The sequence below is a fragment of the Carcharhinus amblyrhynchos genome, chromosome 3 (assembly GCF_965287045.1).
Source record: "Carcharhinus amblyrhynchos chromosome 3, sCarAmb.v2.hapA, whole genome shotgun sequence".
Lineage (NCBI taxonomy): Eukaryota > Metazoa > Chordata > Chondrichthyes > Carcharhiniformes > Carcharhinidae > Carcharhinus > Carcharhinus amblyrhynchos.
Window position 1 is genome coordinate 21,143,200 of NC_137326.1, and position 69,400 is coordinate 21,212,599.

At 41.9% G+C, this 69,400-nt stretch overlaps 1 protein-coding gene across 1 annotated transcript; it reads left to right on the forward strand.

The window, feature by feature from the left end:
- The first annotated feature begins 10,778 nt into the window (after positions 1-10,778).
- slc6a1b (solute carrier family 6 member 1b) lies at positions 10,779-57,495 on the forward strand. Its single transcript, XM_080181937.1, has 15 exons — positions 10,779-11,219; positions 12,226-12,690; positions 13,087-13,218; positions 14,283-14,383; positions 14,709-14,818; positions 14,937-15,069; positions 16,247-16,381; positions 16,480-16,583; positions 19,856-19,980; positions 23,456-23,568; positions 28,686-28,817; positions 33,380-33,482; positions 50,888-50,988; positions 52,753-52,920; positions 55,296-57,495. Exons 2-15 carry the CDS (start codon positions 12,459-12,461, stop codon positions 55,398-55,400), a joined length of 1,794 nt encoding a protein of 597 aa, XP_080038063.1. The 5' UTR covers positions 10,779-11,219; positions 12,226-12,458; the 3' UTR covers positions 55,401-57,495.
- The last annotated feature ends 11,905 nt before the right edge of the window (positions 57,496-69,400 follow it).

Genomic DNA, 69,400 nt, shown 5'->3' on the forward strand with positions numbered 1-69,400 from the left:
AGAGCAGACCAATAGATAACGACTCAATAAACCCATTAAATGGGGGCTAACAAAGTGTGGATGGCTGGATTAAATGATCAAGCACTGGAGGTTACTGACAATGAAGTTAAGGAAACTTCCTGTACAGAACTGAAAGGCATTGTCTCCAAACGTAACTGGTTAATGAAGCATAGGACCAGACTGCAGTCAGATTTAATACTGTTTACTGGGCTCATCAGACTGAATGCAAAATTGGGAGGAGATGGCTGATCTGAAGAGAGCTTCTAAACTAAGTCATGGAATCATAGAATCCCTACAGTGCAGAAGGGGGCCATTCGGCCCATCATATCTGTCCCGACTTTCTAAAGAGCATTGTACCAAGGCCCTATTCCCATAAACATGCTAATCTTTCTCACCTACACGTCTTTGGACACTAAGGGAAAATTTAGCATGGCCAGTCAACCTAACCTGCACATCTTTGGACTGTGGGAGGAAACCGGAGTACCCAGACGAAACCCCACACAGACACATGGAAAATGTGCAAACTTTCACACAGACAGTCACCCAAGGCCGGAATAGAACATGGGTTCCTGGGTGCTGTGAGACAGCAGTGCTAACCATTGTGCCACCATGCTACCCATGCAGCTTCTCTAGCAGTAGTTGTTGCAATTATGCATGCCACAAAATCTATTCTCATAACATGTAAATAATTTTTAATAAGGAATATTTAGGTAAATATTCCTAAAAATTGATCCTATGCGATGCTGCATTGAGAAGAATAATGCATGAATGTTGAATGTGCATCACATTCAAACATAAGGTAGATAATTCACTAACTTTACATCAAAGGATTCTAAAAGGAGCTAGGATAAAAACAGTAAGAAGTCTCACAATATCAGGTTATAGTCCAATAGGTTTATTTGGAATCATGTGTTTTTGGAGTGGAGGTAAATTCACAAGCACAGCATTTTTTACGGGCAAAGACACAATTGTAAGTTAATTACAGATTGGAATGCAAGTATTTGCAGGTAATCAAATCTTTACAGGTAGAACCAGTGTGAGTGGAGAGAGGAATAATCACAGGTTAAAGAGGTGTGAATTGTCTCAAGCCAAGACAGTTAGCAGAATTTTGCAAACCCAGACAGTATGGTAGGGGTTACATGTAGTGTGCCACGAACCCAAGATCACAGTTGAGGCCGCCCTCATGCGTGCCCTGGAAGCTGGGTAGTTTGTTGCAAATAATGGTCTGTCAATGGATGGAAACAGTGAAGGTTTTGGCTCCAATTTCCCCTGGTGCTGTGCAAGAGGAAAGTGGTGCCAGAAACAGTAGTCATGAATGAATCAGTTACATGTGAGGTTTAGAGGTTGGTGACTGGATGTATCTGGGCTGGTGCTGGAGCAGGTGAAATGCCATGTTGGACTTGGTGAAGATGGGGCATATGTAATTAAAAATAAAGAGTCATACTTCATTTGCATGTCTGGCTTCTTCCTCTGAGATATTCCTTAGAATTACAGGAAACAAAGCTTTGTTTAGCTGAGTAAATAATAATATGACTCCCAGAAGCAATAGGTAATGAAAACACAGCCATTACTATAATTTCATAATCGATATGAATATTGCTAAAATGTGGTATATGAGTTTTAATACTGGTGTGATGTTAGGTATGTAGGCCTTGCATGCTAAAGAATGCTGGACTGTATCAAACAGCATGTTCTTTTGGTTGTTCACAACAGGCAAAGTACTGACTGCACCCAGCCAGCCCATGTTTGCAAAACTCAAACACAGGGCGGGATTTTACAGTCTCACTCGAGCAAGATGGAAAATCTCACCTAAGTTCAATGGACATTTCCATTGTCTGCCTCTCACCCGCTCCAATTCCGGTGGGTGGGACGATAGAATTCCAGCAACAGTGTCTAACATTAGATGTGATTCTGTGATTGGACAAACATTCCTGAGTGTGCTGAGAATTACACTGACAATCAATTGAAGGTTATCAGTCAGGCTCACAGTGTGTACTAGAAGCTAGAAATATTGATACACGAGGCCCTGTTCTTTGCAGACAGAAAAAGCTTACAGACACATTGCGCAAGTTTCAACTAAACAAAATAGATGACAATCATCCTCTGCTTCATTTTCCAGGACCATCAGAGTCAATCTCCCTGGTTTGAATTTAAACAATGCTTGGCAATTAGCTGTCAGTCATCAGTTAACTGGTGCATTCTCCATGGTGATGCCTCTGTCAGAGTTCGCTTGCTAACCAGTCAGCTTTTTCTTCCTACAAAGTATAAATTGCTACTCCCTTTACATTTGGTTCTGAAAATTGTCCTGATGAGTGCGAACGAAAAGCTTCAACAACATGTTTCCTTTCAGCAGTACTTCTGTTCTGTACAAGTGAGTGACTAATTCACATGAAACTGAAAAGACCTGTGATCTGCCTTTACCAATTTCATCCCCCGATGACTCAACTCCTACTTCACTATCACCTACCACCTTCTCATTATGTCTGCTTACAAACTGCAAGCCTTCCTTTTTGTGTGTTTTCAACAGTGCCCAAGGTTATTTTTCTCCTACCGAATCTGTTCTTTGGTGCTGTTTGTATGCTATTGTTTTCCTTTGCAAAGACAGAATGCAATGTTCAAGAAATTTAGTCGCCAGTCACATTTTCTTTCACCAAGATATCTGTATCTCATGATTACATTATTTCTGGGGAAAGCTTAATTTCAACAAATCTTTCACAATCTCATCTTGGTAGAGTTATGGACAGGAGAGAGACAGGCGAACTATATTTATTTCCTCTCACCACCTGTCTGTCAGCAGAAGGTGGTCTAAATTATTTTCTAAAGTATACAACAGTGTGTTTTCCCAAGCCATCAGTGTGTGAGATCCAATTTACTAATAACCCGCAGCAAACATGTGTTATGATTAACTTAAAGGTTAGTTTATTCCGCATTCAAAACCCGGAATGGAGGAGTGTTCATAATTTCCGATTCCAAGACACACAAATACACAGAAAGGGGAATAGAGAAACTATGGATAACAATTAGTTCACATGATTTCCAGTGTTCAAGAATTCAAACCCATTATGGAATTCTTTCACAAGGAACTCGAGATCATCTGGCTAAAGGAGTTCTCTACACAATTGGTGCTGGTACCACTGATGCAGTAGGTACACAGAGACTAAGTCAGTTCTGCAAAGATAGAAAATCTCCTAGGAGAGACAGGCTGCGTGGAGCAGGTTATTGTTCTACCTGACATTTTGCTTTTGGAGGTGGAGGATGGCAGTTTCAGCAGTTGGATGTTGAACAGCTGGCTGCCTATGAAGCTAAAGATTTAATGTTAAAACTGTCCAAAAGGCCAGAGGCTTGGACATGTGACATGGCCCATTAATGATTAATTGTACGTTAACCATCAGTTTCTGTGCTTATGGCCTGAATCTCCTTGGGTCCTCAGGAGAGGGATGAGGTGCTTATTAGCATGTCTTCTGGTATAATGAGTGTGGATCTCGCTCTCTCTTTTCAGATAGTTCAGCCATCCTTTTTCGGTTTAGCAGAAGATCCATTTTAAAATTAGCAATAAGAATGAAGTTTTGAATCTACATGTTGGATTTGAAGTGTTAAAGTTTATTGCTTCGTTCCACAAGTAGACTTACATTGGCATTGCAATGAAGTTACTGTGAAAATTCCCTAGACACACTGCAGTGTCTGTTCAGATCCACTGAGGGAGAATTTAGCATGGCCAATTCACCTAACCAGCATGGTTTTCAGATTTTCTTTTCATATCATAGGACAATCTGAATTCAGATCATACTGTGAGGTTAACTAGGTTCCAGTAATGGTTTTCTTGGCTACTGGAGGGAAATAGGGTTGAATTTGTGCTACCACATGGTGGGTAGGTAGTGGAACTGGGAGAGCAGAGGAATAAGTTACTCTGCTGCACTTTTATAAGGGTGGGCAGGTGGTTGGTGGTGAATGTGTCTGAACCAAACTGTGATCCACAAGTCCTGCCAATCTACTAACTTTCAATGCCCAAGTAATTACTTATACTTCTTAATCTTTGGTCTGTCCCATTTGATTTACATGGTTCTGGAGATTTGGAAAGGCTATCCTCACAACATCCCAAATCCCAGGGTCAGGGTTATTAATATTGTTGGAGTGCAAGATCAGTAGCATCCACTCCAATCCATTGCTGGATGATGAAACAGCCACTCAGCTGTAAGTCACCCAGGATAAGCCCTGCGCCAAAATATTCTGTCAGCTTTCTGACTCTCAGATCCAAAGGAAGTGTGGAGTAATCCAACTAAAGACAATCAACAACTTATCTTTGAGAATCTTCTTGGGTCATACCAGGGATTTCAACAAAACATTTGCCAACTAGTAAGATTTCCATTTGGGTCTTGTAAGGACAAAGTGGACTGGATTCCGAGTGTAGTTTGGGAGCTACCCCTAAGATGCTGTTGAAGAGAAGATTAAATACTTCCTCAGACCCACCCTCCCACCCTCACTTTCCCTTCTCCAATGCTGATTTAAATTGAGGGCAAAACCAGATGCTACTAAGTCTGTTCACATCACTTGTTCTCCACCATGGTGCCATATCTGGATTTTGGGACTTGGATGTTCTTCCCACAGCTCTGTGGCTTACCCTTCTGGTCCAGCAATATAAAAACAGAGGGTTGGATACCTCTTCCTAACCATTAATTTAAGATGGACCATTGTTAATGATGAAAAGTGAAGCCATATTTTTCCTCAAGAGCATGTATTATATAGAATGAGATGTAGCTTTGTTTGCACAGAAATGCCACATGAAAGCAAACACAATGCAAGCAAATGGACATCCTCAGATTGCAATGGAGGGGAGCAACATTCTCACATTGCAGTGGCGGGGGGGGGGGGGGGAGTAATTACATTCTTACATTGCAGTGGAATGGGTAATTACACCCTCACATTGCAGTAGGAAATGGGGTAATTACACCCTCACATTACAATGGGGGGGTAACTATATTCTCATGTTGCAGTGGGGGATAACTACATTCTCACATTGCAATGGGCAGCTGCAAGTCTATAACATGTTTGCAGAATTATACCATCTTATTTACTTGCATGATCTTTTTAAAGTTGCTACAGCGACACTTGCTCGTTTGTGCCACTTACCTCTCGCTTGTCTTCCCCCCTCCTCCTTGCTAGTGCTTCAAATTCAGCTCATGCGTGCGTCTGAAATCTTCAGCCTGGGTTTGGATCGCCCTCCTGGGTGGAATTTGAATGCCACATCAATGCCCCGTCTGATTGGGTCTTCTTTTCCCCGGAAGGGGAATGGTTATTGTTCGTGTGGCAGTTGGCTGCACAATTCTAACTGCAAAAGCGCAATCTTGGATGTGGATCTATTCAGCAAACTCCTACTCTGAATCAACTCTTCTAATGAGATGCCAAGTGATTTTACCGCGTCGAAATCACTGTTCCAGCTCATGTTATTCAACCCTCCCCGCACCAAGGCACAGTCTGTAGATCAGTAAGCAGCTACCCGATGACAACATTAAAATATCATTTCATCCCAGTTACTGGAATCAAATTAAGATCTGGATTGTGTAAAGCTTCTTCCAACGCTTGACACTTCAGAAATTGCTAACTAGATAGAATCAATTCTATCCTCATCCAATCTCAACTTAATGACTACTAAAATGCCCCGGCTCTGTCAAACTGTGCCATAATAGTGTCATCCTGGATGTTCCATCATGTAACCATTCTTCTGCCCAGGCGGATACCATTTGTGCGCGTTTGGGAAGAAATTAAAATTGCTGTCAGGTGGTTTTCGTTGCGAAAACTGTTTGATGCTCAACATTTTACGTTTAAAGCGTTTTGTTTTTATATTCAGACTTCAATAACATTACAGTAAGTTATTTTCTGGCCAACAACAAACGCCGCACGCCTGTTCCATAAAATAAACCAACCATAATCCACAAAAAAACTCTAAGTAGGAAATGGGTTGATTTTCTAATTAATTGATTGTCAATTAATTTGGAAGAGAAAGCGATTCAGCAGCGTTAGGCAGCTTATTTTTTTTTTAGGAACATTTATTTCTAACCTCTCTGTGAATATTGAATGACGGTTGGTTAGAAAATATAGCAAATCATCCATTTAGATTTTTTTTAAAGTTCCAGTCATCCGATGTTGAACCAAACACCGTGGCGAGGATGTTTGAGTTCATTTGTTTGAAACAGAAGCAGAAATTGAAAGCAAACATAGTTGAAGCATAACATCCAGCCGGTAACTCTTGTAAGAGTGTAGTGGAATGATGACTGGGGGGCATGTCACACATTAATTCAATCTGACAGAGTTCATAAAGATGACGTGCTCTTTGCATTCCCACCAAGGAAGATAGAGCAATAATATTGTGTGTATATGTATTATATATGTGAGTTGTGTACACGTATTGCGTATGTGTTGGGTATATATGTGTTGTGTGTGTGTTTCTGTATGTCATGTATGTGTGTATTATGTATGGATGTGTTATATTTGTTGTGTGTTGTGTTTCTGTATATTTGTTGTGTATCTGTATGTGTATTTGTGTATCTGTGTGTTATGTATGTGTTTTTTGTGTTGTATATTTTGTGTATGTGTGTTATGTATTTGTGTATGCGTGCTGTGTACGTGTGTATGTGTGCTGTGTGCCTGTGTATTGTGTATATGTGTGCTGTGCACGTATGTATTGCATGTATGTGTGCTATGAACGTGTGTATTGTGTGTATGTGTGCTGTCTACGTGTGTACTGTGTATATGTGGACTGTGCATGTCTGTATTATGTATATGTGCATGTTGTGTATCTGTGTGTTATGCATGTGTGTCTGTATGTTATCTGTGTGCGTTGGATATGTGTTGTGTTTGTGTGTTGCGTATGTGCATGTTGAATGTGTGCTGTGTATGTGAGCTGTATATGTTGTGTATGTGTGTTGTATACGTGTGAGCTGTGTACTATGTATGTTTGCGGTAATTTCTCAACTTCAATGATTAAAGTGTGTGTCGTATCCACGTCATTTCATTAAATGGTCCGTTTACATCTTTGATCACCCGAACATAGCTTGCTCTCAACCATTCGGGCCACTTCATTCAAAAATTCTATGTCTGTGGTTGAAATAGAGAAGATTTGAACAGTTTTTAAACGCGCGTTGATACGAATGCTATTTAGCACCGTGGTTCTGAAGGGCTTCAGTGCACAGAACCATTTCCACACGAATCACCACAAGAGTCAGCCAGGCAAAAGACTGCAGGTTCTGGAAACCTGTGATAGAAACAGAAAATGCTGGAAATGCTTCGCAGAATTGGGATTCGGGACTGGTGTCCCTGGGCTGAAACATTCATTCTGTTTCTATCTCCACACACGCCGCCAGACTGGCTGGGCATTTGCCGAGTTTACATTTTTTTTAAACTACACTTAGCTGATAGCATGTTGAACAGCTAAATTGCTTTTAATAACGAATTGTGGAGATACATCCAAGATGAAGGAAAACCGGAAATATTATAAAATGCGCGTTAGTTTCGTCACAAAGTATCAGACAGAATATCTGAAAGTGGGCAAGTCTCCTTATTCTTCCTCCTAAGGAATGGGATATCAGAATGATGTCCAAAATCTTATCGACTGGTTTTGTGATAGTCGTGGTGATACCAGCAGAATTTACAGAGCTACGGGTGCAAAATGTTAGCTATCCGTTATACAACGGATAGGCACAGTGGCACAGTAGTGAGCACAACTGCCTTAGAGTGCCAGGGACCTGGGGTTCGATTCCCGGCTTGGGTCACTGCCTGTTCAGAGTCTGCACGTTCTCCCCATGTCTGCATGGGTTTCCTCTAGGTGCTCTAGCTTCTTCCCACAGTCTGAAAGAGGTGGTGGTTAGATGTTTGGCCATGCTAAACTCTCCCTCAGTTTATCCGAACGGGCGCTGGAGTGTGGCGATTTGGGGATTTTCACAGTAGCTTCATTGCAATGTTAATGCAAGCCTACTTGTGACTAATAAATTAACTTTTACAAAAAAGTAGCTCAATTGAAATGTCACTTTGGACAGTTCTGACTGAACGGGATGTATTATTTGTATAGTACGATCAGCAGAATATACTTTTTAAACTTAGGGTTTGAAAACTGCAAGACCAATTTTCAACACATCTGGGACCAGAACTGGCATTGAGGGATTGATAATATGTCTATTGGTGCATTTTGGACTTTTATTATTAATTATTTATTAGTGTCACAAGTGGGCTTACATTAACACTGCAATGAAGTTACTGTGAAAATCCCCTAGTCGCCACATCCAGTGCCTGTTCGGGTACCCTGAGAGAGAATTTAACATGGCCAATGTACCTAACCAACACATCTTTCAGACTGTGAGAGGAAACCAGAGCACCTGGAAGAAATCCATGCAGAGAACGTGCAAATGTCACACAGACAGTGACCCAAGTGGGAATCGAACCCAGGCCCCTGGCGCCGTGAGGCAGCAGTGCTAACCCCACTGAATCCACTTTAAAAAGTAAAAGCACGTTCCTCAGACCTCATGGAAAAGTTACAACACAGGAGGAGGCCATTTGACCCACCTTGTCCATGCCAGCCCGATGATACCCAGTTGCTCTTTCTAATCCCACTTTCCAAGTGATTATCTCTCCCACAGCAATGGCAGGATAACACACATGGCCCCCGCTGCTCTAAATGACCACGCCGATCATTGAAAGGTATGTCTCACAGGGGTCTAATGAGTGCTAACAGGGGGTCATTGAGGTATTAATGATCAGCACAGTGAAGTCGGTGAAGTATTTCCACGCAGTGCGCTGTAAAATGGGATATGGTGCTGAATGTTGCACCCATTGCTCGGAGTTTAAGCGGGCCGTTAGGAACCGTCACGTTTGCTCTAGTTGCTTGTCAAGGCATCTTCAAATCAACTCAGTCGGATTTCGACATTCAAATCACCGCGTGTCTGTTGCATCTCCAGTGATCTCAAGTCTTGGGGGTGGGGCGCACAATTGAACCACAAGACATCCGACACTTCGCACTGTTTACAGCATTTAGCTCCAAACTGTGCCGGTGCCCGGCTGTAATCACACTTAAGGAGGTTCAGTTCAGCCCTGCTCCTTCATAATTGAGGCTGCATCACAAGGAATGTGGAGAGAATTTCTACATATTGGCTCTGCCTGCACATGCCAGAGGCCATCTCCCAGTCCATACTGAAACCCGGAACCCCCTCCACGGCTGTTGGAATTCTTGCTGCCGGCTTTATTGCATAACCGTGGCGTTGAAATCACAAGACCAGCATTAACAGTGCATGAGGCTACTGGCTGGAGCCTCTAACCCCTCCCAGTTATAAACACCACATTTATTCTGAAGAGGCCATATCATTTTCACTGGCTTGTGTTTGTTTACTGAAGAACGTGGGCAGGAGGGAAATACTGTAGTTGATTATTCCATAACAAATATTTATCAGAATAGTAACACTGAACACTTTATTGCATCTATTGTCACATTTAAACAAGCCGTTTCCATGCCTTAATTTCTATCCGACATTTATGAATCTTAAATGATATATGCGGCCAGTTGTCACATGTCATTCAACTGATTTTTGCATTGAAGTAGAATATATTTAAATAAAATTAAATATGATGTTCCTTCTGTCGCATGCCTAAGGATTTCAAAACGTTTATTGAGGCGAATCCTCACTTTCCCTCCCTTGTCCTCACAGAACCAGTTGTACTCCAGACTTGTCACCGAGAGAATGCCCGATCTTCAATCTAGCTTTATTTGGGCGAGTGATTATCCTTGTAAAAGTTGGTGTTACCGAGCCAAAGGGCAATGTGTTTAGTGGAATCCAGAGTGAATGTGTTACCAAGATCCATATTAATGATCAGAGAGGCACAGGGTTGAAAATGCATAGTAATGTGTCCGTGTCTTCTGAGAAGCTGATCCACTCATGTTAAAACTCGAAAGCCAAGCTCTGTGATCCGGAGTTTTGGGCCATGGAGATTTTTCTCTGTCTCTGTCTCTGTCTCTCTCTCTCTCTCCGGCGTGTGGAAGTTAAGAAGATTATAAAGACTGTTTTCAGTTTTATCTCTTACCTCCAGAGTGTGTATTATTGACTGTGCTTCTTATCAAACCCTGCCAGCATCCCAGTTGAGATTGGGGGTTGCGGCGAAGTGAGTTTTTCATGCCGGAATTGTTCTGAAAATTGGGCGCTACCTTTACAACGGGAAGATTTGATGTTTGCAATATATGTGTGCTTGTGTCTGTTATTTAACTTTCTTATAACGAGTGAAACATTGCCTACCCTGACTTCAGGATAAAATGTCACATCCGTGCATCCAACTTGAGCTTGGTCAACCTTTCTAGGCCATTTGTGAAGTCCCCCCTTTTCGTAATTAACATCGCTTATTTTAACTTCTAATACTGGAAATCTCTCGCAGTAAACACGACACTGTCCATTCCGCGCCCCCACCCACCCCGCCACCCGTGATTTTACTCTAGAATTGGCAGAACGATACAAATGAAGTGGTGGAAATTTCAGTATAATTGTGTGTTTTGAACAACTGTAGATAACATGCATCCGCTGTTTATGGCGACACTAACGAAAAGTAAGCTCTAGCTGATATGCCTTGAGACCATTTTCACCAGCGCTCCCTGTATGGCGTGTCCAGGATTTAATCAGCAAAATAGTGTGTCACCACTCCCCCCCCCTCCATTAAAAATGCTAATACTTTCCACTTGGGATTGTCGCCCAGTCCACCGAATGGGACATATTTGGCCTCCCGCGTGGTGTCAACTTGTTGAAAGTGGGCAGCAAGCATCAGTAACAAAACCCGGAGTGTGTAGGGGCCGGGAGCGTAAGACAAAAAAAAGGGAAGGGGCAAGCAGAGAGACGCCCACTGCTATCTCAGTGGATGTGACTTTGAGATGACATTGACGCTATGTAGATGAGAGGAGCAGGCTGGGCGCCGCACGCTACGTTGTGGCTGGAAGGTAATTCGGGAGGTTGCACGCCTCGTCCCTGCTGCTCCCTGCCCCTTTCTGCTTCTCTCCGCTCGGCGAAGCGGAGAGAGATTCGCCCCGCACACACACACACCGGAGCCACACTGTGGACGGGATACAGTGCCCAATGCTCTGAGCTGGGGACCTCGCAGATACCAACAACGACAACAAATCAAGGTTTTAGCACTCGACCAGAGAAAGGGACCAACTTGGAACAGTAAATACGGGGCTCGCTGTGCGCTTTGGAACAGTAAGTGGACGCTTGGAACCTTGTAAGGTTTCCAGAGAGTGAACTGTTTTTACTTATTTATGTGTGTGTGAGGGGGAAATAAAACAAGTAACAGGAAGCTGATTTGAAGCGAGAATTGGTAGCTATCTGCAGCGGTTCTAACCCCAGCGATAGTTTCATTGTACACTGATTTCACTGAAGGATAAAGATAAAACTTTGAATGTTGGGTATGTGAGGGAATGTGCTGGTGAGAGGGAGTTTTGATGGCAATGGTTAAAAGTCCCAATCACTCAAGATGCCAGACCATTTCATTCTCCGGGAATTCAGCGGCGGCGGGAGGAGTGCTGGCGATCTTTTTACAGTGATCAATTGAACGCGACAAGGGATATTTTTATCCACATTAGGAATGGGCGGACTGACGGGCAAATCTCGGAGCTCGGGGCATCTTGTTCATGCAGTTCTGACTAGAGCCCCTGCTTAAATGTGATTGCTATCACTTCGTGACAATGTCCAAAAGAGATTGCACATGAGTTTAAGGAGCAGACAGGTCTATTTTGCATACAGCTCGCACCCGTGCCTGCATAAGGAGCCAGGCTTTGCAGCGCTTTGTCATATATTTTAATTGGCGTACCGTAGATTGAGGGGGAATAGACAACTGTGCGAGATTTACACGTTATCTTCAATAAAAGGTTAAACCTCTTTTATTTATTTCAGAACAAAGGTTTCTTATATAGAACGGGAAGAAAGTGAATAGTTTAGAATGGTGTCAGTCTCAGAGGATTGTAGTCAAAATCGAATTGGCTGTTTTTAAAGCAAACTCTAGCATAACAGGGGATTTTCACAGTAACTTCAATGCAACGTCAATGCAAGCCTACTTGTGACACTGATAAATAAATGAAAATGAAATGAATAACAGGGATACGTCCGAATTGCATCGATATTAAAAACACGTGCTGTTTCTATCGTTACCAACCTAGCTGATATCATTACCAACCTAGTAGCCTTGCGTCTCCTTGTCTCATTCCAGAGTCTGTCTCTCTCTGTTCCCTCCACACTCACACTCACACTCACGACAACCCCTCTGGCGAAATCTGCCTGGTCGCCTCTCTGCGAAGTCCGCCCGCGGCTTGCGAAGACGTCTCCTTATTTTATTTCTCACCTGGGCTGGGGACAGACAGAGCCGCGAAGCTGCTTTCCACGTGGTCCGGTGCTGAAAATTTCCGACCTACTCCCAGACGCTCGGCGCCCAAGTCGAAAGGCATGGCGAGCAACGGCGCGAAGACCCCGGACGGGCAAATCTCCACCGAGCTCCACGAAGCCCCCTCCAACGACAAGCCCAAGACCCTGGTGGTGAAGGTGCAGAAGACCAGGGCCATCCCCGAGCGGGAGAAGTGGGGGGGCAAGTTTGACTTCTTGCTCTCCTGCATCGGATATGCAATCGGTCTGGGAAATGTCTGGAGGTTTCCTTACCTTTGTGGCAAGAACGGCGGAGGTAAATACAGTAAATAAATACTTATTTTTCATTTCGCCATTCGAAATAAATAAAAGAAACGAATATCCCATCTTTTCCTGGATGTAAATGTTTAAAAACTCGAATCAAATATCAACTGTCCCCTAAAACTCTGTACAGATGTAGTGAGATTGAATCCTACCAGCTATTTAATTACTGCAAATAATGCATTTATATGAAATTGGAACAGTGAAATCCAGGTGTTTATCCACCTAGACTAATATTTTCTAATGTTAAGTTCCATAAAATGAGCGTGACGGTTCAAATATTAGACCACGCCATGGACATGTTTATTGCTATTTATTAAGTGGCTTGATTCGAAAGAGGTTATCCATCTTCCCCACCAGTTTCTGACATGCCGCTCATTGTTCTCCAAAGGGGCTTTTCTCATTCCCTATTTCTTGACGCTGATCTTTGCTGGGATGCCAATCTTCCTCTTGGAATGCTCGCTGGGTCAGTACACATCTGTCGGGGGACTCGGCATCTGGAGACTGGCGCCAATGTTCAAAGGTAAAAAAAAACAGCAGCCGCCGGGGGGTTGAGCGGGGAGAACAGGTACGCTGTAAATTGCCCCGAGGCTAGAACCGGGGGAATAAAACGAACAACGCGATCTCTGGGAAACACACGGTTATTTCCTACTGATATGGGGGAAACAATGTAGCGGCGTTCCAAAGATTTCCGTTTCTGTTTATCTAGCCAGTGAAATGGATTTATTCTGAAGGATCGGTTCTGAAATCGGCGCACCAAGTGTCAATGTGGCATCTCTGTGGTACATCAGTCCCGAGTTAACCATTGCTAATGTTGGAGGCAATGTAGTTTGATTTTTTTCAAAGGTGACACCCTCCAGTAGGTTTCATGGAAGGTGTCTCAGGTAATATTAACACTATCCTAGAATCCCTGCAATGCAGAAGGAGGTCATTCAGCCCATCGCGTCTGTACTGACTCTCCCACACAGCATTTCATCCAGGCCCTATCCCTGGAACCCCACATACTCACACATCTTTGAATTGATTTATTATTGTCACATGTATTAGTACACAGTGAAAAGTATTGTTTCTTGCCCGCTAAACAGAGAGAGCATACCGTTCATAGAGAAGGAAAGGAGAGAGAGTGCAGAATTCACTCATAGCTAGGGTGTAGAGAAAGATCGACTTAGTGCGAGGGGGGTCCATTCAAAAGTCAGATGGCAGCAGGAAAGAAGCTGTTCTTGAGTCGGTCGGTACTAGACCTCGGACTTTTGTACCTTTTTCCGGACGGAAGAAGGTGGAAGAGAGAATGTCCGGGGTGTGTGGGGGGTCCTTGATAACACTGGCTGCTTTGCCGAGGCAGCGGGAAGTGTAGACAGAGTCAATAGATGAATTGAACCCTGGTCCCCGGCATTGAGAGGCAGCAGTGCTAACCGCGGTGCCAACGCGCCTCTTCTCTAACTTTAATTCCATTAAATAACGCCGCAGCAATCTTTCCTAGCCGCTGTTTTATAAACTTGCTTCATGCTGCGGAATGAACCTGTTGCATGGAAGTGTTGCTCTGTTTCACATTTCGGGATTCTCGATGTGTCTGTGCTCTGTTTTCAGGCGTGGGTCTGGCGGCTGTGGTCCTCTCTTTCTGGCTAAATATCTACTACGTCGTCATAATTGCTTGGGCCATTTATTACTTATACAATTCTTTCACATCAGTAAGTTACTTCTGCTTACTTTTTTTGGTGGGGGGAGGCGGGGGAACGCGAGGTTACATTCTCTTGGCTCTCCTCACAAGAAGCTTACCTGGGTGCCACATTCTCTCTCTGGGTCAGAGCTGCTGAGGCAATGAAACGCTCCGCCACCGTAAATCAGTGAGGTTTCTTCTCTAGTGAGTGACACACGGCCGCTTTGGATTAAACTGTCAAATAAAAGCTACAAACAGTAGGGGTTAGGTTGGTGGCCGCGTGAAATTTGAGTGGCTGATTGTTGGGAAGGAAAAGAAGCAAAGCAATAATTATAACTGTGACATTTTGTAAACAGGAACTTCCCTGGCAAAGTTGTGGTAACCCCTGGAATACCGACAGCTGTTCCTCAAACTACAGCGCAACCAATGCAACTAACCTCACCAGCCCAATTGTGGAATTCTGGGAGTAAGATGGCTTTTGGATTGTTGTCTTTTATTGCGGTGTTTGCTTTAACTATATATATAAAATAATACTAGGTCAAGACTGAAGCATGTTACTGAGAAACTCGTAACTATCTTCACAGACGCAACATGCACCAGTTGACGGATGGACTGGATCAGCCTGGACATATTCGACCTCCCCTTGCAATAACATTGGCCATCGCCTGGGTTCTTGTGTATTTCTGCATTTGGAAAGGTGTCAGCTGGACGGGAAAGGTAAAATGATTCTTCGCTTATAAAGAATCAGCATGGTCCATCCAGCCGCATGACATTCACTGAAACAACACAAGGTTAGGTTCACAGCTGAGACACCGAATGGTTGTACCTTCATTACTTCCACTATGCCCTTGGCCATCGGTTCGGTTCTGAAATATTTACATATCTGATACCGAAAGAGCCCATTGGACGTTTCGTGCTAGTACTGTTTTTTTCACGAGAGCAAATCGACATTGCATTCTCGTCACTACTCTGTTAGTTTAAAGGACTTGTTTGAGTTAAAAGATGGACCTAACCATCTCCAACTGGAATAATTCTTTTACGCAACGGATAAAGGGGAATTCGGGTCAATCCAAAGTAGCTCTCTCTCTTAAGAGGACATGGACTACCATGTGTTGGTCCATGGTTGTACTTGGCAAGTCTTGCAGTGACTTGCTGTTGCTTTCTGCAGGTCCCGACCGACCAGGAGACTCTCCCTTTCTAACCTGCTCCGCTCATTGGGAAGATTTGCAGTTTGAGAGTTAACCTGCTTAGCCAGATTATCAACGCAATTCTCATTCCATCAATGCCTCGAGGGGGGACTCGAGACTAAAGGTTCTGGCTTAGAGGTGGGGCCAAGATGTCCCTTCCAAAGTGCACGGTGATAAATAATGAATAATTAGGTTTGGGGCTTCCAAAACTACGGACACACGTTTCCACAGCCTGGCACTAGCATTATCCATGACCCTCTTTCCACCGTCGTGGGTTTTAATGGATGCAAATTGCGTCTTTATTTCATTCCAACTTCTCCCTTCTTGCAAGATCTAAGATTCATCTTCCCAATGAAATTACTAAAGGTCCCGCTTGAATTAGCAGTGGAAGGAACCTAATAAAGACTTCACCAGACAATTAAAACTTTGAAGTAATTATATGCTGCTCAGAACATCACATCAAAGATTTGAACATCTGACAAGCAGGGCTAATACTTAATTAGCATATTTTGTTGCAAGAACCTTTTAGGAGAAAAAACGTATTAAAAATCGAATCCTGATCTAGGTAATACTTTTAAAAATGACTGCTATTTTCTCAATGTTTTATGAAGTTTATTTATTAGTGTAACCAGTAGGCTTACGTTAACACTGCAGTGAAGTTACTGTGAAAATTCTCTGGACACTAAACGCTCGGTGTCTTTCCACAGGTAGTTTATTTCTCTGCCATCTACCCCTATGTCATGCTTCTTATTTTGTTCTTCCGTGGAGTGACCCTGCCCGGGGCTCGCGAAGGGATCCTGTTTTACATTACTCCCGATTTCAGCCGCCTTTCTGACTCTGAGGTATGTTTCAACAGCACACTTTTAACTTTGGCCTTTATCTAAGGGGGTACTGAAGCCACTTGAATGACTGTCTACCATCCCCACCATTTCTCTCACAGGTGTGGCTGGATGCAGCAACCCAGATCTTTTTCTCCTACGGCTTGGGTCTTGGCTCATTGGTGGCGCTTGGAAGCTACAACACCTTTCACAACAACATTTACAGGTAACACATCCCTCTAGCTCTCAGTGTGAGAAGTTGCAGATTACATTGGCGGCATTCTTCCCATTAAAAAAATGATACAGAGCCAGGCAGCATAGAAAGGAAGTCAGTCTGCCCATTTTGTCTCCGTGCTAGCCTTTTGAAAGAGCCATTCAACCGGTTCCATCCTCCCCTCCCCCCCCCCCCCCCTCCCCACCCCCCACACAACTTCCTCCCGCCTTTACTCTCTCCCCATTGCTGGGCAAGGTGCAAAGTACGTTATCAATTGCCTGTAGGTGATTAAGGCAACATTGGGAGCCAAATCGTCAGATACCATGGATATGCCTCACTAACTTTACTTTCTCTTTATTTTTTGTCGCCATCCGAATTTGTCATTCCAATGACCATTCTGCCATCGTCTCTCATCACCACCTCCCCGCCTCACATTATCCCCTCCCAGTTACAGTGCTTTTTTTAACCCAAAATCTCTGCTAACTTGCTTATCTTTGGGAATCAGTAATCTCCATTAATTATTGGCTGAATTCCTTCAGTCGTGTGCAGAAGAAATTGATAGCACTGAATGAAGCTATTCGGCCCATTGTGTGAGTGCCAGCCAACAGCTAGCTGAAGTCCACTTTCCGGCTCTCTGTCTGTAGCTTGGTTGGTTAAGGTGCTTCAAGTGCACATCCAAGTACTTTTTAAACGTTAGAAGGGTTTTGTTTTGCCTCTACCACTCTTCCAGATAGAGTTCCAGATCCCCACCACCCTCTGGGTATAAATAGCCCATCAACTCCTCTCAAAAAGTTGTCCCATTTCATTACATCTAGCTGGACTCAGGGAGCTGGTGGAATAGTGGCCATTGTCACTGGTCTAATAACCCAGGCTAATGCTCCGATGCCTTGGGTTCAAATCTCACCATGGCAACTGGTGAAACTTAAATTTATGGGTGGCACAGTGATTAGCACTGCTGCCTCACAGTGCCGGGGATCCGGGTTCGACTCCGGTCTTGGGTTACTTGTGGAGTTTGTGTATTGTCCCAGTGTCTGCATGGGACACGTCTCCTCCTATTGCTCCAGTTTCCTCCCACAGTCCAAAGATGTGCATATTCAATGGATTAGCCATGAGTTACGGGAATAGGGCTGGGGTGTGGACCTGGGTGGGTTGCTCTTTCAAAGAGTCAGTGCAGTCTTGATAGGCTGAATGGCCTCCTTCTGCACTGTAGTGATTCTATGGTTTGATGGAATTTGACCATACTGGCCTGATTAAAAGTTGTTGAGCATATCTTTGTTTTAAATTGAGAAAATCTGACCTTTAAAATCAAAATTTAAAATGCATTGATGCCTTATTCAACAACAGAGTTGTAAAAAGGATAGCTTATTATAATTGTCACTTTAAATTTGAGTCAGTCATTTGGGCTTGGTTTTCACTCCTGTGCCACCAGTTGCCACATGTGGCTATACCCTCACTTTCCCCAAGCTGTTCCATTAACTCAAATGGAGACACCACAGAAGACAGTCAGTGTTGGTGGTTTGCAATCATGTAAAGCTATCCACTTCACAATAAGATCAAGCTAGACCATGAATGAATGGCAGCAGAGAAGGCAGAAAACTGACCTGCTTCTCCAGCCTGTGTCAATGCCTTACCAACCACTTGAATGTGCACATGGGTCACTTGATGTTGAGACTCATACACTCCCCCTTTGACGCATTGAGGAATTGTTTTTCTCCACTCCTATTCCCAAGTTGGGCCACTGTCTGTGTGGAGTTTGCACATTCTCCCCGTGTCTGTGTGGGTTTCTTCTGGGTGCTCAGGTTTCCTCCCACAGTCCAAAGATGTGCAGATTAGGTGGATTAGCCATGCTAAATTGCCCCTTAGGGCCCAGTTTTACCATTTTCATTGTGAGCGCTGAATCTGGGCAATTCAGATCCGACTTGGAAATCTGTTTTCAGGCACTCCCATACACACTCAGCCTGAAAACAAAGTTGCGGGTCTGAATCGCGCTGTGGGTGGGGCTTATCACGCCCGAAATGACTGGAGCTCTGCATGTGCGCGCTCAGAAAAAAATTTGAAAAAGCACGCCCATGTCACATTGCTCCCGGGCCGCAGAAAGTGGATAAAGCGGCCCAGGAGTCAGGGCCCCTACAGACATCACTCCCACCCCCACAACATAACTTTCCCCCTTATCCACCTACCCATCCCACTACCCAGACCTATTGCGACTGTCTGCCCCTTCCCCACCCCCCACCACTGATCACCCGCAGAGTTGCAGCGAAACCCCCCTGCCCACCTCCCCCACCAGAGATCCATTTGGCCTCTCCCCCTGCCACCAATGAGCGATTGTGCCTCCTTTCCCATCCCACCAGAGATACATCTTACCTGCCTCCCTCTTTGCCCCCCCTCCCAAACCAGAGAATGATCTGGCCTCACTCCCCCCCCCTCCCCCGCAGTGAATGATTTGGCTTCCACCCCCTACCCCCCTCACCAGAGAATGATCTGACCCTCCTCCTCCCCCCCCCCTCTCCACAATCAGACAACAATCTGCCCTCATCCCTCCCCCACAACTAGACAATGATTGGGTCTCCCTCCCCCACCCCCCACAAAACCAGACAACAATCTGCCCTCCTCCCTCCCTCACCAGACAATGATCGGGCCCGCCTCCCCCTCTCCCCCCACCACCAATCTGTGTCAGAGAGCCGTTGGAAGCTTAGAGCTTACCATTCAGCAGCTGGAACGCCCTAAATAGACTATTATTTTGCACGTCCAATTCGGCCGGATACTGGATTGGTGGACGCAGTGGTAAAGGGGGGAACACTGATAAAGTTGGGCGGGCAGTTCATTAATTCAATTTAAATGCATGCAAATTCGGACAGAAGCATGTCCGAATTTCCATTCCCGGGCCTCGGTAAGGTGGGCATCTGCCCTGATGCGGGTGCGGATCACGTTAATGGCCTCACACCCAACTTTAGCACATTTTCGCGCCCAAAAACAGGTGCGACGCAATGGTAAAATCAGGCCCTTAGTGTCAGGGGGACTAGCTAGGATAAATGCATGGGTTTATGAGGATAGGGCTTGGGTAGGATTGTGGTCAGTGCAGTCTCGATGGGCTGAGTAGCCTTCTTTTGCACTGTAGGATTCTATGATTCTATTAGCTAAACATTAGGTCAACAATTCTCCAAATCATTAGCAGGAATGCAAGTTCCACTACTCGCATGTTGGTGCAACAGTGATGTTGCCCCCAGAATAATTCTGTAACATTATACGCACTGGAAACAATTCTTTTCTCTCCCTTATCTCAGGGACTCGATTGTTGTCTGCTGTATAAATTCCACCACCAGTATGTTTGCTGGTTTTGTCATTTTCTCCATTGTGGGCTTCATGGCACATGTGACAAAAAGGTCGATAGAAGATGTGGCTGCTTCAGGTATGTTAAACCCAGGCTTATGCCATTTTACACATCTCATTTTATACATCTAATGTATAGCTTTACACAGACCTTGATCTTATAGTAGCAGGGAATATCTTTTGCACCATTTGTGAATGATGCTAGTGAATTTTTGATGTTGTATACAAGGCACTATTATATTTTATCAATAACCAGTCCCCTAAAAGAGATTTTAGATGGTTTCATATTTGAACTTCAACAAGAAAATGTTCTGCTTCTGTCCAAATTTGGAATACCTTTTGCACCTCTGTACCAAATGTGCTACCTTCTCTCATCTTCCAAATACTCAGGGATAGCAGAAGTATTTGTTTCTGTAATCCTTTCTCAATGAGTTTCACTCCCAACACGAACTACTCTGAAAGCCTCAAATAAAAAAACATGCTAAACTGGCAGCATCCATGGAGAGAGAAACAGAGTTACTGGGCAGAATTTTACCGGCATGTCCACCCAAAGTTCGTATGATTCCACCTGAGGCCAACAGAGAATGCCATTCTCTGAGCTTCGCCCACCTCCCGAATGGGGGCGAGCGTGCCGGTAAAATTCCAGCCAATGTTTCAAGGCTGCATGATTCTTATTCAGGGCTAAAGAGAGGGAGAAATGTGATTCATTTTATGTTGTTCAAGAGGGACTGTTGCAGGTGGACCAAAATAGAAGGTCAGGGACAGATTGGACAATAATGCCATTGGCACAAATCAAAAGGAGTGTTAATGGTAGTGTTAAAGTGCCGTCTCTCCTATACTGGGGAGACTAAATACAGACTGGCTGACCATTTTGCGAAACACCTTCATTCAGTCCACAAGCATGACTCCCAACCGTCCCATCACTTGCCACTTTAACTCACCACTTTGCTCCCATGCTCACACATCTTTGACCTCCTGCAATGTTCCAGTGAAGCCCCAAGCAAACTGGAGGAACAGGCATGTTATAGGCTTTGGAATTAACACTGAGTTCAACAACTTCAGGCCATGAACTTTCTCCTTTATCTCGAGCCCCTCTTTCAAAGCCAATTTTCTTATCCCAACAATTTTCTGGACACTAGAGACCTTTTCAACAAAAAACTAGAAATGATCTGTCTACCTGTGTCTCAGAACACATGCTGTCCAACCTCCATCACCATTGAGAATGCCACAATGAAGCACTTTTTTCTCTGGGGTAGATCATTATCCCATAATGGAATGATTGAATTGGAAATTTGCAGCCACATCTAGGCGACAAGTCTATAGAAATGGCAAACATGATATTAGATTGAAAAATGAAAATGAAAATCTATCAGGCTGCCTTGTATAAAGTTGCTGCACTTGAATAGCGCAACTCTTGTATAGTTATAACTATCACAATGAACTGTGGGGAAGTGTTGTGTGCAATATAGTCCTTCTTCATACTAAATGACATGCTGAGATTCAATCCTGACATCTTCATCAGGGCAGCAACAACCAACATTGGCCACATGTTGCTCTAAGTGAGATGAGATATGAAAATGCCCTACGGCAGACTTTTTAAAGTGAATTGAATACAATGAAATACTCTTTTGGTGACCAAACTAGAAGATCAAGCAAGGACAGGAGAACAAAATTGAAAATACTAACAATTATCCTTATGGAACTACCTAAAAACGATAGATGATAGGCTTGAAACTAATACCCTTGCAATCATCATCATCATTATAAATAGATTGCTAATATTATACGCTTACTAAATATAACAAGATGAATGCATACTTCATGCATATTGAGTTCAGACAGGTTTTAATGTCATAGTTCATACATATGAACATATGAGTTAGGAGCAGGTGTCGAGGAAAACTTCTAGCTCAGAATAACTCAGGCAGAGACGTTCAGAGTCAAGCTTCGAGAGAGTTTATTGTCGTGATACCACGGAAAGTCCACCTCAGTCAGTACCAAGAGAACTCTGATTTTTAAAACAAACCCGCGCTATTCTTATACAGTGAAACAAACAACTCTTCATGCAGGTTACAATACTCCCTATTATCCTTATTATCTCTACTACCCCTTTAATCATTGTCCCATTAATTAGATCTATGGGTCTAGGACTTATCTATAGTGTCCTTGGTCTAAATCATCCTACAGTCCCTGTCCCTAGTGATTTACCATAGCTAGATAGAGAAGAAGAATGGTGGTTTATTTTTCTATCTTCCTTAGAGTCAGATGGCCCGTTATCTGGTCTTTGGACCTTGAGTGTCTGCTAAGCTCCTGTTTTTCTAACTTTGCCTGCTTCAGCTAGTTTCTTGATTTTCAGCATAATTGTGAGTATATAGTGAATCATTAACCCTTTAAGCTACTGCTGCAGCCTTAGCCTCTACTATAGTAGGTCCGTTTAAAACAGACTTAATTTTCTATAAAACCTAATTGCTTATATGAATCTAATTTCTTCTACAGCAGGCATAGGCCACTCAGCCCCTCAAGCCTGCTCCGCCATTCAATAACATCGTGGCTGACCTGATTGTAACTCTAACCCTACATTTCTGCCTAACCCCTTTAGCCATTCACCCTCTTGTGAATCCAGAATCTATCTAGCTCAGCCTTAAAAATATTCAAAGACTCTCCTTCCACTGATTTTTGAGGAAGAGATCCCAGAGACACATGACCCTCTGAAAGAAAACATTTCTCCTTGTTTCAGTTTTAAATGGGCGACCCCTTATTTTTAAATAATGAGCCCTAGTTGTGGATCCAGATTCTCCAACAAGAGGAAACCCCCTCTCCATACCCACTCTGTCAATACTCCTCAGGATCAAGTTGCCCCTTATTCTTCTAAACTCTACTGGATACTAAACTAACCTCTCCAAACTTTCTTTGTAAGACAACCCACCTGTTTCTGGTATTAGTCTGGTAAACTTTCTCTGAACTGCTTCCAACATATTTACATCTTTCCTTAAATCAGGAGACCACAACTATACACAATACCCCAGATATGGTCTCACCAATGCCCTGTAAGACTGAAATATAACCTCCCTACATTTGTAACCAATTCCCCTCACAATAAATGATAACATTCTTGTATCTTTCCTAATTACTTGCTGAACCTGAATACTAGCCTTTTGTGATTCATGCACTAGGACACGCAGATCCCTCTTTCCTTAAATAAGGAGACCACGACTGTACACAATACTCCAGACATGGTTTCACCAATCTGAACCTTCTCTGTTTCATGTGCCCAGAAGATAACCAAAAGCCAAGGAGGAGTAATATGGGATGTAATATTTGATAGCTTTTCAGGTTGTTCAGTACTACTTTCCTGGACATGAACATTGCAACACTTTAACCATGATCTGTGAATGGATCATCTCCTCTCAATCAATGCTTTATAGTGCTTTAGTTCATTTTAATAATGCATTTTCTCACTGAAAATTAGCTTAACTAAATTACAGTAAATTTGATATTTTCATGTTTTCTCTTGAAAATAGAACAGGTAATGTTTGATGTTTTTGTTTCTCAAGGTCCTGGTCTGGCATTTTTGGCTTACCCTGAGGCAGTGACACAGTTACCAATATCTCCGTTATGGTCCATTCTTTTCTTTTCAATGTTACTCATGCTTGGAATTGACAGCCAGGTAAGCTTCAACTTTCGCCCTTTATGTTTTATTTTATCTGATGCGTCAGTAATAAAAGTTGCCAGTTGTTCACGTGTGAATCAAGTTCATTTTCAGGTGGCTCTGGGAGGTTTTTTTTCTGATTAATCAGTCCATTAAAATTATAAAAGAAAAAATAGTGCGACAAGAATATCTGTGCATATTTGAATGAAATTCTCAACAGTTGTTACTAATAACAATTAAAATGTGTTCAATGCGTTAAACATTTAAACATTATGCTATTTGAACAAAATTGAATTGTTAGATTTACAGAGTAAGAAGCATCTCACATTACAATTAGGCAAAGACAAGTTGGTTATAGTTTGTACCACATTAAAGAATTACAACTCGACATTTATAAAACTTATAGGTTTAGCCAGAGATGATTTACACCATTTTCTTGAAATATTCTCTGTGAATAGAATGATATAGGGGGATAAACACCATGAATGCCTTTACTGATTGTGTCTGACGTGTGCAGGCATATCCAAGCCTTGCTTCAGCCACACATCAGCACTGAACAGCCTCCTGTTGCTATGGGTAACACTGCTGATTAGCCCCTGGCCGTGTTCTTGCTGCAATCTCCGGGATGAAGTGCTGTAATAAAAAAAATCACATTTCTCAGTAAAGTCAATGTTTTGTGTGTCAACGGTAGTCCAAGTTAGGCTGTCTAAATATGCCAGTGTGAAGAATTGTTCTCTTCAGAATGTAAGCTTCCAGTGAAAAAAAGTGCTGTGTAGCAGTCTAAATGAATTCATGTCCAGCACACAGGCTGAGACGGTTCCATGCCAGATAACAAAAGATCGGTTTGGCAGATGGCAAATGCAGCAGTGTGGTCAACACTTAATAGCAAGTGTGACGGAAGCAGGCAATTACCTTTTTTAACATTTACCAATACTCACATTGGAGGATGAAAGAAACTCTGGACACACTGCCTTGGATGATTTAGCCGCAAAATAGATTACAAGATTTGATTTGATTTGATTTATTATTGTCATGTGTATTGATATAAAAGTATTACTTCTTGTGCACTATACAGACAAAGCATACTGTTCCTAGAGAAGGAAAGGAGAGGGTGCAGAATGTAATGTTACAGTGATAGCTAGGGTTTAGAGAAAGATCAACTTAATATGAGGGAGGTCCATTCAAAAAATTAATTTATCCCTAGATTTTTGGGTAAATATATTTTATCAAAATTAACTCGTACATTTAAAAGAGAGAATTTAAGGAGGAACATATGCTTTTTTTCAACATTATCACTGTAAGACAGTTCGATGTTGGTCCTGTTGAACCTTGTACTTTGTTTCTTCAGCTATCAGCTCATATACCAACTTTCTCAGTGTGTAATGGAGTAGTAAGATGCAAATGACCACTTTGCACAGTGAGTTCCCAAACTCAGGCACTCTAGCTGGAGAAGTTAAGCAAAGGTTAGATACTTTACCACTAGACTGAAGAGCAAATCACCTTGAGTTCCTGCCATTCACTTCTCAGCATCCAGTCACAGAGTGGAGTCTCCAGAAATTCTGGAGTCCAACGTACAAAATTTAAAGAACAGCAATCAAATAATGGGTGGGAGTTGATTTACGTATGCAAATATAAGCATTAGCTTTAACATAAAAAAGTCATTCAGAATTTTTCAATGAATCCCTACAATGCAGAAAAGACTATTTGGCCCATCGAGTCTGTACGGACTCTCTGACCAAGAATCTTATCCAGACCCTCCACCCCTGTAACCTCACACATTTCTCATAGCTATGGGCAGCATAGTGGTTAGCACTGCTGCACACAGCACCAGGGATCCGGGTTCAATTCTAGTCTCGGGTCACTGTCAGTGTGGAGTTTGCACATTCTCCCCGTGTCTGCTTGGGTTTCCTCTGGGTACTCCAGTTTCCTCCCACAGTTCAAAGATGTGTTGGTTAAGTGGATTGGCAATGCTAAACAGCCCCATAGTGTCAGGGGAAATAGCAGGGTGAATATGTGGGGTTAAGCAGATAGGGCCTAGGTAGGATTGTGGTCAGTGCAGACTTGATAAGCCAAATGACAAAGAGCAAAGAACAATACAGCACAGGAACAGGTCCTTTGGCCCTCCAAGCCTGTGCTGCTCATCAGCCCAACTAGACCATTTGTTTGTATCCCTCTATTCCCAGTCTGTTCATGTGGCTATCTAGATAAGTATTAAACAATCCCAGCGTGTCCGCCTCAACCACCTTGCTTGACAGTGCATTCCAGGCCCCCACCACCCTCTGTGTAAAATATGTTCCCCTGACATCTGTGTTGAACCTTGCCCCCCTCACCTTGAACTTGTGACCCCTTGTGTTCGTCACCTCCGACCTGGGAGAAAGTTTCCCACTGTTCACCCTATCTATGACCTTCCTAATTTTATACACTGCTATTAGGTCGCCCCTCCTTCTCTCCAGGGAGAACAACCCCAGTTTACCCAATCTCTCTGCATAGCTAAGACCCACCATACCAGGCAACATCCTGGTAAACCTTTTCTGTACTCTCTCCAAAGCCTCCACGTTCTTCAGGTAGTGTGGCGACCAGAACTGGACGCAGTATTCCAAATGTGGCCTAACAAGCATTCTATACAGTTGCAACATCATATGCCAACTTTTATACTCTATGCCCTGTCCAATAAAGTCAAGCATGCCATATGCCTTCTTTACCACCCTTTCCACCTGTGCTGCCACCTTTAAGGATCTGTGAACTGCACACCCAGGTCCCTCTGTGTGTCTATGCTCCTGATGGTTCTGCAATTTATTGTATAGCTCCCCCCCTACATTAGATCTACTGAAATGCATCACTTCGCATTTATCTGGATTAAATTCCATCTGCCATTTCTCTGCCCAATTTTCCAGCCTATCTATATCCTGCTGTATTCTCTGACAATGTTCATCACTATCCGCAACTCCAGAAATCTTTGTGAGGTCTGCAAACTTACTGATCACACCAGCTACATCTTCTTCCAAATCATTCATATATATCACAAACAGCAGAGGTCCCAATACAGAGCCCTGCAGAACACCACTAGTCACAGATCTCCAACCGGTAAAAGACCCCTCCACTGCAACCCTCTGTCTTCTATGGCCAAGCCAGTTCTCCACCCATCTAGCTTGCTCACCTTTTATCCCATGAGATTTAACCTTTTGCACCAGCCTGCCATGAGGGACCTTGTCAAACACTTTACTAAAATCCATATAGACAACATCCATGGCCCTTCCCTCGTCAATCGTTTTTGTCACCTCCTCAAAAAACTCAACCAAGTTTGTGAGGCATGACCTCCCTCGTAAAAAACCATGCTGTCTATCGCTAATGAGATTATTCCATTCTAAATGCGCATATATCCTATCTCCAATAATCTTCTCCAACAATTTCCCTACCACGAATGTCAAGCTCACCAGCCTATAATTACCCAGGTTATCCTTGCTACCCTTCTTAAATAATGGGACCACATTTGCTATCCTCCAATCCTCTGGGACATCACCTATGTCAGCGAAGAGACAAAGATTTCTATAAGAGGTCCAGCAATTTCATCTCTTGTCTCCCTGAGCAGTCTAGGATAGATGCCATCAGGCCCTGGGGAATTCTCTGTCTTAATGTTTCCTAAAAAACCTAATACTTCCTCCCTTGTAATTGAGATTTTTTCTAACGGGTCAACACGTCCCTCTGAGACACTACCAGTCAACATGTCCCTCTCCTTTGTGAATACTGATGTGAAGTATTTGTTTAGGATCTCACCTACTTCCTTGGGTTCTAAGCATAATTCCCCTCCTTTGCCCCTGAGAGATCCGATTTTTTCCCTGACAGCCCTTTTGTTCCTAACGTATGTATAAAATGCCTTAGGATTCTCCTTAATCCTGTCTGCCAAGGACATGTTGGGTTCCCTTTTTGCCCTTCTAACTCCCCATTTGAGTTCTTTTTTACTTTGTGTTTTCTTCCAGTGCTCCATCTGTTTTTAGCTGCGTGGACCTTACATATGCCTCTTTTTTCTTTTTGATTAGACCCACAATTTCACTGGTTATCCACAGCTCTCGAATCCTACCTTTCCTATCCTTCCTTTTTATAGGCACATTCCTGTCCTGCAGCCCTATGAACTGCTCCTTAAAAGATTCCCACATGCCAGATGTGGATTTACCCTCGAACAGCCTCTCCCAATCAATGGCCACCAAATCCTACCTAATCCGGCTGTAGTTAGCCTTCCCCCAATTCAGCACCTTACACATAGGATAACACTCATCTTTTTCCATTACTATCTTAAAGTTTACAGAATTTTACCTCCTTCTGGACTGTAGGGATTCTATAATTCTATGAACCTACACACCTTTGGACACTAAGGGACAATTAGCATGGCAAATCTGCCTAGCCTGCACATTTTTGGACTGTGGCAGGAAACCAGAGCACCTAGAGAAACCCCATGCAAACACGGGCAGAATGTGCAAACTCCACACAGACACCCAAGACCGAACTGAACCCAGTTCCCTGAAGCTGTGAAGCAACAGTGCTGACCACTGTGCCACTGTGCCGCCCCACACTTACAGTACAAATGCTAATACACCAATTTGCAACCTTACACAGCATCTTTTGGAGATTGTTTTGTAGGGTTATCATGAAGATATGTGTGGGAGAGAGGAAAGTATGAAAGGAGAGAAAAAATATTTTAAAGATTGAATAACGTTAAAAGATCACAAAATTATTCAGAGGTCAGACTGGCAATCAAAGGCAAGAAAAGGACAAAACAAATTTTAAATCTAAGTGTGGTTTAATACATGAAGAAAACAAAAGGCACTCATTGGGAAAGGACTGAGGCCAGTGCTCCCTCAAGAACATTTTGTTTCTATCTTCGGTTCAGAGCCATGCTATTTGTAAAGCACATCGTCTTCAGATTTTGACTAATTGCCAAAGACAACTGAGCTAGAAGAGGCCAAACACAGTGCTGTCAAGAAGTTATAATGATTACTGATTTGATAATAAGGAATGCCCAAGTTTGTACACTAGCTTTGTAAATAGGCTTTTGCATTTATAATTGAATTGCTCTGTTTTCAAACAAAAGCTGACATAATCTTAACAAGAAAATGAACTGAATACTTCTTAATTTTCAGTTTTGCACAGTAGAAGGCTTTATAACTGCTTTGGTGGATGAGTTTCCCAAGTTGTTACGAGGAAGAAGAGAAATTTTCATTGCCGTGGTCTGTATTATTTCATATTTGATAGGACTCTCGAACATTACCCAGGTAAATTACAATATATTGCCATGAAACTGTATTAAAGATGATGTTTCTGTTTTTAAGCTGACTCCCATCTGAAAAAGTGACAGATACAGTGTAATATTTTGCTACTGTGGTTATTCAACTACGAGTTTGGCTCAGCTGAAATTGAAACAATGCCTCTCTTCACAAGAATCTTATTTTTATGCACATATATGACATCTTGGATGTTACAGAGCTAGGTTTAATTGCAACAGCTTTATGTAAATGGGACAGTAGCGGGCCAGAAATGTAATCAGGTCACTTATTGCTCTGTTTAAGCTACACTCCAGCCATTACCATCTTAGTGAGAGCCTTTGGCTTGCCGACCTCTTTTGTTTTTACCACAATTGCTGGCAACCTATGAAATGTATGTCTTCAGCTCACAATCTGATGGACAAGTAGAACGCGGTTCGACCCTTTGTGTTGGCATTGAGCAACTTAATCAGCTGAGTTTAAAGGCCCCGCTAAAACACTCCACTTTGTCACCATTCCATGCATTATCATTCCCCTCATTCTGACGTTGGAATCTACCAATTTAATGTACTTTTCATCCAGTGAGTTGCACTGGAGTGCTTTTAGTATATGCAGCCTACTGGAATGATGCAAAAGAAAGCCACAAAATATTTTTGACTTTTTGCTCAGGACAAAGGCCACTGTCCCATTAACTACCTATTTTACGCCAAAAGTTAAAAATCAACACCTGCATTTGGAAGCTACAAATATATGTGTTGACAGAAGTGTTGTTATTTCAGACAGTTTCTCCTGATTAGGAGATGGAGATTTACGAAGAAATCTTCAAACTTCTCTTGCAAACAATAATTAATCTCAAACTGATTCAGGATCTTTTATTCACAGTAGTTGGATTTCCTGACTTTAAAGGGGAGGGTCTGATTAATTGCATAATTGTATTTTATCTGGTATCATTATAAAATGGCAGTGCATCATTCAATTTCACATAAAGTGCAGATGCCAGTGTTGGATTGGGGTGGGCAGTGTAAGAAGTCTCACAACACCCGATTAAAGTCCAACAGGGTTTATTTGAAATCACGAGCTTTCAGAGTGCTGCTCCTTCATCACCTGATGAAGGAGCAGTGTTCTGAAAGCTCGTGATTTCAGAGTGCTGCTCCTTCATCACCTGATGAAGGAGCAGTGTTCTGAAAGCTCGTGATTCCAAATAAGCCTGCTGGACTTTACCTGGTGTTGTGAGACTTCTTACAATTTCTCATAAGAAGCACAATGATAATCCTGCCACAAACAATTTCAAATTTAAACAATATGTAACAATAACAGAACCTGAATCCAGCTAAAACATTTTAAAAAAAAACAGATTCACTGGATGATCTAACTAAATAATAGGCAGAATTTTCTGAGCACTCTGTTGCACTGGCCTGCGAAACTGCAGGATGCCTTGCTAAGATTCTTCTGTGCGTTAATATAGTCTCGGAAAATTCTGTCCACCATGAGGTGAATAGTTGAAATGCAACCCATGAGATGAACCTGGGAAGACGCCAATAATGACATAAATTGAAAACACATTATTTTTATTATTGTAATTTTAACAAAAGATCAACTAATTGTCAAAATTAACAAAGTTTACTGTTCCTAATTTAGATTGAGGTTAGTGTCAAACGTGCAGTTGGTTGGTAAAGAGGATTATTAAACTGCTCTTTAATTGGTTAGAATGAACATCAAAAGTTTTATTCCTGTGAGGATTCCAAAGAAAACGTGCTTGCATTTTGTAAATCTGGTTCTTAATGAGTCCACAGCACATAAATTGCCTGTGCTGATGCAGTGATTGACAACGCCAATTAGACTGACATGGCAATAGCCACATTGCACTAGTGGATCATTACATTTTCTGCTGAGACTGGGGTAAGGGCAGTTCAAAGACATTTTTCCCTTACATCATATATATTTTAAATATGTGAGAATTTGATATGGAGTCCAAAGAAATTGCCGGATTTCAGAACTGTCAAAAAAAAATGCAGTAAAATGCTTTAAGCAACTTTTCACATTTCCAAAACCTGTACACAAAACTTATCTGTCACATTTTCAAACCAAATGCACCAGGTTTTATTGTAGAACCTAAAATAGTCAACTCGATCCAAAATGTTTTCGCTGATGTTTCTTCCCAGCATGAGGTATATCTATTTTAATACTACTCTCCTCCCATACCATTTCTCCATATCTTGCGATTGTCAATTCCCTTTTTAAATCATTTAGTGACTTTATTTTAACAATTAATTGTGGCAACATTTTTGACAATCAAATTATTCTCTTTATAAAGTTTGTTTTCATAGAATGAATCTTAGAATTATAGAATCCCTATAATGCAGAAGCAGGCCATTCGGCCCATTGAGTCTGCACTGACAACAATCCCACCCTGGCCCTACCCCCGCAACGCCACACTGTACCCTGCTGGTCCCCCTGACACTAAGGGACAATTTAGCATGGCCAATCAACCTGACCAACGTATCTTTGGAGTGTGGGAGGAAACCAGAGCGTTTGGAGGAAACCCATGCAGACATGGGGTGAATGTGCAGACTCCACACAGACAGTGACCTGAGGCCAGAATTGAACCCAAGTCCCTGATGCTGTGAGGCAGCAGTGCTAACTACCATGCTACCGTGCCACCCATGTTTTCTCCCCAGCTTTCAATTATTTTTTGATTAGCTTAAATTTGTTCCACACTGTTCCTACACACTGACCAAAAGAAACAATTGTTACGGTTTACCCGATCATTGCCCTTCATAATCTTGAAGATCTTGTTCAAGTCACTCCTCAACTTTCTAATTTTCCGTTATAAATCCCTAACTTCTTAAGTTTCTCTTCATAACTGTAACAGCTCACCTCTGGTGAAATATTTTGTGAACTGTTTTTATTTCCTTCCTACAATAGGTGACTAAAATCCTACTTATAGTCCAGCAAGGCCTAACCACAAAGGACTACCTTAACGTGTAATCCTGTGCCTCTGGATATAAAATCAAATATTCTGTCTGACTTTACTATGCCTTTTCCACTTGTGCCATATTGGTAGTGAACTGTGCTTCTACACACCTAGCTATCTCTGATCTTCAAGTATTTTTGAAATCTTACCAATCAAGCTGTTCTTATTAAGCAATCTTCATATCTGCTCCTTCAGTTTCAAATTTAAGTTAATCTCTCCATTTACTCATGGAACACATTTGTTTTTGATATACCTTACATCTGATTCTGAACTAGCCACAGAACAATCTTTTCCTTCATACAATGTGCCCAGTTTGCTCCCTTTCCATCTCCTGCTTGAACATTTCCTATTGCTGGTTTCTGATGCTATTTGTAGCATATATACATTTAAAAAGCTAGTCTTGAATGCCCAAGCGAAACTTTGCCATTACATTTGATTTGTTATACTAAGGGCATACACTTGAAATTAAGGTTAATGGTTAATTGATTTCAGTAGAATACTGAAAATATTGAAAATAAAACGTGTAGTATAATTATACACTGCAATTAAGTTACTGTGAAATTCCCCTAGTCGCCACACTCCGGTGCCTGTTCAGGTCAATGCACCTAACCAGCATGTCTTTCAGACTGTGGGAGGAAACTGGAGCATCCGGAGGAAACCCATGCAGACACAAAGAGAGTGTGCAAACTTCACACAGACAGTGACCCAAGTCGGGAATCGAACCCGGGTCCCAGTCAGGGTGGAAGTACACAGAATTGGTCATTATTATACCAATATTCATTTATATTATTAATTTATTATACAGGATTTTCAAGGAGTAACTTAAGTTTATTAAAGTTTATTTATTTATCAGTCACAAGTAAGGCTTACACTGCAATGAAGTTACTGTGAAATTTCCCGAGTCGCCACACTCTGGCTCCTGTTCGGGTCAATGCACCTAACCTGCACATGTTTCAGACTGTGGGAGGAAACCCACACAGACAAGGGGAGAACATGCAAACTCCACACAGACAGTGACCCAGGCTGGGAATCGAACCCTGGTCCCTGGCGCTGTGAGGGGCAGCAATGCTGACCACTGTGCCGCCGTGCCACCCCAACTTAAATGTAACTTGCTACGAACATTACATGTAACTGATTAATTTAGAACTTGAAATGTTTGAAAAGCCATACTTAGCAGGTGTATTATTCTTCTGAGCTCTTCCCTTGGAAGTGCGATAGAGAAAAATGATAATGATTCAATGTTGTTAGTTACTATGTAAGATCATATGGGGCTAATAACGCTTCTGTGCTTACGCATATAGGCACCTGAAGCATGTTTAAAATTTATCAAGGTGATTGTACAAAATACATTAATGGTAATCTTTCTTTTGTGATGTGAAGCTGTGCACATATTGCAATCTTATTTTAATCAGAATTATCCACAGAACAGCTATTATCAGGTTAGTTAATTTGCCAATTATACTTAGAGTAGGTAAAGAAATGCGATTAGGGTGTCAGTTATAATCCACAATTGGTGCACAACTAGGAGATGCTGATGAATGATGAAGATTGAAAAATTGAAAAGCTATCTAAAGCAATGTATTATCATTTTTTCCCCCAGGGTGGTCTGTATGTCTTTAAACTTTTTGACTACTACTCTGCTAGTGGAATGTCTTTGCTCTTTCTTGTTTTCTTTGAGACCGTCTCAATATCTTGGTGCTATGGTAAGAATTATAAACATTGATTTACTTTTATATCATAAAACTTCTCTGTTAAAAGTATCTGAGCCTAAGTGAAAGACGCCAACATTTTTCCCTTCAGTTGTCAGGAGGTTACAATCATTCTTTGCAACAAACAGCTCAACCCCATGACCCAACTCAGCAAGGCAAATCCATTCAGTATCAAATAGCTTGATATCATGTCACTTCCCTGCAGCTCTAGCTCGCACAGATTCTGCAAAAGGTTATTAAAACAATTTGGAAACCAAAGTTCAGCTATGTAATTGGGTTTGTTTTACTGCACAATCAGAAAAACATGCAGAAGTGCGATCAAGGAGCAGAAATAGGCCATTTGACCCATTGAGCCCGCTTTCTCATACAATAAGATCGTGGTTGACGTGGTTGTGTTTCGATTTCCACATTTCTGTCTACTCCCTCTGACCTTTGATTCCCTTGCCTATCATGAATCTATCCACCTCTCTCTTAAAAATATTCAATAATCCTGCATCCACTGCTTTCTGCGGCAGAGATCCAAAGTCGCACAACCCTCTGAGAGAAAAAAATCTCCTCATGTCTGTCCTACAAGGGTGACTCCTAATTTTAAAACGGTATCCCCTAGTTTCCTAGGAGGAAACATCCTTTCCACATCCATCTTGTCAAGACTGTTCAGGATCTTATATACTTCAATCAAGTCACTCCTCACTTTTCGAAATGCCAATGGAATCATTCCCGGCTTGACCAACCTTTCCTTGTCCAACATCTAACTACACACCAAATATTTCATGTAGCTAACCCCCGCTTCCTCATACAACATATTAATAAATACACTTTCACTACATTTAACCAGAAAAGGCCTAGCTTCTAATTTCCAAAATATGCTTCTTTTGTACAATTTTGCAACAGTTCCGCCACTTTTGTGAGACCGCATCAAATTTGTCTTCTAAAGAAATGAATTGTTTGAACAGTTACAAGATTCATTAGATTACAGTAAATTCAAACCTTTAGCAGATGATCACAATTCAATCAGTTTTCTGAAATATTCTTTACGCTGTCTTTAAGACAAATGTATTTATATTTTTATACATGTGCAGAACAAATGACAGTATTATTAGACATTCATAAGCAGGCAGCAGATAGCATCAACACTATACTAGTCATCTGACACAAAGATTGGTCTTTATATGCATAGAAGAAAATGATGGGTAATGTTAAACAATTGTGTTGGAACCACATTACTGTTGGGCATTCTCTTTGCAACTCTTCTCATCTGCCTTTGTCTCATAAAGTTGGTCCAATCAGCAGCTAAGAGTAGATCACATGCCATTGTCAAAGCAGGCAGCTGAGTTGGCGCTCTCCACCACAAACAATTGGATCAATATACCACCATATATCAGATTAAGGCTGTACATACAATTATTTCTAACTGTAGTGGCAGCTGATTAACACTACAAAGGAGGAAATGTTCATATGCTCAGCATGGGAGACAATCTACTCTACATGAGAAACACACATACTTGATCATTGATTTGACATCCAACATAGTCATCATCAATCCTCTTGGAATAGTATTCAAAGATAGGAGAAGATGCTACAGTTTTGCATATCCCTGGTCTAACCAATGGTCAACAGTTGGTATTGATGTTTAGTTAGTATTAGCCATCGCTCAACCATTTCAGCAGGTTGTAATTATGAAGGCCAATGATATTTCACTCCTTTTTTCACAAGAGGATTTATTAAAGGCTATAGCATGCAAAAATCTCAGTCGGAGGATTTGGAATGAAATAGAATTTCTGAATACAACTGTAATAAGAAGACACTTGAGGAACTCAGCGTGGATGCTTCTTAGCTTGGATCAAAAATCAAAAAGATTGGTGTCTGACAGCAATTTATTTAAAAAAAAACAACTCAATAAATTGCTATTGATGCCAAAAGTAACCCCTATGAACTTGATGCCATTACAGACTATCAGGCAACCAGAAAAACGGCATCAATGTTTCAGACCATTTTTCAAGTTGTATAAAACAAAAGACTTAATATTGAAGGACCAACTGCAATCTGGATTTGCGTTGAATTCTATGACCCTACGTCCTTATTTTGGCCACAAGACCACTTCCAACATTTTCCCAGTTTAAGAATATAATCATTTACATTTGCTGACATCCTCTCAACCCATATCAAATCTGGCAGCATAAAAATGAACAACCAAGAAAGAGGATTCTCTGACTGACTCAAGGAACTCAGGAGTTGAGACGATTGGATTTAATTTTGCTTGAATGCAGTGGACTTCACTTGGCCTGGCACATTTACTTCTTTAATCTTGTGCTTTTTATCCGGTATCCTGCCACCTTTGTAAATGATAACCTTAAGTTAATCAACATTACACACCATGTTCAAGAGATGATGTAGTATTTTTCCGCATCTTAGCTCATCTTGAAGGTGGTAATATAAGGTGGAAAGATGCAACCTTTCGTTCATGTATTGTGTACTCATTTCCTCGTGACCACCACATTTTTGATTCCAACTGTGTTTCTGGAATGGGTTTATATCCAGTGTAGAAGGAGGTGGTCATTTCAAATGGCAAGAATGTTCTGTCCATGATTCAACTGGATATCGAAGCTGCTTCAACCTTCAACATCGCTAGAGCAAAGCAACGCTTATGTGTTTAATTCACAAACAAATTAGTTTGTGACATACAACGTGACAATAAATAACAATTGCTGAGGGTTAAATTGTTACTTCCAACAGTTGGAAAAGATCTGACAAGCAAGATGAATGGCATTCGATAAAGGTTCTTGCCAAACTGCTGGCTTTTGTTCCTAGTATCAAAGCCATTATACTTTAAACCAAAGGAAAACTTGTCATGATGTTGAATTCCCCAAAGAGTTTGAACTGATCAAACATTCCTTTTTTCCCACAAGCTGCCAACAAGCAGCAGAGAATGCTTTGGAAATTGTTCACATACACGAGTTACAGTGCAAGGATTACAAAAATGAAAGGAAATATTTATTGAATATTCTTTTCCTGGACAATCTATCTATGGACCTCAACAATTTAAATCTAGTGGTGTCCAGCAAGAAAACAAGCATATTTTACTGAGAAAAACACTCGAATATTGCATCAGGATCAATCTCACCACAATTCTCCTTGCATAAAATCATGGGCTTACTTTTTTCCACAAGTACTTTTAAGCATCCATGTGAATTGCCCACCCACCCATGGTAATGTGCCCTCAGACCCATGGTGATGTGACAAACATCTCCCAAGGTTCACCTTTGCCAAACTTCAATGTCATAACCAACTTTTACCTACACCACAAAGCCTTGGCTATTTGTGTGATTTCCATTCTTGGAACCTACATCCTTCACTTATCTTTGGAACTCCAGACCAAATGTTACCTCAATGTCCCAAGGACGTTTAAGGCTCTGGTAATTCAAAATAAAAATCACCAGGGTTCTGCGGGGAGAAAAATAATTAACTCTCCATTTCCAAAAATAAAGAGAGAAAACTTGACTACAAAATCTCCAAATTAGAGACACAAAGTGAAGGAGGGAAGGGACAGGCCATAGGAACCCCCAACATTATTTTGCAACTCTAATTGGCTGACCTTATTTATTTCAACAGTCCAGCTCAGCCTACAACATCAATGGGGTGGCACAGTGGCTCAATGGTTAACACTGCTACCTCACAGCATCAAGGACCTGGATTCAATTCCAGGATTGGATCACTGCCTGTGTGGAGTTTGCACATTCTCCCCATGTCTGCGTGAATTTCCTCCGGATGCTCCGGTTTCTTCCCAAGTCTGAAAGGTGTGCTGGTTAGGTGCATTGACCATGACAAATTCCCCCTCAGTTTAGCCTAATAGGCACCGGAGTGTGGCAACTAGGGGATTTTCACAGTAATGTCATGGCAATGTTAATGTAAGCCTATTCGTGACACTAATAAATAAAAAAGTGGGCACTAGAGATTCAGGAGGAAAGAAAGGAAGGTACCCCAAAACTGCACTGATCAGAGGGAAAAGTGGAAATAAGCTTTCTTGAGGCTGGGGAGAAAACAAACATATACACTCTCTAAAGATATAAAATGGGAGAAAAGGGGCAAAATGTTACACATTGAGAGAGTGTAAATACCTGAGGCATGGCTGCTGCTGGATGCACATTAAAACACAGCCTAACCTCCAATTACCAATACTATGGAATAACCACCAATACTTAAACAAATGCAAATGTGAGGAGGTGAAAGATTAGAACACACTTCTAGTGAATTAAACTTCACAATAATAGCAGTTTTCAAAATAAAAATGATAGTCACTCAAATCTGGCCCTAGAAATCTAGTCCATCATTATATCTTGGCAGCAGTGTATTCATTAGATAGTCAGATAAATGAGTTCAGTGAATTTCCTCCAGCACTTATGAAGTAATTTGGGAAAGGGGGTCAATTCTCCACAGAAGAAAAGTAAGGAACATGGCAGATGATCAAAATACCTTGCAGTTTCTTCAACTCAGTGTTGATACCAGTAACATTTAGCCCACCTTTTTATTAGAGCAGCTTTTTTTAAACTTGGTATTTCAAATCTTTGGGGAAGCATTGTTCCGGTCTCCACCTGTAGTGATATTATTAATACATTTAAAAAGTACGCAGTGATGAGAGCAATCTGTTCTCCTTTTGTGTAAATATGTAAGTTCCATTTATGCAACAGCACAGATAACTGAATGGCAATGCACGACAAAGTTTCTAATCAGAATGAAGGCTTGGATAGAAAGAATTCCTTCTGCTGGATAATTCTTCACTACCACAGTGGCAGCCAATGCAAGCCTAACAACAAGCCTTTATGCAAATTGTCAAATTTCTATCAGCACTGAAGATTTGTTCAGGAATGACATAGAGCAGAAAGTAGCCTTTTTTTTGTTAGATTTTCAGTAAGCTGACAACTTAAAGGGAAAAAAAAACTGAATAAAGTCTGAACTCAAATAAGCAGTGGAATTTTCAGCAAAGAGAAAATATTGGAACAGAAATTATTAATTGGTTGCAGTAAAATTGACAGATCATAGTGGGTCGGAGGGATAAAGGCAGACAGGATTAAGTGTGCACATAGGCCCATGACAGTTGATATCCTAAATTCAGCAACAGTGTGTGCAGCATGGTGACACAGTAGTTAGCACTGCTGCCTCACAGCACCAGGGATCCCGGTTCAATTCCACCCTCGGGTGACTGGAGTTTGGATGTTCTCCCATGTCTGCGTGGGTTTCCTCCAGGTGCTCTGGTTTCCTCCCACAGTCCAAAGATTTTAGCTGAGGTGGATTGGCCGTGCTAAATTTCACTAACACTTAGTGTTAGTGAAATTAAGAAAGTAAATACATGGGGTTATGGGGATAGGACTTGGGTGGGTGGTTGTTGGCTAGTGGGCTGAATGGCCTCCTTCTGTACTCTAGGGATCCTATGTGAAGATTACATTAAGGAGGTTGACCGGATCAAAGTTGGCCCTGAGGTTTTTGGTCTTGCATAGAACTATATTACTGAAACTTTTATTATAATGGTTGATGTTATGTATCACAGTGTTGGATAATACACAGTCCAGCATTGTGTCATATAGCACTAAAGAGACTGATGTTATTGACATTTTAGAAGATAGTGCAAAGAATAATGACAGGAAAAAGAAGAATATGTAACAGTGACAGAGAAGAAGCCTTTATTCATCAGTTCAATAGTTTGCAAAGCTGCACAACCAACACGATCAATGTGAAATGAATTGTTGGGCAGCTCTCTGTCAAACTCAGGTCCAGAGAAAGTCTCCACACTATTTCTTCCAATTTGTCGATGTAACTGCATCTCGGCCCTGCATTCCTTTAACAAAGACTTGCAGGAGCAAGAAACTATCAGAAATGAAAGGATATAAAATCCCAAAGGATCATATGATAAATACAACAATGACAAATGTTGATGATTATTCAACTTTATAACTTCAATTACATTGGATGACATCTAGAGATTTGTAGCAATTCCCAATATGCCAATCTCACCACACCAATTGATCTCCCAATAAATGAATGCAAGAGTCTCTAAGTGAAGAAAATATCAGTTATGCAGTCTGCCAAGTGTTGGAAATCCTAATTCCAAGTCTCAGATCAAAGCTCCTTTGCGTAATCTTGCAGAAGATTGCTAAGTGAATGATCCTCTACAAAGAGGCAAGTCTGCATTAGAAAATGAAGGTTCAAAGAAATGCTAAACAAGTGAAAATATATTTACAATGTGACTATGAAGATTTCATTATGCTTCGGGGAAACAAATACACAAGAACCCAGGAGATAGAAGCTGGAGTAGACCATACGTTGAGTACTCTGTGCCATTCAATGTGATTGTGACTGATTTTGAAATTGAACTCCATTCCCCTACCTGTTTCCCATATCGCTTAAATTCCTTAACGGACTAAAGATCTGCCTCTCCCAGCCTTAAATGTCTTCAACAAGGGAGCATCCCCAACCTTCTGGAGTAGAGAATTTCAAACAGTGAAGTAATTTCTTCTCATCTCAGTCCTAAATGATTGACCTCCTTATCTTGGGACCAGATTACCCAGCCAAGGAAAACAGCATTGTAATGTTGACCCTGTGAAGCTCATTCACAATCCTATATGTTTCAATAACCCTCATTCTTCTAAACTCCAGAAGACATAGATCCAATTTGCTCCACCTCTCATCATAGGGTGATCCTATCATCCCTGGAAATAATCTAGCAAAATAAATAGTTGATTCCCAATGAAAAATTGAATATGATGATGTAGCGATGTGGATGTACGTGATAAGATTTTCCAAGCAATTAATCTGTTGAAATGGAGCTATGATTTTTCTTCCAAAGTGGGTGCTAGTAAAATGGCAGAATCCAGCAAGTCCATCTCTGCTCAGAAATTACATCAATATCCATGTGTTACTCACAGAAGACAATAGGCAATTTCTCTGTACAAGCTATAGTGTAGAACATTCTAGGAAAAGATCTTCATCCATGTACAGAAAGAGGTTTACAGCATGGAAACAGACCCTTCGACCCAACTTGTCCATGCTGCCCTTTTTAAAAGCCCCAAAACTAATCCCAATTGCCCGCATTTGGCCCATATCCCTCTATATCCATCATACCCATGTAACTATCTAAATGCTTCTTAAAAGACAAAATTGTACCTGCCTCTACTACTACCTCTGGCAGCTTGTTCCAGACACTCACCACCCTCTGTGTGAAAAAATTGCTCCTCTGGACACTTTTGTATCTCTCCCCTCTCACCTTAAGCCTAAGTCCTCTAGTTTTAAACTCCCCTACCTTTGGGAAAAGATATTGACTATCCAGCTGATCTGTGCCCCTCATTATTTTATAGAACTCTATAAGATCACCCCTCAGCTTCCTACGCTCCAGAGATAAAAGTCCCAGTCTATCCAACCTCTCCTTATCCATCAAGTCCCGGGACCATTCTAGTAAATCTTTTCTGCATTCTCTCTAGTTTAATAATGTCCTTTCTATAATAGTATGACCAGAGTTGCACACAGTATTCTAAGTGTAGCCTTACCAACGTCTTGTACAACTTCAACAAGACACCCTGTATTCAATGTTCTGACTGATGAAACCAAGCATGCCAAATACCTTCTTCACCACTCTGTCCACCTGTGACTCCACTTCCAAGGAGCTATGAACATGTTCCCCTCAATCTCTTTGTTCTGTAACCCTCCCCAACGCCCTACCGTTAACTGAATAAGTCCCGCTCTGGTTCAATCTACCAAAATGCATCACCTCACATTTATCTAAATTAAACTCCATCTGCCATTTGTCAACCCACTGGCCCAATTGATCAAGATCCCATTGTAATTGGAGATAACTTTTTTGACTGTCCACTATGCCACCAATCTTAGTGTCATCTGCAAACTTACTAACAATGCCTCCTATATTCTCATCCAAATTATTAATATAAATGACAAATCACAGTAGACCCAGCACTGATCCCTGATACCACCTGAAACATAGGAATATAGGAAATAGGAGCAATAGTAGGCAAATTCAGCCCTTCAAACCTGCTCTGCCATTCAATCAGATCATGGCTGATCTCTCCCTGATCTCAAATCCACCTCCCCACCTGTTCCCTCGTATCCGTTTTTATTAGAAATATATCAATCTCCTTCTTGAAATTATTCAGTGATTCAGACTCCCCCACGCTATGGGGCAGTGATTTCTACAAATTCTCTACCCTCTGTGAAAAGTAGTTCCTCCTCATCTCAGTTTTAAGCCTACAGCCTTTCAATCTACACCTGTGACCTCTTGTTCTCGATTGCCCCATAAGAGGATACATTTGGTCTACATTTACATTTCAGATCCCCTCTCAACCTTCTAAACTCCAGCCAGTACAAGCCCGAACTGTTTAATGTGTCCTCCCACATCAACACCTTCCTTTCCGGAATCAATCTGGTGAACTCACTATCTTGTGTAGACATATCCTAAATCCAAACTCAGTAGCCAAAAATAAATTAAGTAGATTCTCATAAGAACAGGAGTAGGCCATCCAGCCCCCCAGCTCTGTTCCAACATTCAAATAGATCATGGCTGTAGCTTGTAAGAGTACAACATTGAAAGGATGGGTGATAGTGAGTGAGATAGTGAGTTCATTTCATATCTCTCTCCATCTTAATTTCCATTGAAGTCAAAATACAGAGAGATGCAAAGCAGGTTTCTGACTCAACCCCTCCCATTTTACATAATCACAGTGTCAAGACTTACCCCGATATGAGCAATATCAGTGGTTAGCACTGCTGCCTCACAGCACCAGGGATCTGGATTTGATTCCCGGTTTGGTTCACTGTCTGCATGGAGTTTGCACTCCCCATGTCAGTGAGGATTTCCTCCGGGTGCTCCAGTTTCCTCCCGCACTCCAAAGATCTGCGGGTTAGGTCGACTGGCCATACTAAATTGCCCCTTAGTGTCAGGGGGACCAGCTAGAGTGAATGTATGGGGATAGGGCTTATGTGGGATTGTGGTCAGTACAGACTCGATGGGCCAAATGGCCTCCTTCTGCACTGTCGGAATTCTGTGATTCTATGACCTTGATTTCTTACACCAGAAGATTGGGAAAGCTTTAGATATCAGCATAGATTTACTAAAAATTAACAAAGAGGGAGAAATTGGAGTGTGATGCAAAATTAGCAAGAAATATAAAAACAGACTGTGAATGTTTCTACAAGTATACAAAAAGGAAGAGAGTAGCGAAAGTGAACATTGGTCCTTAGAGGGTGAGACTGAGCAATTAAGAATGTGATATGTGGATATGGCAGAGGCTTTGAACAAATATTTTGTATCCACCTTCACACAAGACGACACAAAATGCATCCTAAATACAATTGAAAATCAAGAGAAAATTGGAGGAACTTTGAATAATCACTGTCATAGGGGAGAAAGTAATGGGAATACCAGTGGGACATGGAGCTGATAAATCTCCTGGACCTCTTGATCATCATCCTAGAGTCTTAACAGAAGTGACTGTAGAAAAAGAAGATGCTTTGGCTGTAACATTCCAAACTTCCCTAGATTCTGGGAAGGCTCTAGTGAACTGGAAAACCACAAATGAAACATCTCTGTTCAAGAAAGGACAGAGTCAGAAAGCATGTAGAAATCATATACCAGTTAGCCTGATGTCTGGCATTGGAAAAGTGATGCTGTCCATTATTAAAGAGGATGTAGCAAGACATTTAGAAAATCATTATACAATCAAAGTCAATGAAGAGAAAATCATATTTGACAAACTTATTAGAGTTATTTGAGGATACAACAAATAGAGTGGATAAGGGGGAACCATGCATAGATGCACTGTATTTAGACTTCCAAAAGGCAACTGATAAGGTGCCCCGTGGAAGATTGTCCAACATAAGAGCTTATGGGGTTAAAGTGAAATATCACCATGGTTAAAGGATAAATGAATCAACAGGAAATGGGAACCAGGATTTTCTGTCCCCCCACTCCCCCCACCCTCCCCTGCACTCCCAAGCCCAGCGGCATGTTCTACAGTAGTGGTGTCAGCCAGCTATTAGCTATTTACCGGTGTCAAAATCTTCCAGTCCTGCCTCTCTCAATGGATTTACCCATAGTTTGCACTCTCTCTCGCTGAAATCCACAGCAGGGAGTCGCCATTGGTGGAACTAGAAGATCCTTTTGGCGGGAATGGCTGGAAAATTTCAGCCAGAGAGGCTAAATTTCAGCCAGAGAGGCTCAGATAGTGCAAAGGAGTGCACTGGGGTCTCAATTATTAATTATCAATATTAATAATTCCATGAAAGGACACATTGTATTGTAGTTAAATTTTCTGATAGATAGACAGTTAAGTAAGGAACTAAGTTGGGAAGAGGATACTATAATGGGATATAGATAGGTTGAGTGAACAGACAAAAATTAACAGATGGAATATAATGTGGTGAAAAATGTTGATTTTAGCAGGAAGAATAGAAAAGTATTATTTAAATGGAGAGAGACTACAGAATGTTACAGTATAGAGGGATTTGAATGTTCCTGTGCATGAATCCAAAAAAAGTCAACATGCAGGTACAGCAAATAAGTAGAACGTTGACCATTACTGCAAGGAGGATGGAGTTAGGGAGTCTTGCTAAAACTGTACAGAGCATTGGTGAGACCACACCTAGAGTACTATGTGCAGTTTCGATCAGCTTACCTAAGGAGGACATGCTTGCATTGGAGGCAGTTCAGAGGAGATTTACAGGTTGATTTCTGGAATAAAGAGGCGGTTGTATGAGAAAAGCTTGAGCTGATTGAGCCTATATTCATCTGAGTTTAGAAGAATGAAAGATAATCTTATTGAAACGTATAAGATTCTAAGTGAGCTTGGCAGGATAGGTGCTCAGAGAATGTTTCCGCTATGAGGGAAACTAGGACGAGGGGCACAGCTTCAAAATGAGTGGTCTCCCATTTAAGAGAGAAAGGAAAAGGAATTGCTTCTTATATAGGGTTGTTAATGTTAGGAATTCTGTCCCCTCAGCCACCACTGGGGGGAGATTAATTTAATAAATTCAATGCTCAGTTAGACAAATCTTTGATTGGAAAGGAAGTAGGGGGTTATGAAGAAAAAGCAGGAGAGTGAAGTTAAGGCAACATCAGATTAGCCGTGATCTTGTAAACTGGCAACGCAGATTTGAGAGGTTGATTAATAGCTTATTCCTGCTCCTATTTCTTATATTTTTATAAATTTGGCTTGGGCTCCCTGACTTTAGAAGGATCAGATGTCAGTATTTTTTAAATAACACTATTAAGGTGTGTTAATGTCAAATTCATTGTTAAGGTTAAGAGAAACAGATGAGGGGCATTAATTGTCTTTGAGCACAAATAAACGGGATAGCTGGGACACTGGGTTGTGTGGAAGGAGGGTTGTGAGACTGGGTATTTGAAATGATAATGGAATTTATTGGGTAAGATAGAGAGACATTGGTTCCTCTGTTGTGGGAATCCAGAACAAAAGGGCGTAATCTTAAAACTGGAACTGGACCAGTCAGAAATGAAATCAAGAAGTGTTATTTCATACAAAAGGACATCAAAATCTGGAACTCACTTCCCAAGAAGGTACAGATGCTAAGTTAACCATAGTTTTCAGGCTTAAGTTAGATCAATTTTTATTAATTAAAATATATCCAGGGATGTATAAACAAAGGCAGGTCAATGGGACTGAGGTATATATAGATCTGGAATGATCTAATAGTGTGGCAGAACAGATTTATGGGGCTGTACAGCCTATTTTTGTTCCTAGGTCAGCCAAGGTGCCGACATGTTTAAAATAAACAGATTGTCACCACTGCTAACAGAATGGAGAAAGAAGCTCTACACAATTATATTCTACACTTGTACCCTGGTACTCTATGATACCAAGGCCATTAAAAACAAATTGTTTGAGAAGCATAGGTTCAAGCAAAAATGCAACACTCCCTGTTAGCTGACCTTAACATGACCAGAATCAGATTGAACTGATGTTAACGGGGTGTCATACTGTGCAACTAATAGGCGGATAATGGTAGCTTTTATATAATTGCAGGTCTAGGCTTGTATTCATGGAAATAGCATCAATATACAATGTTTCTATTGAATATCCTGGTGCAGTTATCAAATTATTACATTTCTTTTGCTGTGTATGATGCCATTGGCAATCTCACGTTGTAGCAGAGGCAACCAGTTACTGGTATCCATGTTATGTACCTGGTGAGCCATAAATGACAGATGCAAGCGTCCTGCCTTCTGGGAAAGTAATATATACTTCACTCTAGGCTTTTTGCTCACTAAGAACATTGTTTCAATGTTAATTGGCGCTCACTGCTTCTCGGATGTGCTTAGGCAGAACGGGGTGAGTTTTAATTTTGGTCAGTGGGACTAGGGGGCACAGCCTCAAGATAAAGGGGGGGGGCGGTTTAGAACGGAGTTGAGGAGGAACTTCTTCACTCAAAGGGTGGTGAATCTCTGGAATTCTCTGCCAGTTGAGGTGGTGGAGGCTGCCTCGCTAAATATTTTTAAGACGCGGGTTGATGGGTTTTTGATAAGCGAGGGGATTAAGGGATATGGGGAGAGGGCGGGAATGTGGAACTGAGCCACGACAGATCAGCCATGATCTTATTGAATGGCGGGGCAGGCTCGAAGGGCTAGATGGCCTACTCCTGCTCCTATTTCTTATGTTCTTATGAAAGAGCTAAGTAAGACAGAATGCCCAGTAGACATTTGTCTCCAGTCCCATCTTTTAATATGGCAGATTTTAAACAGAGGAGGGTAATCTTACCAACCAATGGCACAGTGTTGTTTCCGGCCCATTTTCTCTCCAGATCATCTGACACTCTGCCTAAAAAAAATCAAGGGGACGTGTTTTATGGCATCATCCAAGGTCTAAGGCCTCAACACACCAGCAAAGCCCAACTACATTAAGATCATGGTGCCATCTTTAACAGGAATAAACCTCTCCCACTGCCCACCTCAGGGGTCTCCGGGGCTCCCTGATTGGAGTGTTCTTCCCCCCGCCACCAATCATTCAATCCCTTTCTCCCTTCCTCATGATCATCAGCCGCATCATCCCCCAACACCGATCATTCCCCCCCCCCCCCGCCCCCCACCCTCAAAGTCTGAGCCGCTGTCTATCCTGGCCCTGTCCTTCTCCCCCAGGGGCTATACTCACCTTTACACACCCCATCCCCCACAAAACAGGTTCATATCTAGGTGAATATCCAGTAAGGAGGGAAAGCCCCAGAGAAAGTGCTCACTAGTGACATGCTAATGTGTTAAAATGACCTCTGTGTGGACCCATGGCGTGTTTCACACCATTCCACCAGCAAGGGTCTTGGAAGATTGGGACTCGGAAACTTGCTGGCATGAATTGCATTTCCCAGATTTTGAGTGTGGGCTACCATTCCCGCAGATAGAGGGTGTGGGCTCAAAATCAGCCCCCAAAACCTTCATTCTCCATTCATTACAAAACAAGGTCCCCACTAGGATAAGTGAATATTCATAGCATCCAGCATCAAATAACAACAGGATATGCTGGAAATGCTCTGTCAGGCCATCGGCTTCTGTAGAGATGAGAAGTATACTCAATGTTTGGGATTGATAATCTTTTGTCAGAACTCATAGCGGGGGGCAAGGGATGGGGGTTGGGGGAGTGTGCGGATTGCTTTTCATCATTTGTGTTTGATAGAAGTGTGAGAGAAAGGCGAAAGACAGTAGAAGAGAAAGAATGGGCTTACCCAGAAAAAAAAACAACACTACACAGAACTCACTTCTGAAACATGCATTTCCAAGAAATCAGGCAACATGATCCTGGTTGGCAACAGGACAGACCTGGCTTGTGACTGTCAGGAATTTGGGGGAAAGGAGAACTCTGGAGAGTGTCACAGCTGGGAGAGACAGTCATGGGAAATAATTGAACAGTTGAATTAACCGGTCACAATAGTTGGAAATGAAATTGACAAAATAAGAAATCTTTGGCTGAGGAAAATTCTGAATGATGGAATATGATGAACAATCAATAGCCAACCAGAAATGGCCAACATTATTTATCTACGATAACAATCAGGCAAAATGAGAGTTCAGACACGGAACGATGAAACAATGAAATATTGTGGGATGGCCATTGGATTTCCCTCCAGCAACACTCAGTGAGATGACCTGAATTATTTTCCATTGTATTAAAATTAAGAAACCTTCAAATTAACAATGAAGAATCAAGCAATGATCTGATGATTTCACCCAAAGATCTCGTGAAAAATGTCCTCAACATTTCAGCCGATTAATATTTTGTTATGGAATACCGAATCATGATGGCCTACATTTACATGGAGTTGTCAGTCAAACGTAGAATTACCCAGCATCTACTTTCGGAAATCCCAGGATTTTCAACTCTATGGCACAATCCTTCTTTAACTTCTTATCCTTCTTACCTCTAAATAATAATGATGTCACTAATTCAGTTAATTGGGAAAGATGCTGCCACTTGCTGCAGACTTGCAAAGGAAGAATCAGAAGTCCATCAAGCGTGACATCCATTTTGAACCTACTTTCACAAAAGGACATTTAAAGAATAAATTTTCAGGTGATTTTAGAATTAGTATCACCTCCTGTGGACTAAGTCAGGCATTTCTCTGTATTTTCCCATGCATCGGGTGAAAGCCCAACAGAAAGATATGGTATGATTGTGAAATACTTTGCCCATCAAGGTTAGAATATCTGATAGACTTTTTTTATTAATTTCTGGGACATGGACATTGCTGGCTGTCCAGATTTTATTGACCATCCCTAGTTGCCTTTGGAGGGCAGTTGAGAGTCAACCATATTGCTGTGGCTCTGGAGTCACATGTAGGCCAGACCAGGTAAGGATGGCAGATTTCCTTCCCTTAAGGACATTAGTAAATCAGGTGGGCTTTTCTGACAAACAACAAAGATTTCATGGTCATCAGCAGTTTCTTAATTTCAGATATTTTATATCAAATTTAAATTCCACCACCTGCCATGCTGTGATTTGAACCAGGGTTCCCAGACCATTAGCTCAATTTGTTTAAAGATTTCCCAGTAAAGAAGATTTCAATATTGCTGGAAAAAAAGAATAAGAAGACCCACAAGACCAGGTTAAAGTCCAACAGGTTCATTTGGAATCACGAGCTTTCTTCATGATTCCAAATAAACCTGTCGGACTTTAACCTGGTGTTGTGAGACTTCTTACCATGCCCACTCCAGTCTAACACCAACATCTCTGCAACACGGAAAAAAAGAGACATACTGTCACAGCTATTCATCTTGTGTTCATCTAGGATAGATATACAAAAATACCAGATCTGTAAGTCAAGAAGAATTTATGCTGCATGAGAAGAAAGTGGTAATTGGTTGGCAAGTGGATTCTGATTGGTAGAGATGTTGCCATAGAGAATGCATCAGGGAACAGTTAACTGTCAAACCTTTGTTTAAATTCAAGCCAGGTAGGTTGGCTTTGATTGGTGAAGGCATTTTCATGGGGAATGAACCAGGAAATGGCAGTCCCCCAACTTTTGCTTAGTTGAAAAATGTGCAATGCATTGTTATGTTCTTTCTGTTTGCAAAGGACAGGGTCCTGTATATGAATATGTAGTTTCACACATGCATTAGTGAGCCACACTACAAGATAATCTTAAATTGGTTATTGGTGTATTCTTAGCACAATCACAGATGCTAGAAGTTACATATATTCACACACAGGGCACTGTACTTTGCAAAGAAAAGGAACATTACCACACATTGTGCTTTTTTCAACTAAACAAAAGCTTGGGGAGCAACCAACCTCTGCTTCATTCCCCAGTGTACCTTGGCCAATTAAGAGTTGACTTGCCTGGCTTGAACTTGAACAAAAGCTTGGCAGGTAGCTGCTATACATGCATTCTCCATGACAATGCCTCTATCAAACCAATCAGCCCCCACTTCTCATGCAGTTGTTCCCTTTGAGATTTGATATTCTTGTGAATCCATCCTAACGAGTGCAAGGTGAAAAACTTCACCAGCATGTCTCTTTTTTCAGCAATACTCACGTTCTGTACTGTCAAATGACGCAAAAAAAAATTCCATAACACTCAGAAGGAGATTCCAACAAGGCCCAATGAGAGATTAAAGATAAAAAATGCAAGCACTGTATCTCCACCAGTGACATAGGAGAGATGTGTCTTTGTTCGATGACAGAAAGGTCAAGGGTGCAGCAGAGAGAAATTGCATGACCAGAGGGCAATATAAATTACACCAGCAATAATCAACTCCAATTGATGGAAACTCAGTGAAGATCTATGAGGGAGAAAAAGCTGCTATGCAAAAGGACTATGTATCAAACTAGAAGACTATTGAAAGCAATAGCTGACCAGTAACAGGGCAAACATACATAGAGTAATAGATAATTCATCAGAAAAATGTGTTACCGGTTGTAATTGTAAAATGATCACAGCGCATTTGTCATTAGGGAACTGAGAAATACAATTTGTCCCATTCACAGATTAACCAGAAATAGAAATGACAAATGCATATTGATCCAAAATAGTCATCTGAGAAAGGTTAACCGACTTGTTATATGTGAAGAGCTACACATACACCAAATAAAACCCAAAGTCAGTACAAGATACCTCTGACACTGGCCATGCCCCTGTTTCCTAGGGGGCTATACTTACCTTTGCTCCCCTGGGGAGACTCCCACAACAGGTTCATGTCTGTGTGAAGCTGTTGTAACCCTGTCGCTGTCAATATACAGCAGGGATCAAGGTCTGGTGAGGGGGCAGATTAATGAGATTTAAGTACATTCAAATTCACGTACAGCAAGTTCATGTCAGTTATGAGTGTGAACCTGATGATTCAGCGAGGGGCAGGGAAGATCCTAAATCGAGAACTTGCTGGCAAGAATTGTGACTTCCGGATCTTGAGCCGCAGTCAGCATTCGCTAGGACGGCGAGTGTGGGCTCAAGATTGTCCCATTACATTTAACCTGTACAATTCACAAATCACAGCTGTTCTCAGTATACCATTAATCTATATTGATTTGGCCACAATGCTTTCAGACTGGCCAGCAATACATTGTGTACCATAAAACATGTGGAAATGTGCCTACTTAGCGATCAGTTCATCTCTTCATTAGTCTACACTGTGGGGAAAAAACATGTTGGCAGTATTGTATTCAGTTGAAGAATATTTTATAACATTATCAGTGTATTAATTTAAACATTGCCTCTGCCCTCCACACAGAAATATTTTATATATTCAACAAATTAATAGTAAATTAGTTTACTGAAATATTGCACTCTATTTAAATAGTGCTGCATGCAGTGGTGTCAATCGGGATATGAATGTGTTTCATATTTTTTCATTTACTTATTTGGTATGTGAATACCAGTAAATTACTATCTTCTTCTTTCAGGAGTGAACAGGTTCTTTGATAATATCGGGGAGATGGTTGGCAGCAAACCTTGTCTCTGGTGGAAGCTTTGCTGGTCCATTTTCACTCCAATTATTGTGGGGGTAAGGAAGAGCTTGCATACACAAAATATCTTGGTGTCAAAGGGATTACATGTTAGTCCAAACAAACTGTAATGTGTTCCATTACAAGCATCAGAGAAGTAACTGTACAAATCAGTCATAAGATCCATGACGTCAAGTTGCGAAGTTTCTCAGGCGGGGCTTACTTGCTGGTAGGGCTGACAAGCAGCCTACATCATGGAATTTTCAGGTCCTGCTAGGTTGGGAGTGGATATAAGTGAGGATGGAAAATAATGGCACTGGTAGACTGGTGGTCGGGTTTCCCGATGCTCCTTCCTGATGTTTCACCAGGATTGGGGAAGATAGTCCCAGAAGCCTGCCTGATCCCTTACAAAGGTCCCCATCAATGCACAGTGGCATCAATGTGTACCTTTCTACAAGATGCAGTGTAACAATTCAGCAAGCCTCCTTCAAATATCTTCCTAACCTGTGACCTTACCACCTTGAAAGACAAGTGCAGTAGATGCATGGGAACACCACCACATACAAGCTCCCCTTGAAGCCACACACCATCTTGGCTAGGAACTATATCACCATTCCTTCACTGTGGCTGGGACAAATATAATTAGTTAAATAATTATAATAACAATCATTACTTCCTTGTCTTCAATCTTCCTATTCTGCCTGGCCTCTGCACTGCGTTACAGCCTATCAAGATTGGCTGCCAGAGTGAAATTTGAGAAAGGTAAAGTCACCAATTAATCAGAAGATTAAAGCAACGTACATCCGATTGATCCAAAGAGTTTTGGGTTATGCATAACATAAAAAAAGAGAGATTTAGCAAAAAATGGAAAGAGAAAGAAAGTTGAAGACACAACAATTGGAGAGAGTGTGTAAGAGGTATGTAGAATGAATAGAGATAAAGTCGGTTGTGAGCATTGACAAATTGATTCCAATCTAAATGAAAATTAGGCAGTGTGTAAAACATTCTGGAAACGTTCTGTTGCCCATTTTGCCCTTTTACTCAGGCTAAAGTCCAACACCAGAGAAAGGGAGACAAACACAGACACAGTCACACAAACAAGCGAAAGAATTGTTTTTAAGTTCAAAAAAATACACAAATGTTATTTAACTTCCAATGTCTAATGATCTTAACACAAATTTCCTCTTCAAAATCAGTTCAGCTGAGCCTTTGTTTCCTTTCTGATGCAAAATGAATGCAAAAGCCCAGGTTGACAATCCAGCGCCATAGCAAGGGTGTGCAGCACTGTTAGAGGTGCTTTCTTTGGGTAAAATATTAAACTGAGCCCTGTCCTCTTTCTCATATGGATGTAAAAGACCCACGGCTCTATTTCAGAAAAGAGCGGAGGAATTCTCAGCAATGACCAATATTTATGCTTCGATCAACATCACATTTATCATGTTTGGTCATTAGCACATTTCTGTCTTAGGGAGTTTCCTGTGCACAAATAGGCAACATTTTCGACATTACAACAGTGACTATGGATGGGATTTTATAGCCTCACTCATCACAAAACCAGAAAAACCCTCCCAAGGTCAATGGATCTTTCCATGGTCAGTAAAATGTTTCAAAAGTTCTTCATTAGATCTGAAGCACATGAGGGCATCTTGTAATCATGAAAGGCATGAACCTTTCTTTTAGTTTCCTCTAGGATTTTGCTGAAACTTGACCATACAACAGCACCGACTGTACATTAAAGGAATGCATTTATGTGATTGCTTTGAGATGTTCTTGCAGGGTGAAATAAAACAGAATATAAACTCTCAGAATTTCTTCATTTCCAGGGCGTATTTCTCTTCAGTGCAATTCAAATGACACCGCTTAAGATGGGGAGTTATGTTTTCCCCAAGTGGGGCCAAGGTGTGGGCTGGTTTATGGCCTTATCGTCCATGGTATTGATTCCTGGCTACATGGGTTACATGTTCCTCACTTCAAAGGGCTCTTTAAAACAGGTAAGTGCAAACAGTTGGCAAGCTACACTTGATCAGTTTATGGTGACTTAACTCCTGCAGTGTAACCAGGATCCAATCAGTTAGAGGTGCATCCAAATGGATTGGGAAAAAATACAAAAGCAAAATGCTGCAGGTGCTGGAATGTTGAGCTAAATTGGAAAATGCTGGAAATACTCTGCAGGCCAAGCAGCATCTGCTGTGATGGAAACCCACATGAATGGGATTTTCAATGCCCCCTGCAGTGTGTTTGGTGGCAGTGGGGGTAGCAAGCCACTGGCTGCCAGCTGGATCTTTCCATCGCTATCAGTGGGGTTTCCCACTGTTTACTTTCTCCGCTGCTGGCAATGCCCTCAGTAGGATTGGAAAATCCCATCAGTAGGAATGGCCAGAAAATCTCATCCAGTGATTTGATTTTGACTTGATTTGATTTATTATTGTCACATGTATTAGTATACAGTGAAAAGTATTGTTTCTTGCATGCTATACAGACAAAGCATACCGATCACAGAGAAGGAAAAGAGAGAGTGCAGAATGTAATGTTACAGTCATAGCTAAGGTGTAGGGAAGGATCAACTTAATGCAAGGCAGGTCCATTCAAAAGTCTGATGGCAGCAGGGAAGAAGCTGTTCTTGAGTCGGTTGGTACATGACCACAGACATCTGTATTTTTTTCCCGATGGAAGAATGTGAAGAGAGAATGTCCGGGGTGCGTGCGGTCCTTAATTATGCCGGCTTCTTTGCCAACGCAGCGGGAAGTGTAGACAAAGTCAATGGATGAGAAACTGGTTTGCATGATGGATTGGGCTATATTCACAACCTTTTGCAGTTTCTTGTGGTCTTGGGCAGAGCAAGAGCCATATCAAGCAGAACGAATGCTTTCTGTGGTGCATCTGTAAAAGTTGGTGAGGGTCCTAGCTGACATGCCAAATTTCCTTAGTCTTCTGAGAAAGTAGGGGTGTTGCTGGGCTTTCTTAACTATTGTGTTGGCATGGGGGGGGGCCAGGACAGATTGTTGGTGATCTGGACACCTAAAAACCTGAAGCTCCCATCCCTTTCTACTTCATCTCTGTGGATTATGTTAATGATCTTTTATCAGAATGGGAAAATTATGGGAGAATTACTCACTGGGCTATAAATACTACACAGGCATCTATGAATTTTATCCTTGTAGCAAATACTGTCATATTTATAAAACTTAAGCACATTGCTGGCCTCCTTGTCTCTGTGACCAGAAAAAACTGTAAATTTCATGTCTCCCAAGGTCTTCAACTCACCCATATTTAGCATTGCAAACACTTCAGTAACAGGAGGAAATCTGGAAGAAGTACTTTGAACAGAATGTAATTCCACCTTCTTACGATGAAATAGATGAGAAATTTATGCAGCACAGTGTCACAGTGGTTAGCACTGCTGCCTCACAGTACCAGGCACCTGGGTTCAATTCCGGCCTTGGGTGTCTGTCTGCATGGAGTTTGCACATTCTCCTCGTGTCTGAGTGGGTTCCGCCAGGTGCTCTGGTTTCCTTCCACACTCCAAAGATATGCGGGTTAGGTTGATTGGCCATGCTAAATCCTAAATTGACCATGCTAAATAGTGTTGGGGGAACTAGCGAGAATAAATGCATGGGGTTACAGGGATAGAGCCTGGGTGGGATTGTGGTTGGTGTAGACTCGATGGGCCAAATAGCCTGCTTCTGCACTGTATGGATTCTATGAATACCTGATAGGGATTTTATTTTTCAGTCATTCACTTGCATGGCCTCAGACATTTGACCTTTGAAATCTCCATTTACATGCATTATCTGATTATATCAATTTCAATGGTGCAATATCTTCATTCACTTGCATATCAACGGTCCCTGTAGTCTGGTCCAAAGTCAACGTTGAGCTGCTCAAAGCTAAGAAATTTGAGATTCATGGGTATTTCTGTAACCTCAGAAATGCAACATTTCTGTGGTTCTATTGCCACTAGATGGTCATCAAAGCCAGTTCAGAACATCAATTTTCATTTAACTGTATTAAGTATTTCAGGGCACCATCATTATTTGTCACCTGAATGAGTCAAGATGCAAATGGAATGTAAAATGAATGCTATCTCTCTTGGTAGCAATGAAATAGGTACTTCATTTTGTTTCGAATTACACACACTATATAATCATATTCAAAATATCCCATCCAAGTATTTTTATCATTTAAATATAAAAATTGCTTAGAAGAAAAGTTTGCCTTGTGATTCTGTTAGCTATAGCTTTAGGTTTTGCTAAAAGAATTATTACTCTTGACTTGAGGTCAGTTCATAATATATTCTAGCATTTTCATTATAACCTATATTCCACACCCTTAAATGTGTTTTTACCTTTATGCCTTTGATTTTTAGCGTCTCCGACTTATGACTCAACCAACTGAGGACACAAAATGCCGGGAGAATGGACCAGAGCAACCCGAGCATGGCAACACTCCAAGTGATGAAGCCTATATGTAGATTATTTATTAAATATAAGATACTAACACTGCCCAGAAAATGAATCTTTCACCGGTTGATCGAGACCAAGGACTGTAGTTACATTATTGTGCACCTACCTCCTATCACAAGTATATGATCAATAGTTGTACAAGGCGATAAACCTTTGTTGATGGACATCAGTAAAACTCTTTAACAAAAAAAAAGTTTCAGATCAAGTTTTGATAACAATGTAATTTTCGCAAAGAACCATCAATAGAGGCAGACTGTTAGCATTTTTTAAACTATAGTTTTCTCTTTCAAAGAGCTGGCACAGGCATGATGGGCCAAATGGCTTCCTTCTGTGCTGTAAGTCTCTTTGAGTTTATGATCATGTAGACGTGATTGGGAGTCACCGACTTATTTTATACACGTCAACATACTCAGTCTGTCAAGTTTATAGCATTAAAGGCCATTAATCAAAATTATGGTTTTGCAATAAAATTATAGAATTTTCTTACCTACTCTTTAATAGTCCTGTCACACTTTCCAGGAGTCTACTTAATTTTCTTCCTGTAACTCCTACACTCCCATATTGGATTCTACAATCCATGGGAATCCACTGTCCACCTGGCATTCGTTTTTCAGCCCTGTATCCACATATCTATTCCAGTTCCAGGTCCACCCCAGTCCCATTGTCTGATGTCAATATGGAATTTGTTATTTTTCCAGTGATACTAAGGATAGAATAAATGGAAAGATACTCTTTTCCCTATTGTTAATAAAATGCTATAATTTAAAATAGTGTCCAAAATAATCCCAACCTTAAATAATGTTGATTTGCTGTCTCTCATTGAAGAGTGAATAGAGAAAGTACTTATGGTAGTGACTATTGACAGCACATGCCACATAGATTGCAGCAAGGAGCAGAGATTTAGAGGAAAGGCTGGTGAAAAAGGAGGAATGAGAGGCAGGTGTAAGCAGTCCGGGGTATGAACAAAATGATGTTGCAGAAGATGGGGCATGAGATACGATATTTAGGAGTCGGAGAAGGAAATAAAGGTGTGCAGATTGGAGGTTGGGTTCCTTAATGTCACTCTGGCTTCCCCAGAACCTTGCTCATAAAAGGTTGGAACTTTTTCTTCTGAAGTCACTTGTTCATTTTCCTGAGCTTCAATGCTCAACTATCTCTAACCAAACTACCATTTGTTCCCAAAGCCAACTCATTAACATTGAAATCCAACTCTAACTAATTCCACGAGTACACCAAATCCTCATTTTCTTTGTTTTCAAACACCCTCTGGTCGAGAACAGCCATTATATCTCAGTTAGGTCAGCATTTGAATATATTTAAATATTTGTATAAACATTTATTCACTCGAACATTACCTTTGGTTTCAGTTAGTATAAAGTAGTTGCAGCAAATATTTTGGAATTGCTATATTTGAAGATCTGGATCCGGGCATTAACAGTGTACCTTATACCCCCAGGGAGTGGTAAATGACTATTGATTTCATTATATCATGTAGCAGCAGTAGATCAACGCAGTGCTTCAACTATTTTCTACTTTGAGACAGACATCAGCTTGTGTCTATGGCAGCTACGCAAATGTGACAGGGAAACAGAACCATGGAAGAAAATTTAGTATATTGTACAATGTATTCCAATAAAAGCATAGAAAGTACATGTGCATTGATTAAACATTGATTGCTTTTAAAAAACAAAACTATTACAACTATATATGTCAAGATGTTGTTGTATAGCAGTGTGTAAAAATTAAGTATAAATGTCTGCATCTTAATTAACGTAGATTTGTCAAATAAAATAACAATTCTTCCATCATAGACCTTAACACTGCAATAACTCTTAACACAGACACATAATTAAAGTGTTATTCTTTCAACATCAGCTATGTATTTAATTTGTATAAAATATATTCAATATATAATGGGTCTAGTAAAGAGAGTATTGTTTTGTAGATTTATAAATGTTAAATTGATCAAATGTACAGTTTTCAACGTATATATTAAATGGTGTAGTTAAGTTCTAAATGGTGTTATTGATACCAGGGCATGATTATCATATATATGTTGTCAATTTTTTGGAAAGCAAATAAAAACTTTATCTTACACTGTAATTACATGGAAGTATACCTATGTTAAAGATCTGTTTAGTATCCTTTCATGGAGCTAAGCAATAAAGTGGAATATTTTCTGCAGCCAATATACTAGGATCAAAGTCAATTCTCGATTGCGTTACATCATACCTGTGTTATAGTTGGCATTTGCATTAGAGTGGCACGGTCAGTGGTTAGTGATTAGCACTGTTGCCTCACAGCGCCAGGGACCCGAGTTCAATTCTGGCCTTGGGTGTCAGTCTGAAATTTGTACGTTCACCCCTGTGTCTGCGTGTGTTTCCTCCGGGTGCTCTGGTTTCCTCCCACACTCCAAAGATGTGCGAGTTAGGTTGATTGGCCATGCTAAATTGATGCTATTTTCAGGGGATGAACAGGGGTAAATATGTGGGGTTACAGAGATAGGGCCTGGGTGAGATTGCAGGCATGATGAGCTGAAAGGCCTCCTTCTGTACTATAGGGACTCTATGATTCATATATTACAACTGAGAAACGTCAGGTCCCTCTCAAAGCAAAGTGAGAGGCTAAAATTATGTTTTAAAATTAGTTGTCATCGGACACTTAGTACAGGATTTTCCGGAATTGGGGCAAATGTAGCCCTATGCGTCCGATGACAACTAATTGTTAAACATAATTTTATCCCGAGGTCCACGGACCTTTGCAATGGTTCGTGTCCTGCCTGCTACGATTCGTGTGGCAGGTGGGATGGGAAAATTCCACCCATAATCTTCAAAATCAAGCAGTGTTTTTGCAAGATTGAATCATGGGTCCTTTTCAAAGCCACTTTGAACAATTTAATTCCCATCCAATTTATTTCACTATCAGGCCACTGCACCATCTGTTGAGATGCTCAGCCATACAGAATATCAAGATCCCATGTTTAATTCTCCATTTATAGTACATTAGTTGGACTCAGAAGTGGTGGCAATGGTAGGTGCTGAGATCCAAGTTGGACGCAGTGAGTTCAAGCAAAGTTGAAGGTGAGAGGGGGTATACAAAACCTACTCCTGATTAAGATTCAGTAGCCCTTGCTGAAAAGGGTACACGTGTTGATGCTGAATGACATCAGGATCAGGTGTGATGCCACGCCTGGTTGATCTGGTGTCACTCTCTATCTAAATCATACTTCAAGGATGGGCACGCGAACAAAATGATCAATAGATGGAAAATCCTAATGGAACTGCAACCCAGGAAGGGGGAAAATAGAAAAGCTAATAAATTTATTGTAATTAAGTACTGCCTTGATGTTGTCTGAAGTAAGGCCCATTGTAACATGATGATAAGATGGTAGGTAGTTAAAATTTGTCAATGGCACTAGCTCAGGTAGAATGCTAAGCTGGGGGGAGGACACAGAGAAACAATATACACAAGATACGGATCATTTATATAGGTGGCACATTGCTGCCTCTCAGTGGCAGGGGCCCAGGTTCAATTTCAGCCTTTGGTCACTGTGTGGAGTTTGTACATTCTTCCCATGTCTGTGTGGGTTTTCTCTGGGTGCTCCGGTTTCCTCCCACAATCCAAAGATGTGTGGGTTAGGTTGATTGGCCATGCGAAATTGCCCTTTAGTATCCAAGATGTATATATTAAGGGGATTAGCGGGATAAGTACATGGATTTATGGGGTAAGCCTGGATAAGGGTTGGTGAAGACTTGAAGGGCTGGATGGTCTCCCTCTGTACTCTAGGGATTCTATGATTCTATAAATAGTTTATGCATATCCAGTAATCCAAGCTGACTACTTAGTAAAGCTGTTTACTGGACTTCTCAATGTGTTTTAAACATATAGTCATTTGACTACACAATATATTGGTGTCCATGCTGAAATACTATGACTTAAAATAAAAGTGCAATGATGCAAATTCTTCCCCTATCCAAACAACCATCATTCCCATCTAATTTGAACATGGTGATTAATTAAACAACTCACCAGAGAAGGAGGCTTCACAAATATCCCCTTCCTCAGTGACGTTAGAGCCCAGGATATCAGTGCAAAAGATAACGCATTTGCAACAATCTTCATCCAGAAGTGCCAAATGGATGAACCATCTTGGCCTCCTCCTGAAGTCCCCGTAAAATAACATGATGGATGTCAGTTTTCAGTCACTTCAATTCAGTCCACATGATATCAAGAAAAGACTGAAGGCATTGAATATTGCAAAGGCTATGGGTCCTGACAATATTCCAACAATAATACTGATCATTTGTGCTCCGGAACTAGACATGCTCATAGCCAATCTGTTCCAGTACAGTCACAACACTGGCATCTACCCAACAATGTAGAAATTTATCCGGGTATATCCTGTACACAAAAAGCAGGATAAATCCAACCCATCCAATTAGCATCCCGTCAGTCTACTCTCAATCATCAGTAAAGTGAGGAAAGGAGTTATCAACAGTACTATCAAGTGTCACTTGCTTAGCAATAACCTGTTCACTGACACTCAATTTGTGATCCGTCAGCACCATTCAGATCCTGACCTCAATACAGCCTTGGTTCAAAAATGAATGAAAGGGCTGAACTCAAGAGTGAGGTGAGAGTGATTGCCCTTGGTTCAAAAATGGATGAAAGAGCTGAACTCAAGAGGTGAAGTGAGAGTGACTCCCCTTGACATTACAGCAGCATTTGACCGAGTGTGGCATCAAGGAGCCCCAGCAAACTGGAGTCAGTGGGAATCAGGGAGAAAGCTCTCCATTGGTTGGAGTCATAGCTGGCACAATGGAAGATGTTTATCGTTGTTGAGTTCAATCAATCTCAGTCCCAGGATATCACTGCAAGAGATCCTCAGGTTAGTGTCCTATATGTCCAACCATCTTCATCAATGATCTTCCTTTCATCATAGAGTCAAAACTGGGGATGTTCACTGATGATTGCACAATGTTCAACACCATTCACACCTCCTCAGATACTGATGTCCATGTCCATATGCAGCAAGATATGGACAATATTCAGGCTTGGGCTAAAGGTGGCATATTTTTGCCACACAAGTGCCAGGCAATGATCATCTCTAACATGAGAGTCCAACCATTATCCAGGGAGTTACCATTGGCCAGAATTTGAACTGGACCAGCCATATAGAGGGGATCTTATTGAAACATATAAGATGATTAGAGGTTTAGATAGGGTGGACAGTGATAGCCTTTTTCCTCGGATGGAGAAAGCTAGCACGAGGGGGCATGGCTTTAAATTAAGGGGGGGTAGTTATAGGACGGATGTCAGGGGTAGGTTCTTTACCCAGAGGGTGGTGAGGGATTGGAATGCCCTGCCTGCTGCGGTTGTAAATGCGCCTAGTTTGGGGGCGTTTAAGAGATCCGTGGATAGGTTTATGGACGAAAAGGGATTGGTTTAAGTTAGAGGGTCATTGTTTTTTAACTGGTCGGCGCAACATCGTGGGCCGAAGGGCCTGTTCTGCGCTGTAATGTTCTATGTTCTATGTTCTATATAAGTACTCTGGCTACAAGAACCAGTCAGAGACTGAAAATTCTGCATCACGTGACTTGCACTCCTGACTCCACTTGGCCTGGAAGCATCTACAAGGCATAAAAAACAAAGAACAAAAAAAAAGCATAAGTCAAGAAATGCTATCCACTTGCCTGGATGAGTGCAGCTCCAGCAGCACTCAAGTAGTACAATTCCAACCAGCACAAAGTAATCTACTTGATTGCCATCTCATCTACCACCTTAAACATTCACTCCCTCCAACACTGGTGCAAACTGGGTACCATCTACAAAATACAAAAATTCACCAAGACTCCTGTGTTGGCACCTTTCAAATTCGCAATGTCTGCCAACAAGAAGGACAAGAACAGAAGATGCTTGAGCACACCGCCATCTGGATGTTCCTCTTCAAAGCACACACCATCCTGGCTTGGAAATGTATCTCCGTTCCTTCACAGTCACTGGGTCCAAATGCTGGAACTCCCTAACAGCACTGTGTGTGTCCCTACAGTACATGGCCTACAGTGATTCAAGAAGGCAGCACACCATCACCTTCGCAAGGGCAATTAGGATTGGGCCCAGCCAGAGATGTGCACATCCCTTGAAAGGATATTTTAAAAACTTAAATAATCAGGACACAAAACTGAAATGTCCTCTTGCAGTGATGAAATTATGCAAGTAAGAGTAAATTTACATTAATACAGGTGGGTCCCTGGTTCTAATATCACTTTCAGTCCAACTGATCTAAAAATCCAATAATATTTAGTGTTGAAAAGGGTAATGAAACTGAATAGTTAACCTGATCATCTGATTCCTTGCTGCACTTGTACTAAAATGTAATATTGCCAGCCATGAATAGTTTGACACACTTGGGTTTCATTGAACGGCATTGTATTCACCTCAGGAAGTCCCAAAATATTTTTGAGCCAATTGAATACTTTTCGATCATTGTTTTCATGCCAGAAGCATGGCAGCCACTTTGTTATTCTGGTGGTTTTAAGTACTTACTTAACATCTTATGATATACATAACAATTAAAGAGAGCAAGGACAACTTGTGTTTGTACAGCACATTTCACCTTTCAACACCGCTGGGCATCAAGTGCTTTCCAACAAATGAATAATGTTGAAAGCTCGTTGCTATTGTAATGTGGCAGCCAGTCTGCATTCAGTATGTTCCCTTAGATAACAACGTAAGAATGTCCAAATAATCATTTTTAGTGATGTTGATTGAGGGGAAAGTATTGGCCAGAATACTTGGGTTACCTTCCCAGTTCTTCTTCAGAATAGAATTATTATCATGGGATCTCACATGTTGGTGCTGGAGAGGACGGTTGTGATTTTTGGGGCTTTGTCTCCGGTCCGCTCAACAGGACATCAGAGCTAAAGCAGGATTGCTTCCAGGTGGCAAACTTGTCTCTATGCTCCCAGCACGCCCTGCCAACCCAATCTGGGTCCCATGCACAAATAATTAGAACATAGATCATAGAACATTACAGCGCAGAACAGGCCCTTCGGCCCACGATGTTGCGCCGACCAGTTAAAAAACAATGACCCTCTAACCTAAACCAATCCCTTTTTGTCCATAAACCTATCCACGGATCTCTTAAACGCCCCCAAACTAGGCGCATTTACAACCGCAGCAGGCAGGGCATTCCAATCCCTCACCACCCTCTGGGTAAAGAACCTACCTCTGACATCCGTCCTATAACTACCCCCCCCTTAATTTAAAGCTATGCCCCCTCGTGCTAGCTTTCTCCATCCGAGGAAAAAGGCTATCACTGTCCACCCTATCTAAACCTCTAATCATCTTATATGTTTCAATAAGATCCCCTCTTAGCCGCCTTCTTTCCAGCGAAAACAACCCCAAATCCCTCAGCCTCTCCTCATAGGACCTCCCCTCCATACCAGGCAACATCCTGGTAAACCTCCTCTGCACCCTCTCCAAAGCCTCCACATCCTTCCTGTAATGTGGGGACCAGAACTGCACACAGTACTCCAAGTGCGGCCGCACCAGAGTTGTGTACAGTTGCAACATGACGCTGCGACTCCTAAATTCAATCCCCCTACCAATAAACGCCAAGACACCGTATGCCTTCTTAACAACCCTATCTACTTGATTCCTAACTTTCAGGGATCTATGTACACATACACCTAGATCCCTCTGTTCATCCACACTGTTCAAAGTCCTCCTGTTAGCCCTATACTCAACACATCTGTTATTCCTACCAAAGTGAATTACCTCACACTTCTCCGCATTAAACTCTATCCGCCACCTCGCGGCCCAGCTCTGCAACCTGTCCAAGTCTTCCTGCAAACTATGACACCCTTCCTCACAATCTACCACACCTCCGACTTTGGTGTCATCAGCAAATTTACTAATCCACCCAACTATACCCTCATTCAGATCATTAATAAAAATTACAAACTGCAGTGGCCCCAAAACAGATCCCTGAGGCACACCACTCGTAACTGAACTCCATGACGAATATTTACCATCAACCACCACCCTCTGTCTCCTATCTGCTAGCCAATTCCTGATCCAATTTCCTAGATTACCCTCAATCCCATACATCTGCATTTTCTGCAGAAGCCTACCATGGTGAACCTTATCAAAATCCTTACTAAATCTTACCTTACTAAAGCCTTACTAAAATCCATATATACCACGTCAACTGCCTTACCCCCATCCACCTCTTTGGTCACTTTTTCAAAAAACTTAATAAGGTTAGTAAGGCACGACCTACCCGTTACAAAACCATGCTGACTATCTCCAATCAATTCATTACTCTCCAAATAACTATAAATCCTATCCCTAATAATTTTTTCTAAAACCTTGCCCACAACAGAAATGAGACTCACCGGTCTATAAGTCCCGGGAAAGTCTGTGTTCCCCTTCTTAAACAATGGGACAACATTCGCTAACCTCCAATCTTCCGGTACTATACCAGAGGCCAACGACGACCTGAAGATCAGAGCCAGAGGCTCTGCAATCACTTCTCTTGCCTCCCAGAGAATCCTAGGGTAAATCCCATCCAGACCAGGGGACTTATCTATTTTCAATCCCTCAAGAATATCCAGCACATCCTCCTTATCAACTGTAATACTGTCTATTCTACTCCCCTGCAACCCAGTGTCCTCCTCAGCTATATTCTTGTCCCCCTGCGTGAACACCGAAGAGAAATATTGGTTCAATGCCTCTCCAATCTCTTCCGGTTCCACACATAACTTCCCTCTGCTGTCTATAACTGGCCCTAATCTTGCCCTAACCAACCTTCTGTTCTTGACATACCTATAGAACGCCTTAGGATTCTCCTTAATCCTATCAGCCAAAGTCTTCTCATGTCCTCTTTTAGCCCTTCTTAACTCACTCTTCAACTCCCTCCTAGCCAATCTAAAGTTTTCTAGTGCACTACCTGAGCCCTCAAGCCTCATCCGAACATAAGCTTCCTTTTTCTTTTTAACCAACGAATCAACTTTTTTAGTGCACCACGGTTCCCTAGCCCTACCAATTCCTCTTTGCCTGACAGGGACATACCTATCACGGACTCGCAGTAGCTGCTCCTTGAAAAAACTCCACATTTCGGACGTTCCCAGTCCCTGTTTTAGGGCACTCAAGGCACTTCTTTGAAATGCGGTTGGTGGGCTTGAAGCCTGATTCAAAGCCCTCTCACCATTCGCCCACCTCCCCAGTGGGAACTGCACTGCGAGCTTTGGGTGCTGGTCATGCCCATAGCTGGGCTCAAAGGGATCAAGGAGGAAAGTCCAATGCCCATGTGTCCCTCTGCCACTGCCAGGCTTCAGTCAGAGGGTTCACCAAGGGGATGAGGATTGGGCGGACTTGGGCTGGGGGCAAGGTGTTGACCTCAGCATTCTCACCCATCGTGGGTGTCTCAGAGTTGGGCTGCCCCTTCTAGCCCTAGATCAACTAGAACGGCACAGAGGCATTGTGGTTCGAACTGTTCCCTCATAATGCCAGGGACACAGGTTCAATTCCAGCTTCGGTTGACTGTCTGTGTGGAGACTGCACACTCTCCCCATGTCTGTGTGGGTTTCTTCCTGATGCTCCAGTTTCATCCTACCTCTAAATATGTGTGGGTTACATTGATTGCCCCTTAATATCAGGGGGATTAGGAGGGTAAATGTGTGGGGTTACCGGGATAGGACAGGACCTGGGTGGGATTGTTGTCAGTGCAGGCTCAATGGGCCAAATGGCCTCCTTCTAGATTCTATGATCTATGAATATCATGCCTACATCAGTGTAGCTCCAACATAGTTTCTGATAGACAGGGGAATTAAGAGTTATGAGGAGAAAGCGGGAAAGTGGAACTGATCCACTTCAGATCAGCCATGATCTTATTGAATGGTGGGGCAGGCTCGAAGGGCTAGATGGCCTACTCCTGCCCCTATTTCTTATGTTCTTATGTTCTTAATGCTCAAGACACCATCCAAAACAATGCAGCTCTCTTGATTGTCAGTCAATCCACTAGCATAAACATTCACTCCCTCCACCACTAATGCATTGTTGCAGCAACATGTACCATCTACAAGATCCACTGTAGTAACTCACAAAGGCTCCTTTAACTGGACCTTCCGAACCCATTGTCTCTACCATATGAAAGGGCATGGGAGGCAGATACATGGGAACACCGTCACCTACAAGTTCCTCTCCAAGCCAAGCACTGACTTAGAAATATATCGCCATTCCTTCACTGGCACTGAGTCAAAAGCCTGGAATTCCCTCACTAACGGCACTGTGGGTGTTCCTACACCACAGGCCCTACAGTACTTCAAGATAGCTACTCACCACCATCTTCTCAAGGACAATTAGGAATGGGCAGCACAGACATGCCTTGAACAAAAATAAAAGACTATCGAAATGAAACCTGTTGACTACAAATTATAATGGGCCTCTACTTTCAGGGAAGAAGGCCAGTGCTATAAAATAATATTGTGATCTACCATAGAATATGAATGTCAGAGCAGAGGATGCCTAATCTCACATCAATATATAACAAGATGTTTAAAGTTTGAAGTTTCTTCAAAGTTTTTAAAGTTTAAAGTTTATTTATCGTTACTGTCACAATTAGGCTTACATTAACGTTGCAATAAAATTACTGTGAAAATGTGGTTAGATAATCATGTATTAAGCAAAATGATGAAAAAGTGAGGATTCAATACGTGAAAGCATTGTTATTTTAAAACTACAAACAGCAATCACACTCAAATAGTTAACAGTTATAGAGATGGAATATCAAATATTCAAGTCACAACCGAAGGAATTGTTGAGAGGTTTAAGATGTTTTGTCATCAGCAGCTGTTAGCCTGGCTGCCAAGTGATAATGTCTCATTCCTCATGAGTAACTAATTTCCTTGGTTTTTTTCCCCACATAAGGAGGAATTGATTTTAAATGATAACCATGTGATGGTTTGCATTCACCCGGGAACAAATTGTGTGTGTCCCACCCTACCCCCGCTCTCCCAGTCTTTGTGACATGATTGGTTCTGCCTGTACTGGGGGTGGAATTCTAATTGTATTTCTGAATGAAACCAGATTTCTGTAGTTGATGAGGTCTCCCATGTGGGGAAGGGTCTAACACGAGCCAGTTACCTTGCTGGATGGGGGGATGAGAGCGATCTGCTCTCCCTGCGGTTGAAAGATGAATTAGGCCTCGCACATTATACAGACAAAGCATATTGTACACAGGGAGGGAAAGGAGAGAATGCAGAATATAGTGTTACTGTGACACGTATTAAAGCAGCAGGATGAAGCTAACACTGGCTGAAATCTATTTAAGGGACTGTTTGATGCCAAAGCCCCCAGATACAGGCAGATTGAAAAGAAGGGCTTCATTGACCAACGTGGCCACAACTTGTCCTTCTTGGAGACAATACTGCAGGCGGTCTCTCTGTTTAAATGCATTCTGCTTTCTTTTGGCTTCAGTATGTTTGTGAAATCCTTCAGTGGGTCTAAGGTGAGGTGGGGGAAGGGGGGAGTTAATGGGCGAGAGGGGGCGGGGAAGGGTTCCTCCAGACACTGGCTCAGATCCCAGGCCACTGCTGCTTTCCAACCACCCAAGTGGTTTTAAAGAAAAAAAAACACTCTGTGGTTAGAATAGTTCCTTTTGGCTACTGCCCCATCGCCTATTGTGTGGCGTTGGCATCGAGGATCTGGACTGAAAGGTTTGAAAAGAAAAATCAAGAGCAGATCCCTTAAGAGGTTTGAGAAAACATCTGGTCAGAAGGGAAATTCAATTTCAATGTTAATTAGCAGAGTCGGGGATGATTGAGAGATGTATTGAACGGTGCCCACCCCCCTCAGTCTGTGCCATTTCGAGTGAGTATTTCTGACATCAATAGCAAAGCCAGGGAGAGTTGCAACAACCCTCACTATTGGCGGGGGGTGAGTCCCTAATGGAGCAGGGAGTTCTCCCTGCCTCTGCCCCACTTCGCCAACACCCCAGTCTCTGGTGCAGGCTCAATGGGCCCCAAACTACTCAGTTTGTGAGTTGTTTCTTGAATCAGCACCAGCTGGGTCAAAACCTGAAACTTAACAATGCATAAAAAATATAAATCTAACCATACTGTCGGCACAGCACTGACAATCCACTCGCAGAATTAATCACAGAAACCCTACAGTGAAGTTGGAGGCCATTCAGCCCGTCAAATCTACACCGACTGTCTAATACAGTAACCCACCCAAGCCCTATCCCCATAACCCTATGTATTTACCTCACTAATCCCCCTAACCTTGGGACACTAAGGGTGGGATTTTATGGCCTCGCTCAAGTGAGACCATAAATTCCTGTCCAAGGTCAATGGGGATTTCCGTTGTAGGGCCTTCATCTGCTCCAATTCTGTGGCGAACAAGGCAGTAACGTTCCATCATGAAGGGCCAATTCAGCATAGCCAATCTACCTAACCAGCACGTCTATCGGACTGTGGCAGGAAACCAGATCAGTGCGTGTATCAAGTAGATGCTTTGCACAGAAACACAGACATGGTGACAATGTGCAGACTCTCACAGACAGTCACCCAAGACCAGAATCAAACCTGGGTTCCTGGATCTGTGAGGCAGCAGTGCTAACCACTGTACTACTGAGCTGCCCTAATCTAACATATTAACTAGAAGCAACTTTGCCTTCACAATTAAAGAGAAAATATTGAACTTAGAAAAAGTACATTTTCTTTACAATGTTTTAATTTATTCTGGGGATGTAGGTGTCGCTGGCTGAGCCAGTATTTGTTGTCCTTCCCTAATTGCCCTTAAGAAGGGTGGTTTTCTTGACACACTGCAGCCCATGTGGTGTAGTTACACTCACAGTGCTGTTAGGAAGAGAGTTCCAGAATTTTGATCTGAAAAATATGGAACAGTAAATATTGTTACTTAATGTTGAGTGTCTGTGGTCGGGATATAAACATTCCCTCCCCAGTTCACCCCTGCTCCTCCAGCAGTGATCCTGCACATGAACTCAACATGTTTCAGTTAAAGTAACTGGCCAAAGAGCTGGAAGGTTTGTCAGTGAGATATTGCTAATCATAAAATCCCTACAGTGCAGAAGGAGGCCATTTGGCCCATTGACTCTGCACTAATTCTGCAACAGGGCATCTTCATAGAATCCCTACAGTACAGAGAGAGGCCATTCAGCCCATCGAGTCTGCACCGACCACAATCTCTACCAGGAACTACCCCCATATCCCTACATATTTTACCCACTAATCCCTCTAACCTACGCATCTCAGGACACTAAGGGCAATTTTAGCATGGCCAATCAACCTAACCCGCACATCTTTGGATGGGCCCTCCCACTGCCCTATCCCTGTAAAACTATGCATTTATGATGTGGAGATGTCCGCGTTGGACTAAGTGGTCACAGTAAGAAGTCTCACAACACCAGGTTAAAATCCAACAGGCTTACTTGGTATCACAAGCTTTCGGAGCACTATCCCTTATCAGGTGACTCACCTGATGAAGGAGCAGTGGTCCGAAAGCTTGTGATTCCATACAAGCATGTTGGACTTTAACCTGATATTGCGAGACTTCTTACTTTGCAAGTCCCCACCTATCTCTAACTTGCACATCTTTGAACACTAAGGAGCAATTAACATGGCCAATCCACCTAACCAGCACATCTTTCAGACTATGGGAGGAAACTGGAGCAACCGGACAAAACCCACGCAGGCACGGAAAGAACATGCAGACTGCACATAGACAGTCACCCATAGTTGGAATTGAACCCAGGTGTCTGGCGCCGGTGAAACAGCAGTGCCAACACTGTGCCACTGTGCTGCCCTTTGCACAATGGACTGCACTGCCTGGAAAGGTGTTGGAAGCAGACTGAAATATGTAATTTTCAAAAAGACAAAACAAACAAAAAGTCACAGGGCAGGAAAATGGATAATCAGGTAGCTTTTTCAAAAGGATGACCTAGACACAATGGGCCTAATGGCCTCCTCCCTCTGTACAAGCT

Excerpts from the sequence above, each read along its gene's own strand:
- slc6a1b (XM_080181937.1), top strand. The coding sequence starts at position 12,459 with ATGGCGAGCAACGGCGCGAAGACCCCGGACGGGCAAATCTCCACCGAG. Across the intron at positions 15,070-16,246 it reads GTGTCAGCTGGACGGGAAAG|GTAGTTTATTTCTCTGCCAT; the intron begins GTAAAATGATTC and ends GTCTTTCCACAG. Across the intron at positions 19,981-23,455 it reads AGAAGATGTGGCTGCTTCAG|GTCCTGGTCTGGCATTTTTG; the intron begins GTATGTTAAACC and ends TTGTTTCTCAAG.